Genomic DNA, 71615 nt, shown 5'->3' with positions numbered 1-71615 from the left:
CAATTGGCTGTGATGTGCTTGTATCTAGACTGGAAAAGGCCAATGGTTCCATCTCCTTCGTGGGGACAGCCTTGTCCCTTCCCCCCACACAACTGTCAGCCAGTGGTCATATGGGTCATCTTACCATCCGACCTTTGGAGATCTGCTTTTCTTCTTCTTTTCACAGTATTTTTCCAAAGTGGATACCACACAGTGCACTGGGTTCTCCCCAGATGAATCGAAGGTGCATTCCAACTCGGCCACTTTGCGGTTTGGGGATTCCCAGGCCTTTCGAGGCTCACGAACTGCTCATCTCCTGGCTTATTCCCATAATTTACCTGTCCCATCTGCCATCCTGCACTTTCGCTGGCTATCTGAGGAAAACCTTCATTCTCTTAACTTAAAATCTTGGGGACCCTCACTTCTGCCCCTACCCTCATTACAGGTGCATTCCATGATGCTTTTGGTGGTATTTTTGGATGAGTTTCTTCCTGGCACATAGGAGGGTCTTTTGTTGACTCAGCTGTTCCGGCTTTCATTCTGTTTGCCTAAGCGTAGAGTTACCCAAAATCCAGTCCCTTGATCTGGTAAGTTTCTTTTGCCCTCTCGTCCGTGGCTTCAGATACCTTCTTTACATAGCTGGCTTGCAGGTGTTTGTATTTAGTCTTGACTGGAATTTCTGTAACACAGTCCTGAAACTCATAATTTATTTAAATGTATTTTTGATAAGATAATAGGTATCGTAGTACAAAATGCAAAAGTTCCAAGAAGAGACAACTGAAAAGAGGCCTCTGTCCTTGGATAGAAATTTATCCCATTTTCTTCCTTGGAGGCAAATGTTCTCATCATTTGGGCCATTTCCTCTCGAATGTGCCATACTCTGAAATCAGTGTATGTGATGGCAGAGTTAGCACCTTCTGGGTTTTTTGTTTAAGATTTTTATTTACTTATTTATTTGAGAGAGAGACAATGCATGCACGCACAAGAGCAGGGGGAAGGCCAGAGAGAGAGACTCTCAAGCAGACTTCATGCTAAGTGCAGAGCCCGACATGGGGCTCGATCCTGGGACCCTGAGATCGCAACCCGAGCCGAAACCAAGAGTTAGACACTCAATCCACTGCAGCACCCAGGCGCCCCAGCACCTTCCGTTTGTAGCCCCGGCTTTTCCACTGGATGTTCTCACTTCCTGTAAATGCTGTCCATACTTTACCAGCCACCTCAGCTCAAAGCCTTGGTGTTTTCTTTTACTTGTTTTTACCCTTTTGTGTCATTTATAGCTTTTTATTCACTATATTCTGCTGCCTTATTCTTCATAGTGTATTTTGCCGCAGACTTTTCCTTTCTGTTACACTGTCCTGTCAATAGCAACCAACTTGGAACCTCCTTGCTCACGCAATATTTGACTGTCCAATGATTCCCCTGAGAATGTGAATGTCCACTACTGTACTGTAACTAGAGGAATGCTTGGTGGATTGTCTACACGATGCTTTTTTGTTTGCACAGCTCATCTTCAGCTGGATCATAGGCTCTCAGGACAGGAATCACTGTGCACTATTTCTGGTGTATTCCTTTTAGCACTTTACATAGTCTTATACATAGAGCCCGCTCTCAATATATATTTGGCAAGATGAGCTGAACACTATTTTTTGTTGGTTTAAGTAGATGTGGGCATTTTGTTTTTAAAAATGTGGGGGAAAATGTGGCACCTGGGTGGCTCAGTTGGTTAAGCATCTGCTTTCGGCTCGGGTCATGATCTCAGGGTCCTGGGATAGAGCCCTGCGTCAGGCTCTCTGCTAAGTGAAGAGTCTGCTTCTTCTCCCTCTGCCCCCACCCCAAGCTCATGCGCGCGCGCTCTCTCTCTCTCTCAAAAGTAAATAAATAAAACCTTTTAAAAAAACATGGATGGGTGCCTGGGTGGCTCAGTGGGTTAAGCCTCTGCCTTCGGCTCAGGTCATGATCCTGGAGACCTGGTGTCAAGCCCCACATCAGGCTCTCTGCTTGTCAGGGAGCCTGCCTCCCCCCCTACTCTCTGCCTGCCTCTATGCCTACTTGTGATCTCTGTCAAATAAATAAAAATCTTTTTAAAAAATGGAAAAAAGTAAGTGGCAGGGAATGTAGTGGCAAGAGTTTGAGAAGATGGCTAGCTATATTTTTGAACATTTGTTACCTTTTCTTTTACTTGACCTTTTATCTTTTCTTGCTCTATGATAGTGCACCACTGTTCTATCCCAGGACCTCCCACGACACTAGCTGTGCTCCTCCCCTCTTTTATTTTCCTCACTAGTTAATTTATTTACCTTGCTTTGAAAACATTCTTTCCCCTACTAGAATGTAAGTTCAGGGGCGCCTGGCCTGCTCAGTCAGTGGAGCATGAGACTCTTAATCTCGGGGTTGTAAGTTTGAGCCCCGTACTGGGTGCAGAGATTACTTAAAGAAAAATACAATCTTTACAATGTAAGCTTAAAGCATTCTTGGCCCTACTAGAATCTAAGCCCTATGAGGGCAGGACTTTTTTCATTCATGTTGATTGCTGTATTCCCAGGGCCTGGCATGTGGTAAACTCCTCAATAAATATTTGTTGAACATGTAACCTGCTGAGGTGCCAGCCTGGTGTATTGTCCTTAAGCTGATTACTATCAGCCATCCTAGATTTCTGTGTTCTGCTCAGCCTTACTCAGTGTTACTCAGCAGTGATGCCTCGAGGCCAGAATGACATTTTTTGTCTCTCTGTAAGCAAAAGCTGTAGTTTGGGACTGAGTGACTGAGCTGCTCTTGGAAGGGAAGAAACAGACAAGGTAGTTGATGGTGCTGGAAAAAGGTGCTGGGCTCGGCTTTCCGGTGGCTGGCTTATTCTCCAAACTCCCCACTTGTATTTGGCTAAGCACTTTCAAGTGCCTTCAGTAAAGGTGATTCCTGTCCCTTTGTTATTCTTACCACAGATTAGGTCTTTTTTGTGTGACTTAAATTCTCCTCTTATGGTTTGTGTCTGTTTGGATTCCTCTGCTCAGGAGCTGTCACTCGGGCATAAAGGAGGCCTGCTGACTGGGCTTGAGTTTGAGCCTTGAGTCATTTCATCTCACAGAGAAAACTTCTGTTTTGTGGCCACATCTTGCCCATCTAGTCAGCCAGCTGCTGTGACTATTGGAGCAGCGGGTCCCATCCCCTTTGGGGACAGTCAGGGAGGCCTTGGCAGGAAGGCAGAGCTGAGAAGGTGCCGGATGAATGTTGACCCTGGCTTTCCAGGAGGGGCTGCCTGGCCTCCCTGCCTCAGGAGAACCCCTGCTGTGATGGGGCTGGGGGGCAGCTGTGCCCCTCGCTAGTCAGATAATCAGCTCCAAAATGAGGTTTATGTCCTTTGTGAGAACTGAAAGCACTAAGATGGTATCAGGAAAACCTCAAGACCTTTTTGAAGGGACACAAAGAGATCAACAGATTGTGCCTTGCCAAGGAGTAGAGGCTTTTGTTGCCTAGATGGCGAGGAGCCACTGGAAGACAGTTAAGCTGGGCAGAGAGGTTTATTTTAGAGTTACTGGCCTCCCAGTGGTTTTGTGGTGGCTCACCAAGGAGCATGAGGTGGCCACGGAGAAGGCCTAGGAGGCTCTCTAAAAAAGAGAAAAACAACCCATGTGAGAAGAATGTTTGCCACTGTGCAGACCTCAGTGTCTGCCTGTGGGCGACTGACGTGGGGCTGACTCACAGGGAGACAGCTTTCCCAGGGACAGGGATGGGGAGAGGAACGGTGCTCACAGGGAGGATTGACAATTACCTCTTGCACCAGTGGAGTGAGGGGTGTTGGGGACATTTGGAGCTAAGTTTCCAGAGTGGGGATGGGAAGATCGCGCTGGACCTACAGTTGCCGGAATCCCTACTCTAAATCTTCATGTTGGGCGGATAAAGTCTTTTACCGAAAAATTGTTTATTATGGAAAATGTCAAATACATGGAAGTTGGGACAATACTATTATGGTATTGTGATTTGTAATAAATACATATTTGCTGTTCATTTCTGGCACAGAGCCCCTGAAAGCCTTGGGATTTCCTAAGTGGAAGGAGCTGTAAAGGTATTTGGACCTTTCCTAACAAATCCCTTCCAATCACACCCCAGCTTATGTTAATCAGGGGACTTTAGGAGAGCACCTGGGTTTGAGGGCTGGTTGTCAGGGAACTGACCTTGTGATTAGAGGGCTGGAACTTAGGTCCCACCCCCTGACCTCAGGGGAGGGGGAGAGGGAAAGAGGGGCAGGAGGTTGAATCAGTCACCAAAGGCCAAATTTAATCAAGTGTGCCTATGTAATGAAGCCTTCATAGAAATCTAAAAGGCTGGGGCTCAGAGAGCTTCTGGGCTGTGAACACATGGAGATGGAGGGAGAGTGGCCCACTTGGAGAGGAGATATAGGAAGAATGGCTCACTTGGAGAGAGTCTGGAAGCTCCTAGACCCTTACCCACACTGCCCTATGTATTTCTTCCGTCCGACTGTTCAGAGTCCTATCCTTTTATAATAAACTGGTGATCTAGTGAGTAAGAAGTTTCTCTGAGTTCTGTGAGCTGCTCTAGCAAATTAACTGAACCCAAGGGGAGGGTTATAGGGACCTCTGCTCTGTAGTTCTGATCTACATCTGGTTGGTTAGAAACATTAAGTGACAACCTGGGCTTGTGATTGGCATCTGAAGTGGGCTGGGTGGGGGGAAGGGAGGCGGTCTTGTGGGAATGAGTCCATAACCAGTGGGATCTGATGCCATATCCAGGTAGATCATATCAGAACTGAACTGAAATGTAGGACATGTAGCTAGTGTCAGAGAATTGCTTCGTGGTGTGAAAAAAAAAAAAACAACCCACACACAAAAGTATGATAAACCACAACCCATGTACCCATTATCCAGTTTCATTAATTAGCAGCTTCTGGTCAATCTTGTTTATTAATCCATACTCCCCACAGCTACTCCTCTCCACAGCACTGGCACAAAATCCCAACTTTTATTTGTAAATATTTCAGTATTTATTTCTATAAGATAATCTTTTTCTAAGATTTTATTTATTTGAGAATGAGAGAGAGTGGTGGGGGGCAGAGGGAGAGACTCTTCAAGCAGGCTCCCCGCTGAGCATGGAGCCCAGCGTGCAGCTCCATCTCATGATTCATGAGATCATGACCTGAGCTGAAACCAAGAGTCAGACGCTCAACTGACTGAGCCACCCAGGTGCCCCAAGATAAAGAATCTTTAAAAAATATACAGCTACATCTTCTTTATCCATTCGTCTGTTGAGGGGCATCTTGGTTCTTTCCACAGTTTGGCGACTGTGGCCATTGCTGCTATGAACATTGGGGTACAGATGGCCCTTCTTTTCACTACATCTGTATCTTTGGGGTAAATACCCAGCAGTGCAATTGTAGGGTCATAGGGAAGCTCTATTTTTAATTTCTTAAGGAATCTCCACACTGTTCTCCAAAGTGGCTGTATCAGTTTGCATTCCCACCAACAGTGTAAGATGGTTCCCTTTCTCCACATCCTCTCCAACACACGTTGTTTACTGTCTTATTAATTTTGGCCGTTCTAACTGGTGTAAGGTGGTATCTCAATGTGGTTTTGATTTGAAACTCCCTGATGGCTAGTGATGATGAACATTGTTTCATGTGTCTGATAGCCATTTGTATGTCTTCTTTGGAGAAGTGTCTGTTCATGTCTTCTGCCTTTTTGTTGATGTGATTATCTGTTCTGTGTGCGTTGAGTTTGAGAAGTTCTTTATAGATCTTGAATATCAGCCCTTTGTCTGTAGTGTCATTTGGGAATATCTTCTCCCATTCCATGGGTTGCCTCTTTGTTTTGTTGAGTGTTTCCTTTGCTGTGCAGACGCTTTTGATCTTGATGAAGTCCCAAAAGTTCATTTTTGCTTTTGTTTCCTTTGCCTTTGGAGACATGTCTTGAAAGAAGTTGCTGTAGCTGATATCGAAGAGATTACTACCTATGTTCTCCTCTAGGATTCTGATGGATTCCTGCCTCACACTGAGGTCTTTTATCCATTTCAAGTTGATCTTGAGTATGGTGTAAGAGAATGGTCGAGTTTCATTCTACATATAGCTGTCCAATTTTCCCAGCACCATTTATTGAAGAGACTGTCTTTTTTCCACTGTATATTTTTTCCTGCTTTGTTGAAGATTATTTGACTATAGAGTTGAGGGTCCATATCTGGGCTCTCTACTCTGTTTCACTGGTCTATGTGTCTGTTTTTGTGCCAACACCATGCTGTCTTGGTGATCACAGCTTTGTTGTAAAGCTTGAAATCAGGTGACGTGATGCCCCTAGTTTTATTTTTCTTTTACAGTATTTCCTTAGCAATTCGGGGTCTCTTCTGGTTCCATACAAATTTTAGGATTGTTTGTTCCAGCTCTTTGAAACGGAATAACATGGAGGACGTTGGGAGAAGGAGAGACGAAGGGAGTTGGGCGAAATTGGAGGGGGAGATGAACCACGAGAGACTGTGGACTCTGAAAAACAAACTGAGGGTTTTGGAGGGGAGGGGGGTAGGGGGGCTGGGTGAGCCTGGTGGTGGGTATTATGGAGGGCACGTATTGCATAGAGCACTGGGTGTGGTGCATAAACAATTAAGTATAGATCACTGAATTATAGATCACTGAAAAATTAAATTTAAAAAAACCACAATACTTTATTATCCCTCAAAAATGATAGTAATTTTGTATCTGTCCAGTGAGTTCACATTTCCCCAGTTTATTTGTTTTTAGTTTGATTTAAGATGCAGCTAAAGTCCCTACAACTGTATTTGGTTATTATGTCTCTATGTCTCATTTATCTGTCTTAATCTGTAGTTTTGGATGGGTAACTTCCCAGAGCATTCTCGGTCCTATTTGTGTGAACCCAAACAATAAATAACCCTTGAACAAAACAAAGAGGTGGAGGAATATGAGATAATGTAGGGCTTCTCTTAGTTGGAGGAATGATTTTTATGTTCCTCCCGCCCTCCCGAGAGGCATGACACTTTTAGGAAAGCTTGAGAACATTCTCGTATTTGTAGCCTCTCTCCTGCAGTTCATTTTCCACCCTTCTGCTGCAGGCCCCTTCTTAGCCCTGAAGTCTCTGGCCTCTGCTTCCTGTGGGATAAAGTCTGCACTCGGGAGCCTGGCTTCCAGAGAAGCTTCTCCATCTTCTTTGAGCCAATCTCACTCCTTAACACTTGGTCTCGGTCCTTCCTCTTTCTCTCAGTGTGGTCTATGCTTTGGCCATGCTGCTCTGGTTAATGTTCCCTTCCCCACATCATGCTGAGGGCTTTCTCTGAAATATACCTCTCTCTTCTTTCACCTGCGAAAGTCTGACTCATCCTGGAAGGCCCACCTGAGAAGTCACCTTTTCTATGAAGTTTTCCTCAACTACTTTTTCACCCAAAAGAATGATTCATCCTGTTCCCTACTATGTCACCCATTGATGCCTCTGTCTTATGGTGCTTATCCCAGCTGGACTGGCTTTATCATTAGTTACGTGTTCCCAGGCTGGTGGGAGTGGGTGTGGTGTCGGTAGTGGCTCACCCTCTCCTCCTGGAAGGCAGCATACACCTGTTCAGTACCAACTCTTAGAAGGGCCAACAACAGATTTTCTTTTTTAAAAAAAATTTACTTCCTTACTTAAACTCTACACCCAACCTGGGGCTTGAAGTCATGACCCTGAGGTTAAGAGTTGCATGCTCCTCTGACTGAGCCAGCCAGGCACCCCCAGATTTTCTATTACAGCTTTTCCACTGTGTGTTTTGTTTTAAAATAATTTTATCAAGTAGGCCATTAAATATGGTATAGTCTTGAGCTGGGTCGAACTTAAACCAGGGAGTAATTACATTTTATTCTGTTCTCATAAGCACCTAAAAGATTTTGCTGGGAATATGGTGTGAAGTGTTTCTTGATGTGTCATTAATGTTGACTCTGGTTATTGACTTTGGATACTTCCCAGACACCAATTTCATGACTCAAGGAATTGCAACAAAAATACAAAAGTCATCTTTGCAGATGATGCTTTGCTGCCTGCCGAAACTTAGACATAAGGTGCAGGGGGTAAAGGGCATTACATTCACAGTTTGGGGAACTGATGCTTCTGTACGTGTATAATCTATTCATTGCATTTGTCATCAGGTTATAGTTTTTTATTTTCATGATCTCATTCTTTCAGCAAACATGTCTTGAATGATGACCATGTTCTAGACATCGTGCTGGGTTCAGTGGAGCTTGCAGTCTCGTGGGGAGGACAGACATGCAGTAACACTTAGGTAGGCACCAGCAGCCCAGAGGAAAGTGGCTAACTGTGCGTCAAAGCTGGTGCAGTTCCAGATGAGTCCCACAGGTGAATGGGAACTGGCCAGGTGCACAGGTGAGGGCACGGTGGGAACTGGGAGACAGGCCTAGTAGTGTGGACAGCATGTGTCAAGAGCAGAGAGGTCGGAAATGGCCTGCCTTACTTCAGTATTAGCTATCATTTTGATTTCTTTTAAGATTTTATTTATTTGACAGACACAGCAACAGAGGGAATACAAGCAGTGGGGGGTGGGAGAAGGAGAAGCAGGCTTCCCACCAAGCAGGAAGCCCAATGTGGGGCTTGATCCCAGGACTCTGGGATCATGACCTGAGCTGAAGGCAGACGCTTAACGACTGAGCCACCCAGGAACCCCTATCATTTTGATTTTTTTAAAAGATTTTATTTTACTTATTTGACACAGAGAGAGAGATCATAAGCAGGCAGAGAGAAAGGGGGAAGCAGGCTCCCTGCTGAGCAGAGAGCCCCATGTGGGGCTTGATCCCAGGACCCTGAGACCATGACCTGAGCCAAAGGCAAAGGATTAACCCACTGAGCCACTCAGGCACCCCTCATTTTGATTTTTAATAGGAGATGTATATACTGTACATGGTAGAAAATTCAAATAGCTCCAGAGTGAAAATTAAATGCTACCTTTCCTCTGATCCCTAGCTAACTCAGTTCCCCTCCTCAGAGATATCAGTGTTAACACCTTCATGTGTCTATCCTTTTAGGGAATTTTGCTACATTTACAAATCTGAGATAGATTTTCTTTTTCATTTCCCATGTGAAAGGTAGCATGCTATACAACTCATTCTACACCTTGCTTTTTTTTTTTTTAACTTAATGCATTGGATATAGCACTGCTGCCTTCTTTTTAGGATAATGGCTACAGACTCCATTATGTGAAGGGACCACAATGTATTTAGCCAGTACCCTTTGGAAGAGGCATTAGGCCTCTTATAACAATGTGCTGTTATCCATCTCGTGAAGCTGATTGGAATAAGTGAGCAGTACTCCCAGAGTGCAGAGCTGACAGTCCTGAACATATTCACCTCTTTGTTCAGATTCTGTTAGCAAACAAAAAGTCTAGCGTATTTGTAAAAGAACCAAATAGAATTTCAAGAAGCGAAAACCAGTCATTGACATTGCAGACTCAGTGGACAGGGTAAAGAGCCAAAGAGAGAACTGGCAAACCAGACAGATGGATCTGAAGCAATTATCCTGACAGTGGTACAGCAAAGCGGAAGGAAACAACACCCACATGCTCAAACGTGACACCGCGGTGACACACGATGACCAGAGCCTCATGTGAACGTGGATGGCTCTCATAAGCGCATTCTGGGGTGATAAAAGCAAGTCACCGAATAATCCACATCACACATAATTCGAAGACATACAGAATGAAACAACATAGATCCACAATTACACTCTAAGGGAAGAATAAATGCCGCATTCAGGGTAGTAGTTTCCAAAGGGTGGGATGATGAGGACAACTTCAGATCTTGATTGGGAAGAATATAAATGGTGCTTAGCTCTTTTGGTAAGGCGCTGTTGATTAAACTCAGTGATGCCCCCTAGAGGTCTGGTAGACCACTCTTACCCTGATAAAATCTTGTGAAGTATATTAAATACACAAAATAGTGTATAAAACTGAAAAAGTGGAATAAACACTTTATTTACTGTCCAGCTTAAGAAACAAAAATTACCAGTACCTTTGAACCCCCATGTGTATTCTTTCCCAATTATATTTACTCTTTATCCCTTATAGGTACTATGCTTGTATTTTTGAGTGTCTGATATATTTCATAATAAAGTTTTTTGTAGTCTTACTCTAGTTCACTTACTAGTATAGGTCATCACTTTAAATTTAAATCTTTGTCCTTCCTTTTTTGAATTGTATCAATCATCTGAGTTAAAAAATTATGTATTGTGTGCCTCTGATTAAATTTCTAAACACAATACATTTCAGCATTTTCCCGAGTAGGTACTGTTTTAAAAGCATTAATGAAAATTAATCTTTTGTCTGGCTCCATCAGTTCTGATCAGAGAGAACAGAGGTATGGTAGTTTCTCGGCTAGTGCCCTAGGAAAATACTTTTCGTTTTTTTAAAGATTTTTTATTTATTTATTTGACAGAGAGAGAGAGATCATAAGCAGGCAGGCAGAGAGAGAGGAGGAAGCAGGCTCCCTGCTGAGCAGAGAGCCCAATGTGGGGCTCGATCCCAGGACCCCGTGACTATGACCTGAGCCGAAGGCAGAGGCTTAACCCTCTGAGCCACCCAGGCACCCCGGAAAATACTTTTTTTTAAAAAAGATTTTATTTATTCACTTGAGAGAGGAGAGAGAGAGCACAAGTAGGGGGTAGAGGCAGAGGGAGAGGGAGAAGCAGACTCCCCACTGAACCGACAGCCCGACTTGGGGCTTGATCCCAGAACCTGGAGATCATGACCTGAGCCGAAGGGAGACGCTCAACCATCTGAGCCACCCAGATGCCCCAAAAATACTTTCTACAGAAGTCTGAGTTCATGCTGGGAGGGCAATATGGTGAAAGTCTCCTTTGGAAGATTAAGAAGAGCCATCATGATGGTGGTATAGGAAAAGGGAAGACAGACAGAAACCATCTGTGGAGTGGTGGTTAAGGACCCTGTGTTAGAGCAGTGGGACCTTAACTTCTCATCTGTAAAAGAAAGGCTTCCTAGTTGTGAGGTCAGGTGTGAGTTAGCTGCAAGGCTATTATTCGTAGTCTAGAGAAGCCCCCTGTGATTTCTCAGAAAGATAGTGTATTAGTCAGCTAGGGGCCACTATTAACAAAATACCACCGACAGGGTGGCTTAAGAGAAATTTATTTCTCATAGTTCTGAAGGCTGTAAGTCTAAGATCAGGGTACCAGCATAGCTGAGTTCTGGTGAGGCCTCTCTTCCTGGCTCACAGACGGCCACCTTCTTGCCATGTCCTCATGTGGCCTTTCCTCTGTGCATGTATGCATGGGAAGATGGAGCAGGTATCTCTTCCTCTTCTTATAAGGCCACCCATCCTATCAGATGATGGCCCCCCTTATAACCTCACTTAACCTCTATTTCCTTCTCAACGGCCTTTCCTCCAAATTTCAGTCCCGTGGTTGGGGGCGGGGGTGGTTAGGGCTTCAACATAGGAAGTTTGAGAGAACACAGTTCAGCCCATAGCAGATAATTTATTTTGGTTAATAGTCTTTGAATTCAGGTGAATTCTTAAATAGGTTTTGTTTTCTTTAATTTGCAAAAATATACCTTCATCAGTTAAAACTTTGGTGAGTATGGTTCTGTTCATTTATCAAACCCCTACCTTCTCACTTGCATGTGTCTGTATATTTGCATTTATTTCAGTTTAAGACTCAGCCATCCCTCAGTTACTGCAGTCACTAGAGCAGCAAACGTAGTTGCTGTTGTGTACTCCAGTTTCATGGCTCTCAAAGATAACTGTGCTTAGTGCGTTCATTTATTTGCAATATTCCTTAACTTCAGGGCCTCTAGGAACATAGATTCTATAATATGCCTCATAAAAACCATTGGAAGTTTTTTTTTTTAACCTGTGAGAGTACTTGAATTGTATTCATTAATTTGTGCCAAATTCTAAAGGCTAATAAATGTGAGTACCCTTGGATTTTATGGCAGGTAAGAGATTGAAAATAAGTAGTTGCTTTCTTGAGGTTCAGAACTAAGTATCTTTTCCTATAATTCACATAAGGTAATTCTTTGTTAACAGGTGACTACTGTCTAATGTCCCCCTAGTCTACTGTCATTTATTGTGTGGCTGTGGTGGGTCAGTTGCAGGAATGGCTAATGAGTGCTCACTGAGCCTTGCCCTTGTGAGAATTAGCCCTGGGGATATGGGGGGGTAGTTAAAACAACTTCACAGTGCAGTGCAGTCATCGCTCTGACAACATGGTCACTATGAGAGACTATGTTCTGGAAATGCCTGGTGAGCAGGGCAGTCACATACGGTTGTGTAGGTTGTGCACTGAACAATTTCAGGGAGCATCTTTCATGTGGAATTCTATGAGGGCAGCCCTGATTGTGGAGAATCCAGTTCAGTCCTGAGGTATCAGGAAGGGCTTCCCTGCCTGGAAGAAGTGACAACTATATTGTGACTTGAAGGTTAAGTAGGGCTTAACCCTGTGAGGATGATTAGGAAAGACAGCGTGGGGAGAGAATTCCAGGCAGAAGCTCAGAGGAAAGATTGATGAGTTTATGTTAAAGAGTAGCTGGTGTTCATCTGAAAGTTGGCTCAGCCTTTAAAGAGCAGCAAACGGGTCAGGAAAACGGGTGACAGTCCACTGTAGTAACCTTTGTAGGCCTTTGGCAGTTGACTTGAATTTGATTAATGTGTTTAATTGAAGGGGAAATACACAAAACAGCAATTAAAATATGTTGAGTGATGACTTAGCCAGAGGTACTGTCCTTGATTTTGGAAAATGGCAGAGTATGAAGCAGAAACAAATAAATCATACACCTGACCTAAAACAGAAAAACAATACTGTAATTTGAAAGGTCCTTAGACCTAATCCATGAATCTGCTGGCTTCCCATTATCTTCCACTCAGACGTATCTATGGATTTCATTTTAAAAGCATTTTGAAGAAAATGTGTTTAAGAATATGGGTCGTCATCTATACTGTTGTTGTTCCAGGGGTTTAATTAGTGATACTCTATTCCCTACCAAAATTTTGAACCAATTGGGAGACAAAGGAACCAGGTCAAAATGTCTCATTGATTAGTGGCAGAGCTTGGAGAGTGTGGGTTAGGGGTGTGGCAATAATGGGATTCCTGAGACTGTAACCCTAGATCAGGCAGAAAGAATCCCTCCAGCCCTGGAAATGTTGAGCCAGTATAGGCCCCACCTAGAATGAGGCAAGTGTAATCATCCTACACTTGGGTACCATGTTGGACTCCTCTAGTTGAAAGTTCAGCCATGGAGCCTAAGTCTGTCTCCCTGGTCCTAGATTTCACTGAAAGGCTCTTCTACTCTTTCATTCTACACTAGAATGAGGATCTTCATTTTATAAAGATTGTCAGAAGGGTATATGGTATATGGTCACATGTGGAGAAGTGCTATATGGCACAGCAAGGATGGGAAGGTTTTGGGGTGGCTTACCCAGGAGCTTCATGGGACAATACAATGATTTTTCCCATATCTGGTTTTGTTAAGCAGATATCTAAGACCTAAAATCATTTTCTTTTTTTTTATTCCTAACTGTGACATTCCATATTTGGGAAACTACTTATAATTGATGGTGGTTTTGAATCACAAAAATGTGTTCCATCTTGGTCTCAGTCAAATTTCTCTGGAATGTCACCTTCTGGAGAAGAGGGGCATTGGATTGGAGGTCAAACTCTTGACTGATGGGCTTGATTTTCACTATTTTAGTGTCTCATACACTGGTCAGGACAAGACAGAACTTGTGTCTTAATGAGCTATGGACTCAGTTTTTTTCTTTCATCAAAGTCATCCTCTATCAGGGTAGCATTACTCCCAAGCTGGCTATTTGGTGAGTCACAGATTTTCTGGTGTATTAGCAAGAGTTATCAGCTGTGGAGCAAATGGAACTCTCACTCACTGCTTGAGGGGAAGGGGTTGTCACAAAATGGCATAGTAACTCTGAGAAATGGTTTGGCAGATTCTAATAAACACACACTTGCTCTGTGGCTGAACATCCCCGCTCTGGTTATTCACTCTAAAGAAATGAAAGTCCATTCACGTAAAACCTTGTTCATGGATGTTCAAAGCAGCTTAACCTGTGCTAGCCAAAAGCTGGAAACAAGCCAGCTGTCCCTCAGCAGGTGAATGGATAAAGAAACTCTTGTATATTCATACAGTGGAGTACGAGTCAGCAGTCAGAAGGAGTGTTAATTCACTACTTGGGTGAATCTCAAGGTATACAGTTTCCCAAGTGGGAAAAAAATTTGGCAGTTTTAAAAATAATAAACATAAAAAATAAAAAATAATAAACACAGATTTACCATATGACCCGGAAGTTCCACTCCTACGTATCTACCCTAGAGAAATGAAAACGTATCTCTGTGGAAACTTGTATGCAAATATCCAGAGCAGCATTATTCATAATAGCAAAAAAGTGGAAACAACCCAAATGCTTATTTGGTGAATGGATAAGCAAAATATGGTTTATTCATACAGTGGAATACTATTCAGGAGTCAAAAGTAGTGAAGTACTGCTACTTCCCACACAGATGAACCTTGTAAACATTACACTTAATGAAAGAAGCCAGACACAAAAGACTGCATATGTTATGATTCCATTTATAGGGAATGTCCAGAAAAGGCAAATCTATAGAGGCAGGAAGTAGATCAGTAGTTGCCTGGGGCTCAGAGTAGGAAGGAGGAAGTGATTACAAATGGAAATGTTTCAAAATTATATTCACTTTCTTCATACACTGTGTAACTGGGTGTGGAACAAGGTGCTTTCTTTTCTCAGAATTTCAGATGAAGCTTTCGAGCTCAGAACAACCCCCGTGTGCTCTAAACAAGCCCACAGTGGTAGCCAGACTGAACTGGTGATCATCTACTCCCAACTGCTCACACAGTGGAAGTGAGACCTCCTTAGAGAACAGTGCATCCATGTACCTGTTCCCCAACTCCTTAACAAAGGCTTATTAATAGAGACATCTAAATATTACAGCAGGTGGATGGCGGTCTAGAATTACAGCTAGCCGAGCGTCAACTTGTTCAACTGTCCTCCCAACAGCTTCAGTCACAAAAGCAGGAACTGGCACCTGACTCATGGGGCCTAGTTTCTTTAATGGCCACAGGGGGTTTTTGAACCACACTTTGTCCAAAATTAAATTCCTTCCTCATACCACCAGTTTTTGGATGGGCACGTATATCTGCTGTATGTTGGGGGTGGGGAGTTAGTCTTCCTTTTTTTAAAAGATTTTATTTATTTATTTGACAGAGAGATCACAAGTAGGCAGAGAGGCAGGCGGGGGGGGGGGGGAAGCAGGCTCCCCGCCGTGCAGAGAGCCCAATGTGGGGCTCGATCCCAGGACCCCGAGATCATGACCTGAGCTGAAGGCAGAGGCTTAACCCACTGAGCCACCCAGGCACCCCAGTCTTCTTTTATTTATTTTTTTAAAAGATTTTTATTTATTTATTTGACAGACAGAGATCACAAGTAGGCAGAGAAGCAGGCAGAGAGAGAGGAAGGGAAGCAGGCTCCCCGCTGAGCAGAGAGCCCAACATGGGGCTCGATCCCAGGACCCTGAGACCATGACCCGAGCCGAAGGTAGAGGCTTCAACCCACTGAGCCACCCAGGCGCCCCCCAGTCTTCCTTTTAAAAATTAGAAAAGTTCGGGGCACCTGGGTGGCTCAGTGCGTTGAGCCTCTGCCTTCGGCTCAGGTCATGATCCCGGGGTCCTGGGATCGAGCCCCACATCAGGCTCTCTGCTCGGCAGGGAGCCTGCTTCCCTCTCTCTGCCTGCCTCTCTGCCTACTTGTGATCTCTCTCTCTCTCTGTCAAATAAATTTTTAAAAAATCTTTTAAAAAATACAATAAAAATATTAGAAAAGTTTGTAGCTGTACACCATTAGCACAATATGCTAATATAGTTGTGAAGTGGGTAAATGGTCTTCAGGTTTTTTTTTTTCCTGAAAAAGTCTTTAGTTTTTGCGTCTTTGGAGTCTGCCATCTTGTTTTAAGCCCTGTCAGATGTCAAAGGAATTTTATCCATCTTTGTTTTCTGTAAAAATTTGAAACCACATTCTTCTCTGATATTTGTCATATACCTATGAAGTCAGTGATTGTTTTTCTTTGGGAGCTGACATCTTACATGCTACGTTTCTGGGCCACATACATAATACGTCATTTCTCTTTGTAATCCAGAATACTATGGTGTTCATCCAGTAAAATCTTTAATGCCTCTGTTGATCTACATCATTTTTTTTGTGGATACTGACTTTTTTTGAGCTTTAAAAAAAACTTAATGTTATATTTTAATTCCTTGTAACTAGGACCTTTTTTAAAAAAATTTTTAAATAAACATATAATGTGTTTTTATCCCCAGGGGTACAGGTCTGTGAATCGCTAGGTTTACACATTTCACAGCACTCATCATAGCACATACCCTCCCCAATGTCCATATTCCCACCACCCTCTCCCGTCCCCACTCCCCCCAGCAACCCTCAGTCCGTTTTTTGAGATTGAGTCTTTTATGGTTTGTCTCCCTCCCAATCCCATCCTCTTTCATTTTTTCTTTTCCTACCCCCCAAACCCCCGTGTTGCATCTCCACTTCCTCATATCAGGGAGATCATATGATAGTTGTCTTTATCTGACTGACTCACTTCGCTAAGCATAATACCCTCTAGTTCTATCCACGTCATCGCAAATGGCAAGATTTCATTTCTTTTGATGGCTGCATAGTATTCCATTGTATATATATACCCCATCTTCTATATTCATTCATCTGTTGTTGGACATCTAGGTTCTTTCCATAGTTTGGCTATTGCGGACATTGCTGCCATAAACATTCGGGTGCACGTGCCCTTTCGGAGCACCATGTTTGTATCTTTAGGATATATACCCAGCAGTGCATCGCTGGGTCCTAGGGTAGCTCTATGTTCAGTTTTTTGAGGAACATCCACACTGTTTTCCAGAGTGGCTGCACCAGCTTGCATTCCCACCAGCAGTGTAGGAGGGTTCCCCTTTCTCCACATCCTCGCCAGCATCTGTCATTTCCTGACTTGTTAATTTTAGCCATTCTGACTGGTGTGAGGTGGTATCTCATTGTGGTTTTGATTTGTATTTCCCTGATGCCGAGAGATGTGGAGCATTTTTTCATGTGTCTGTTGGCCATCTGGATGTCTTCTTTGCAGAAATGTCTGTTCATTTCCTCTGCCCATTTCTTGATTGGATTATTTGTTCTTTGGGTGTTGAGTTTGCTAAGCTCTTTATAGATTTTGGACACTAGCCCTTTATCTGATATGTTGTTTGCAAATATCTTCTCCCATTCTGTCAGTTGTCTTTTGGTTTTGTTAACTGTTTCCTTTGCTGTGCTAACTAGGACCTTTTTACAGTTCCCTATCAGAGGATGTCTTCCAGATCTAGCAGATGAAAATATGCCATTCATGTTTCTTCTACACCTTTATCCTTTTCTTACCAAAATGCGCCTCTGCAGTCCTAATATCTTATTCTTTTTTGAAGTGGAAGACAGTAAACATGAACTTAATATCATAGCGATGACTCTGTTCCTTTGTGCCGTGAACTACAGTGATAATAAATATGAGTCTAAGATGCTTGAGAAGTAACTCAAAGTCTACCTTGAGTTAGCAGTGTATCCTGTTGCTTGGTATCATTTTGGTCAAACCATCAGGATGGTGTTGTCCTTGTTGTTGTCTTCATTGTTGTCCTTGTTGTCTTTGCTGTGGTGTTTTATGTTGCCACGTTTTCCCACAAGGGAGCAGCACATCACCTTCACTGTCTCCCATCTTTAAAATGGGCGCATTGGGCCCAGATAGGGAGGGAAACGTTTTATCTGTCTATACAAACAATATTCGTCAGTTAATAGCACTCCTAGTACGATAGTGATGGTTACTGGGAGAGACTGCAAGGGCATTTCCTATAATTGAGGAATTTGTCTGCAAATACAAAACTCCTATAAGGAAAAAAAAAACTCGTTTTCCCTTTACACAGTACTCACACCCCACACTTCTGTAACCAGATGTGTGGGGATTTTCCCACACCAAGCAGTTCTCCAGCTCTCAGGTGGGTAGTCACTGAGTGGCCTATGATTCAACTCAATTCTCACACTACCTGGAGATGGCATCAGCTCCCACAGGGTAAGGGCTCAGTCCCACAAGAGCCCCCCCACCCAACTTCAGATGTCAATCACAAGTCCCAGGTGGTTACCTGTGCTTCTGGCCGACCAGCTACACATCAGAGGTTCCCATGACACCCTCCTCAGGTTCAGTCATTTGTAGTATGGTTCAAAGAACTCAGGAAAGTAGTTTACTTATTTTATTGCAGGCTTATTATAAATGGATATAACTCAGGAACAGCCAGATGGAAGAGATGCCTAGGGCAAGGCATGAAGGAGGGAGTGCAGAGCTTCCGGGCCGGTGTGGGTGCACCACCCTCCCCGCGCCTCCACACCTTCACCACGCGGGAAGCTCTCTGAGCCCGCGTACTTTGCGGATTTTTATGGAGACTCCCGTTACTTCAGCATGGTGAATTAAATCATTGGCCATTAGTGATTAACTCTACCGCCTGCCCCCTCCGCTCCCTGGAGTTTTGGCTTAGGCTTTAGTTTTTCAACTCTGTAATCATAAGGTTGTTACTTTGGCAACCGACTCCCATCCTAAGGGCAGTCCAGGAGCCCCCAGCCACCAGTCATCTTATTAGCATACAAAAAGACACTTATCTCTCCTCCAAGGGCTGTAGAAGCTGTGTATCAGGAAATTGGGACAGAGGCCAAATATACATTTCCTATTGTAAATGACAGTATCACGCCTCCTCTTTCATTAGAGTAGCAGCCATCGTGAAGGCCCTGGGCTAGCATGGCTTATCTTCTAGTTACCTGCATCAATAATGAGGCTAACCCGTGAAGAAACAGTGAGTTATGGGAAACAGCCATTGATCTGGGAGGAGGACAGTCTGCTGTAAATGATTTGCTTTGGTTTCCTGATGAAGACACTGCAGTTAAATTGTGTAACGGGTAGCCTTCAGACTCTGTGTTATGATGAGTGTTGAAGGGCCATGGAATCGTCTCTTGTCCTGTAAAACTTGCTCAGAAAATCACTGCCTGACCAGGGAGTAAAGAAACAACAACAACAACAACAAAAACCGATAGGAGCTCCCTGTGGAGTGGAAAGCAACCCAGAGAACCTTGAGCAGAGCCGCACTCTGGCGACCTCATCACCGTCATCCCCAGCGAGGAGCCGCAGCTGCCACAGCCGGCCCCGGGCACCAGCCCCAGCGTTGTGACCCTGAGCAGCCGTGCCACCACCCAACGTGGCTCTGTGGGCAGGATGGAGGGAGTGAGGGCCCACCAGCAGGGACAAAAAGGTCGTTGTGACAAAAGTGTCAAGAACGGTAAAATGTTTCAGTATCAGAAACAGGTCTGGTTTCATCCGCAGGAATGACATGAAGGGATGCATACTTGTACACAAGACTGCCATAAAGATGAAGAAGCCCCAGGAAGTATCTTCCCGGCGCAGAGGGTGAAGAAACCATGGAGTTCGATGTTCTTGATGGAGAAAAGGGTGTGGAGGCAGCAAATATAGAGAATGGGGAGAAAGGAACAGGATGCCAGGCCCAGCCGCACACACCTTACGCCATACAGAGACCCTCTGAGTGTTGACCAGAGTCTTCCAGGCCTCCTGTATAGGGAGAAGCGAGAAGGGCGTTGAGAACCAGGGTACAGGAGAACAGGGTAGACGGGGACGCACAGGATCCCTCAGGGTTAGAGACTGCGATTCTCTAGGACAGCCGTGAAGGGGAGCAGGAAACATCAAGAAGGGACCCACGGCCAGCAGCCACTTCAGTGTAGGGACCTCCCCACCTCCGGTTTGCAGCACAGACACCCAGGAAACCCTGCCCTGCAAGCTGGCCGAGAGACTGCAGCTGGGAAGTCCATTCAGAGGCTGAGCAGGGGAGACTAAGTGCTGGCTTGCCATCTCCCATGTCATCCCGGTTAGTCACCCAACAAGAAAGAAGAAATGAGTATGAAATGGCAGCAGGAAGACCTGAAACAAAGATTGCTGCTGAAGGCCTCAAGTGCTTGCCCTGTGACCTGGTGACCAGAACGATCTGCATTATGGGGTTTTTGTTATTTGTTCCCTGAAGACAACATTTTTTTTTTTTTTTGTGGTAGTGACCAACATATTTTTCTTTAAAGGCTGGCCTTTCCTCCTATACCTTTAAAGGTTTTGAAACTGTTTTATATCTGGTTGAAACTATTAAGAACCTTGTTTTTAATTTGTAATAAACTTTTATAATTTGATTTTTTCACAAAGGTCAGCAAGCTGCAAGTATTAATACAGATCTTTAATAATAATGATGATAATAGGGGCACCTGGGTGGCTCAGTGGGTTAAGCCTCTGCCTTCTGCCCAGGTCATGATCTCAGGATCTTGGGATTGAGCCCCACATCGGGCTGTATGCTCAAAGGGGGACCTCCTCCCCCCCCACCGCCTGCCTCTCTGCCTACTTGTGATCTCTCTCTCTCTGTCTCTCTGTCAAATAAATAAATAAAATCTTTTTTTAAATGATGATAATAATAATGCAGTACTGACAAAGAGTTTGGCTTAAAGAACTGTATTTTTCTAGGGGCGCCTGGGTGACTCAGTCTGTTAAGCATCTGCCTTCGGCTCAGGTCATGATCCCAGCATCCTGAGATCGAGCCCCATATCAGGCTCCCCGCTCAGCTGAGAGCCTGCTTTTCCCTCTCCCTCTGCCCACCCCTCAAGCTTGCGCTCTATCTCAAATAAATAAATAAAACCTTTTTTTAAAAAAATCTGTTTTTCCAGATTTCACATATTGTTTGTTCTTCTACAATGTCTTGTGAGTTCTCATATGTCTTGGTGATAAGAGAGATTATAGAACATTATGCACAGAATATAGTAAATATAGAACTTTCTTTTTCTCATGGAACTTCCTCCATTAGTGGCAAAACGAGATGGGGAGCATGTTTACCATTCTGTCTTTTAATACCACTAGCAAACAACAGAAGATAGAAGTCAGAAATCTTCTTCCTAAGAGAACCATAGAAAGTGTCTCATGGCAATTTGTTTTCTTCACATATCACTCACTTTTACTGCAGCATGTGGGACTCCTGTTCAGGACCAAGGGAGACATACTCCTTTGCTGTGGAATCCCATGCTTATCCACAGGTTTGCTGGGTTTTTTTTCCCCCAATGGGAAACCCCACCTATGAACGGAATGAGACCTCAAGACTTGTAGCTCATTATGTTAGCTGTATCCTAACCCACAGCTCCAAGAAGACAGCTCTACAGTCCTCAGATTGGGATCATAAAAATTTGCACTGTAGTGTGGAGCTCCCTGAGAGACAGAATTACGTCCTCCATGACACCCAGTAGTTGAAATGACCTAAACAAAAGCATTTCTTTTCTTTCTGTCTCCCCCCTGCCACTCCTTCCTCTGGTGTATGGCAAAAAGCAAGTTGCATTTTTAGGAGCGAGAAATTCCTGTGGCCTGGTCCTTGCTGGCAGATGGCCACAGGCCTGGCCTGAGGGCTGTTGGTGGTACAGATCAAAGCTTGGCAGTTCTGCTTTGTACTGTCCTTGGCAAGAAAGGCTTTGCTTCTTATCATTCCATCTTCCTCCAGCAGAAGCCCGAGAAACGAGAGAAACGAGAGACACACTCTCTTGGAGAAAATACTCAGTGCCGTAATAACCAGGAAAGGTGCTGTCCAGCCTCATCCTCCTGGTGCAGGAGGGACTCGCGCTGGACGATGTTAACCCTTTGGAGGGAGTGTGCAGCTGCTCCTAAAATACACACTTCATGCCTGGGCTCTAAGATGACCTTTGCATTTCTTACTTGTTGCAAATCGACTGTGTCATTATGTTCTCTTTCTGTCATTCCGTAGGCCTGATGGTGGTTTTTTTTTTCCCTGCATTGTTTCAGGGCTCATCGTTGGGGTGATCTTGAGGTACGGCACCCCTGCCACCAGTGGTCATGACAAGTCACTCAGCTGTACTCAGGAAGACAGGGCCTTCAGCACCTTATTAGTGAACGTCAGCGGAAAGTTCTTTGAATACACCCTGAAAGGAGAAATCAGCCCTGGCAAGATCAACAGTGTGGAGCAAAATGACATGCTGAGGAAGGTGAGCTGGGACGCACTCAGCCACTGGGGTCCTGACATGGTTTTTGACTTTCTGATTCCATGTGGGCCTCATGGAGAGAAATCCTTTCAAACTCCTGGAGCATGGGTAAACGTTCCTGGCTCCCAGTTTTGCTAGGAAGTTTTGGGGCTATGATGATGAGAAGAAAGAACCAGATGGAAACTTGAGCCTGTGAGCCTTGTTAGGATCAGGAGCTGAGGTGGCCTGCCATGTTATGTAATGGGGTTTGTACATCACCACTCAGCCTGTCTCTCCACCCCCATCTCTCCTTTACTATGTCTCTTGCTATGGTTTAAGGATGGGGTTGTTTCTTTCCTAAAATAAGATGGGTTTCACTCTGGGCACCTGAGTGGCTCAGTCAGTTAAGCATCTGCCTTTGGCTCAGGTCGTGATCCTAGGGTCCTGGGATTGAGTCCTGCATCGGGCTCCCTTCTCAGTGGGGAGTCTGCTTTTCCCTCTCCCTCTGCCTCTTCCGCCATTCCTGCTCTATTAGTCTTTCCCTCTCTCAAATAAATCAATTAAAATTTTAAAAAGATCGGTTTCACTTTAAGCTCATTTATTCAGTGTTCCCAATTGTAAGTCTTAGTTCTTCCTGCTTCTTTTGCCATATTCTACAAATATTTATTTAGTGCCCATTCTCATGGATGAGTGATGCCAAAGGCTTAATGAATCTTTGGAGGGGAATACCTTGTTGTCTTAGAATTTGAGTCCAGTAACTGTTTCTCATTTGATGTTGAGAGTAGCTAGAATACACAACAAAAGGATCATATATCTCTTCACTAAGGTGATTTCCAAGAGAAGCAAGATATCTGTATTTATCCACATATACTCTCTAACTGTATAGACCCAGGCTTATCAGCAGGGAGACTTCTGTCTAAGCACTGGGCAATCCAGGCCTTAGGGAGCCTCTTTCGTAAAGAACAAGGCTAATGTGTCTAAAGGCTTGCAGTCAAAGGCAGGATGTGGCCTGTGCTCCACAAATTAAATTCTTATTGTTTTTAGGATCTACCCTAATCCTTAAGAAAATTATTCTCAACCTGGAGCATTAAACATGTCCATCTTGTCTGTGTCCTTAAAGGCAGTCCTAGCGAACTCTTTGCCCTCAACCCCTCATAAGAATGCCTGGGATTTTCATAAACATCTGTGAAATTAAATGCCACCGAGAAAGATACTCAGTGTAATCACCATGCTCATGGCTGTTTTGAAATGGCAGTTTGAGTCTGTGGTGGATAGGATGGGGGAGAAAAGGGAAAAGAACCCAACCCATTTCCATCTTTTAGATCATAATAGAAGGTGATGTTGACTTTCGCTCCTGTTACCTTTAGGAAAACGTTGATTCACATCCATTCTGTTTAAACTTTGGCTGCACAAATCAAAGGTGGGAGAGCATACAAGGCTGAGACGATTGTTGTTAGCTGAGGGGAAAAGAGAGATGCTGAGGCGGCTTGCTGCACAGTACTGGAGTAGCTGGCAGGAAACTCTCGTGCTGGTCCCATGTGACTGTGGCCCCAGCATCCTCATACTGGGTATTGTCCAAAGCCCCTTCTCATTGTGACAGTCCCCATTTTTAACACTACCCCTGTCTTCAGCAAGAAGATGGAATAAAACGAAATTTGTGAGAACCATTTCTCCCAATGGTTTCTCAGTTAACATTTCCAGTTTCTGAAGAGAAATGCTGACTTTTTTTTTTTTTTAAGAGACTGAGAGCAGTGTGGGGAGGGGCAGAGGGAAAGGGAGAGAGAACATCTTAAGCAGGCTCCATGCCAGCGTGAAGTCCCCCACAGGGCTCCCTCTCATAACCCTGAGATAATGACCTGAGCCAAAATCAAGAGTCAGACATTTAACCGACTGAGCCACCCAGGCACCCCCTAACTTGACTTTTAATAATTAGAGTGAAGTTTTGAAATTAATTTCAGTAAAAGCCAATCAATCTACCAACATAAACAAATTATTTAGAAAGTTTGAGGGAAATATAGACTCCTTAATTCTTTTCTGGATGTGATAAGATATTGCTCTTTAATAGTTTCAGAGTGATTTCTGGGTATCAAGCCTACAAAGTAATTTTAGTCCCCTTAAGCTGCTGAATTTTCATGGTGATGTTGAGAAAGCCACTAGCATTGTTGGCAACCCTGATCCAGGCCACATCAGGTCTCCTAAAAGGCTGATCACTCAAAAGAGACTTAAATTCAATAGAATGGTGTCAAAAGCCATTGTTTGGGAGGGTCCAGAAAATTAACCAATCATAACAGTGTCTTTTATTGCATTTGAACCTTCATAAAAGCTTGATAAAAATCAAGGTGTTTTTATTTCTTATTTAAAAAGCATTGGCGGGAAGCTTTCTGTGAGTCCTCACACTTGCACTGAACTGTTCCTTCTAAATAGGAGTCGGAGTGCTGTGTGGAGAAGAACATGGCCTTCCACAGGGGCAGCTGTGGCATCGCTCTTGTGACGAGTCCGCCATCTCTCACATTTATCTTTTCTGCTTCGAACATTCAAACTTTTAGCCATTGGCTTCAAATATTAAGCAGATATTATACCACCAACTGGTATCTTTTTTTAAAGATTTTATTTATTTACTTGACAGAGAGAGATCACAAGTAGGCAGAGAGGCAGGCTGAGAGAGAGGGGGAAGCAGGCTCCCCGCTGAGCCGAGAGCCTGATGCGGGGCTTGATCCCAGGACCTTGAGATCATGACCTGAGCTGAAGGCAGACGCTTAATCCACTGAGCCACCCAGCTGCCCTGCACCAACTGGTATTAAACTAGAAATTGACTTTTCTCCCTTTCTCTTTTTTTAAAGCAGGCTCCATGCCCAACACCGGGCCTGAACTCAGGATCCTGAGATCAAGAGTCAGATGCTGTACCAACTCAGCCATCCAGACAGCCCCCTACCCTTGACTTTTTTTCTTTTTAAACTTTCAGGTAACGTTTGATCCAGAGGTCTTTTTCAACATCCTTCTGCCTCCCATAATTTTCCATGCTGGCTACAGTCTAAAGAAGGTAAGGGATTTTTGCCAGTATTTCTTAAAGCACGGGAATCTCTGTGTTAACGTACCTACATAATTTTCTAGTTTTTCCTCCTCCCACATTGCTTATTACTGTGTTCTGCACCCACTCAGAGACTATAGTTGTCTCATCATCCATGATTCATCTGTTTTAAAATCAGGAGCGCTCCTACGTCGCCGGTAGGAATGTAAACTGGCGTGGCCACTCTGGAAAGCAGTTTCATGGTTTCTTGCAAAACTGAAGTTGAAACTACCACACGACCCCATGTTTTTTTTCCTGAGGATTTCTTCCCAGAGGAATGAAAACTCACATTCACCCAGAAGCCCATACTTCATTGCTCAGAGCAATTTAATTCATAATCGCCCCAGTCCGGAAACAACCATAATGTCGTGCCGTAGGTGCACGGTGAAACACATGGCCATACCTCAAAGGCGTTAGGCTGAGGGACAAAAAAAAAATCTCACCTCAGAAGGTCACGTACTGTATGATTTCATTTATATAGTGTTCTAGGCAGGACCAAAGTACAGGGATGGAGAACAAATGGTGGGTCCATGAAGCTACGTATATAATGAAAGAACACAGAACCATTCACACACTCTGTCCCAATGTCGGTTTCCTGGTTTTGATCTTGTACTATGGCTATATGAGGTCTAACTGGTAGAGGAAACCTGGTGAAGGTACACGGGACCCCTCCGTACTATCTTTGCAATTTCTGTGAATCTGTAATTACTCCAAAATAGAAAGTTAAAAAAAAAAAAGGCTATCCCTCTGTATCCTACTCTCCCTCCAGATTTAGGTTTTCTGGACCAAAGGGTGTATCCTTTTTCTGACCGCTCTGTGGGGTTCTGGAAATGTGTAAATCTGTATGGCAGTGATTGACACGTGACAGACAGGAAGTGATTTTATGGTTTTAAGTAATGTTATCCTCTATGTAAGTGAAGAATTTGGGAACTCTGTATCAGAGTGAATGGGTGATGAATAATTTGGTATCTTAAATAACTAATCTTAATGTATCATCAAGGTCATAGTTGCTTTAAAATGAAACCAAATCACTGGTTGTGAAAGCCATTTTAAGGGATGAGAAATACTTCAGGTTCAGCAGAGCCTTCCCTGTGTCAGCCTTATTTTCCCAGAAGAAAAACAAATAACAGGCTTTGCCAGTTACCAATTTAGTTGTTTTTGAAATGCCAGTCTTTTGGGCTATCTGCTCTTAGTTCAGTCTCTTTCCTTTTTAAATAGTCCTTATAGTGGCACTGAAATAGTGGTTCTTACAGGGTTTTGCCATCTGTAATTAAGGCTGCCGTCATTTAAGTGCATAATAACCATTCCAGCACTTCGCTGTGGGTATGGAAACGGATACATTCAGACCCTTTGACCTACGCATGTGTAGTTGTCATATGGACACGACCTTTTTTTCTTTTTTTCTTTTTCCAAACTTGAAAAAATATCATTGGAATCGGCTTCGATTTTGTGCTACCGCTCCGTTTGCTTCCAGGGCCCATTGTCAGGGAAAGAATTCACCTATAGAAGCCTTCATGTCTTGTGACCTTCTCCCACCAAACTCTCTCTCGGTCTCTCTTTCTCAGTCTCTCTGTCTCTGTGTCTCATGGTAACATTCGCCAGTGAGGAATGGGAGGAGTAGAAATACAAGTCTTAGAGTGGTACACCTTCTCATCCTGATCTGTCTTGGGCTCGTATTCTTGAAGACTTTGTCAGGGCTATGCCATCTCCTTTGTCTCTTTTTGCCATCCTGAAATGGAGAAGGAAAAGTAGGGCAGTCATGACCATGGAAGCCGCACATGTTTGGCCAGTTAAAAAGAAGATGAAAGAGGGGCGCCTGGGTGGCTTAGCGGGTTAAGCCTCTGCCTTCGGCTCGGGTCATGATCTCAAGGTCCTGGGATCGAGCCCCGCATCGGGCTCTCTGCTCAGTGGAGAGCCTGCTTCCCCCTCTCTCTCTGCCTGCCTCTCTGCCTACTTGTGACCTCTCTCTCTCTGTCAAATAAATGAATGAAATCTTAAAAAAAAAAAAAAGATGAAAGACCTAGGATTCCACTAGCACTCAGGACTAGGACTGGGAAGTGCTGTTCTTTCTTCCCAAAAAGGATGTGGTAGGAGTCGAGAAGGGTGGCTGGTGCAGTGAGTGTAATTCCCAGGAAAGACCCGCTTTCCAGGTCTGGTGCTGCCATTTGGTGGATGTGTGACTCCAGGTGCCTCACACCGCACCTTCGAGCCTTAGATGCCTCTCATGCGCAGTGGTCCCCCGAGCACCTTCGTGATGGAGTAGCTGTGACAATTGGATGGGCTTCTCTGTGTGAAAGTACTTCGTACACTGTGAAGCAGAGAGTCAAGCACTAGGTGTAGTAATACACAAATAAGTGACAGGGTCTACCTTCTTGCCAAGGCGTAAAATTCCAGTTCCTATCAACAAATATGAACGGCGATGGGTAATTATGTGTGTATGTGTCTTATGTGTGTGTGTCATTTTAGAATATGTTATGGGTGTATTTGGACTGGCAGATTTATATTCCTAATTTGTGTTTGTGTGTGTAAGTGCTTTTATTTATATGGGTCAAAGGTATCTTTGTATATCAACAAATACACATTTAAGATAACAGTTTCAAAGGCTCTAGTTCATTATCACAAATCATTCAAATATCTATCGTTGCCCATTTAAAATATTTTCACTTGTTAATTTTCAAATAAATTTGTGATGGAAATCACCCTCACATGTGCCCTGGAACAATCTCTGAGATGAACAAGACCATGGGAGAGTCACTGGGCAGTGTGGAGTCAGCTTCTCAGACGTACGCACTGACGCCGAGCCCTCCTCTCAGTGCGGGCCAGCCCAGGCAAAGACACACATGTGACATGGCGGCCGCGTGGAGGGGCTGGAGGTCTGGTGTCTGTGCACAGGCTGTCTGCTTCACTCTCCAGTAGGACCCTCTGGACCTGAGCATGGGGACTCGCTGTACACAGACCATGAACGCTAAAAGCGGCATGCTCCATGTGTAACCAACACTTGCACCCACCTTGCACACTGGGTCCACTCAGCTCCCCCACACAACCATATTGCAGCCGGGAAGGCCTCCCAATGATGCTGGTCCTGCTAGAGGTGCACCCTCACCTACCCTGCACCTGCAGTCTCCTGGCCAGTCCTGCCCCCGGCAGGCCTGGGAGCTGTGTGCGCACCTGATCCTGCCCCCCACTCCCTGCATCTACACCTTTCGACCACCCACAAGATCCAGATTCTCCGCAAGCCCGCGGACTAGGGCTCAGGTTCAGCTCTACCTGCAAACAGTCTGGAGCACAGACCATCTTTCCACTAACACGTGTGCTATCCTCTCCAGGTGGGTCCTGGACCTCCCTCATGCCCAGGTCCTTCCAGCCCAGGAGCTTGCACAAGGGCACCAAAGGGTGCAATTTGCATTGCCCCTTGCTCCCACACCCACCCCAGGGACCAAATCCAGCACGTCCTAAAATGGAGATGCCCTCGAGCACGGCACCGGGGACCAGGGCCTCCTCACCGAATACACAGGGATAATAAAGGCTCCATCAGGCTCTAGTCCGAACCCCCTTCGTCCCTGGGCCCCCACAAACACTACCAGATCTTCGGCAGCCCACATTCCCTGAGAACCAACCTTCCAGGAGGAGAATCTGCAGCTCTTATATTCCTGATTTTTTGTTTTGGCAAATATGAATATGAATTCACTTAATGGACTCAAACCACCCATCGAGATGGTTCACCTAAACTAGAGCTGGGCAGCAAGGGAAAGCAATTCTGGCATTCAGATCTGTCCCTGGATACGTCATGAGTTTCCTTGGTCTCAGGTCTCTGTCTTGATGGATCCCTAGCCCTCCCCGATTTAAGCCCTTGATGGGGTTTTTAAAGGCAATTACGCTCACAGTTGTTGATTCTTTTTTTTTTTTTTTTGAAATCCAGTTTTTTCAAAACATGGGTGGATAAATACATTCACTTAAAGTAAAAGACTGGGGATAGTGACTGACTTAAAAGGCAAACATAACGTGTCCATAATATACACAGGCAGCACCCTCACTTGGTGACTGGCGGTGTGGCAAGCCCTTGAACAGTTCTCTTCTGAGCAGGCGGCTTAGGGGCACTAGGCATTCCTTGGCACCTTCTTCACGGCAGCAGGGAGAGCCAAGCACTGGGGAAGACTGAAGTCAAGGCCCCATATCATCTGCTTAGAATACAGGCCAGAGGACACCCACAGCACTCCGTGTGGTCACACTTCCTGGTGACCAGGCTAAGTTCTTCCTAGACCCTGTCTTTCCCTGAGGTCGGTCAGCAGGCACACTGGGACTCTTTTGCCTTTTAAAATTATTTATTTTTTTTAAGATTTTATTTATTTATTTGACAGAGGCACAGAGAGAGAGGGAACATAAGCAGGCAGGAGTGGGAGAGGGAGAAGCAGGCTCCATGCTGAGCAGGGAGCCCAATGCAGGGCTTGATTCCGGGACCCTGGCATCATGACCTGAGCTGAAGGCAGACACTTAACTGACTGAGCCACCCAGGCGTCTCGCCTCTTAAAATTTTTAAATAAAGTATTCCTGGCCCCCATCAAATTAGGATGTTTTGGGGGTTTTGTTTGTCTGGTTTTGTTAAATGGTTCTGATTGGCGAAATAAAACAGCCTGTGCCTTAAGGAGTAAGAACCGTGGCTTAGGGTCCCAGCAACAGGGATTTTCCCCATCACAATATCCCACAAGCCTAATGACTTTATGAGAAGTAAATCCGTGTGTGTGTGTGTGTGTGTGTGTGTGTGTGTGTGTGTGTATTAAGGTAACCAGTGGATGTACAGAAGCATTGAGAGGATTGTAATTTTGCCATCTCTTTCTGAATGATTGCTAAATCTTATATTGGTATAAGTAGCTACAATTATATACTTATATATATAAACTTATAAAATTGCCTATCTTAAACTATTTTTCATTTCTCCATTTCCATCTCTATTGGCCCTCTTTCCCAGGCTCCACAGATTAATCCAAAAGAATATCAGGAGACACTTAAGATGCCTTGAGACCAGATACTTAGAGGACACAGTTTTCTGACACTGAATTAAGCAGAAAGCCCCTTAGGCATCACTTTCATACTTTATCAGTTTCAAACTCCTATCTGTAATGATCTTCTAAGGTTCACCAGACCTGAAAGCAACTAGCTGAATCACTAGAGTAAAAGAGTAAAATAGTTTGGGTTAGATCTATGAAAATGGTCTACTTACACACACACACACACACACACACACACACTTTCTCTCTGTCTCAGTGTAACTTAATATAATCACAGTGGTTTTCTCTGAAATTTACTAAGCCCTTGCGTGCTTACTCAGTGATTAATAGGACCAGGGATATTTTAAAAGCACAATGTTTATAGCTCAATAGCATTATTCTAGAGTAACTTCAGTTATTACTTGTTACAGTGGAAGCCATAAGTAAAATTTCACTTTTAAGAGACTTTTGTTGTGTTTCTTATGCTCAGTATCAAAACTCACAATGTGATTCCTGCCTCTTGTTTTATTCAGAGACACTTTTTCAGAAATCTTGGGTCTATTCTGGCTTATGCTTTCTTGGGGACTGCCGTTTCCTGCTTCATTATCGGGTAAGTTAACTCTTCATCAGTAATAAAACTAACACACTTTCCAAAGAGATGAGATCCACATGGGTCAGGGAGCCCGGTGTTTTCCCCAGCTATACCGAGATGCAGCTGACCGATCACATTGCTGTGAGTTTCAAGTGGACAGTGTGTTGAATTGATATATTTATAAATTGCAAAATCATTACCACTATAATATTTGCTACCACCTTCATCCTGTCACATAGTTACCATTTTTTTCTTGTGATGAGACTTACTCTCTTAGCAAAATTCAAGTATATGACACAGTATTATTACTGACAGTCCTCATGATGTACCTCAGGTCCCCAAACTTGTTAGTCTTCTAACTGGAAGTTTGTATCCTTTGACCAACATCTCCCCATTTCCCCCATCCCCAACCCCTGACAACCAGCAGAGTCCAGGATTTCGATGTTTAGGATGATGGCGATTAAGATCTAGAGCCCCGTCATGCAGTGTGGTAGCCATTAGCCATGTGTAGCTATTCAAATTAAGATTAAGCTAAATAAAATTTACACCTAGTCCCCAGATCTTGTTTCCTGATAACATCCTACAGTAAAAAGAACCAGGGGCCCCTTGCAGAAATGGCTGATTCTAGGGCTGGGGCAGCAAATTTACAAGATAAGAATGGAGCATATCATCAGGCCAAGAAATAAGGAAGCGCCCAGAAAACAAATAAAAGGACATGGGGCGTGTCAAAGAGACGCAGAGCCAACCTGAAAGCTCCCCTAAGGCCAGTGGCCAAAGAACGACAAAATAAATAACATTGTACTGGACTCAGACTACAAAGTAAACATTCGAGTTTTGACCGATGTTAATAACTGATTGGATGAATAAATACATGGCAGAGAAGTGACCCATCTCCTGCGCAGAAGAATTCCAAATAATTTATGTCGACCCCCCACCCTGCAGGAGAGGGAGCTTACGTCCCCTCCTGCTTTGGTTGCAGGCTGTGCCTAGTGACTTTGTCCCACCAAGGACAGCAGGGGAAAAGGAGGAAGAGAGCGTAGCTTGCTGGTAGGGAGAGCCTGACAAACACCACGTTGGCTAGATGATCAAGGTCAGCAGCCATAGTGGCAAATCACGCTGGGATGCTGCACCCTCGGTGTTTGTGATGACAGTGGCACTTTCCCTCCCCAAAACACGTCACCTCGGTGTAATCGTGAGAAGGAAAGATCAGCCAAGTCCAAGTGGGGACACGTTCTACAAAATACCCTACCAGTATTCCTCAAAACTGCCAAGGTCATCAAAACCATACAAAGTCAGAGAGACCATCCCAGCCAAGAGGAGACTACAGAGACATGATGACTAAGTGTCATGTGGGATCCTGGGTGGGATCCTGGAATAGAAAAGGGACATTAGGTAAAAACTCAAGGAAATCGGAATAAAGTATGGACCTTAGTTACTTTTTAAAAAATGAGCTGGAAAGCTGGAGGAGATAAAAGGCCAAGGGCATTTTGTGTCGTCAAAATAGGAGGGGCTTGGACTTCGTCCTTTAAGAATGACAGGTTAGCTGACTGCTATTACTGGCAAGATGGGGAAAGATTGCCAGAGAGCAGCCCAGCACCCACGTCTGTTTGTGGTCAAAGAAAATGGACGGGCAAGTGGAGTTTCAGGGAAAGTCTGAAAGGAAGGGGAAAGAAGCCTTCGACGGGCATAAAAGGCAAATTACATCTGTCCCACAGAGTTACTGGGAATCAAAGTTGAACTGTTTAAGTGTCCGGAACAGTGCCCGGCCCCCAGTATGGAAGCATTGAGTTATAGCTATGTACTGTCCAAAGGATTCCATTCTGGAAATAGTTCCTGAGCTCCCAGCTTAGTCAGTCTGTTGCTCTTGGTGCCCAGGATACAAAGGTGAGCCACGGAGTGGTCCTGACTGGCAAGAATATTATTATTAGAGTGTTAGCTGTAGGGTACAGTGAATCCATTCTGGGGTTATTTTTATTCCCCTAACCCCTGCAGCTGCCCCCCACACACACACCCTTAGTGACATGCACCAGGCCTTTTAACACTCGTCATTCCTCCCATTTTGTAAGCTCTCCTGTAGGAAATATGCTGCGGCCAAGTGGAAATATTTAACTCAGGAGTCTATCTTGGACCATGTCACATCCTGCATGGCACAAGAAGGGCCACTGCTGGCCTGCCCCCAACCCCTGCAGAGAAGGCAAGGCCGGATACACCGACGGGTGCACTGAGCTTTTACTAGGACGTTTACAGCATTTTGTTCCTTTTTCCTTTCTTTTCTTTCTTTTTTTTTTTTTTTCAATAATTCTTGGCAGAGAAGTTTGGTCGCTTGGACCTTCACGGCCTGCCCGTGTTTGTTTTTCTCCCTAACTTGTCCAGCTCTCACTCCTTTCCACAGCTTTAAACACACCGCCTTACAATCCCGTCAGTTTTGTTCAAGCCTTCGAGTACACACTGTGAAGCGTGCTTTCCCTTCCCTTCCCCTGGATTACCCGGTGGCTTCAGAGGCCTTAAGGTTGTTGCTAATTGAGGGCTCTACTTGATAGTTGGAAGTGAGCACAGCTTTAAGAAATGGAGTGGTGTTCACATGTTTCAGCAAGAGGTCGTTAACGACACACCACTACTTGGTGTCAAAGTCTTATTTGCACGCGTGCCTGGTAAGTGTCCAAGGACAGCAGCTGCCCGAGATTTTCACTGATCACCCTTGAAGTGCAGTACTCGAGGCTGCTCTGCTCGCATGTGGGCCATTGTGCTCCGAGAAGAGGGTTTTTGTTTTCTCTTGTCACACACTCTCCCTCCCCTCCTTACAGAAATCTCATGTATGGTGTGGTGAAGCTCATGAAGCTTGTGGGGCAGCTCTCGGACAAATTCTACTACACAGATTGTCTCTTCTTCGGAGCCATTATCTCTGCCACTGACCCAGGTATTCGGCATTTTTGGCTTTGTCATCGTGACGTTCCGTTATTTCAATCTTAAATCATTCAGAGCAACCGGTAACTTTGGTCACAGTAGGGAGACTGTGCAGTCAGCATGGAATGGCGGGGGAAGAGATCAGGAAGTGGTCTAACAGAGTTAGATGGCTTTTTGAAGGGTATGTGTTTCCCTTTTGTTTTTATTATTATTATTATTATTAAGATTTTACTTATTTGAGAGGAGAGACCACATGTGTGTGTGCGCATGTGCATGGGCACGGTGGGGGGAGAGTCAGAGAGGGAGAAGCAGACTCCCTACTGAGCGGCAAGCTGGATGTGAGGCTTGATCCCAGGCCCCTGAGATCATGACCTGAGCTGAAGGCAGAGGATTAACCCACTGAGCCACCCAGGCGCCCCTTTATTATTTTTGTGTTGTGCTAAAAAATACATAACAAATTTTACCATCTTCATCATTCTTAAGTGTGTACAGTTCAGCAGTGTCAAGTCTGTTCACACTGTCGTGCATTCAACCTCTGGAACCTTTTCATTTTGCAAAACTGGAACTCGGTACGCATTAAACAGTAACTCCCCCATTTCCACCTCCCTCCAGTCCCCAGCAAGCACCATTCTTCTTCCTGTCTCTGTGAGTGTGACTACGGTAGCTACTTTCTAGAAGGTGGAACCATACTATGCTTGTCTGTGTGTGTCTGGAATGTTTGACTCCGCATAATGTCTTCACGGTTCATCTGTGCAGTAGCACGTGTCGGGGCTTCCTTCCTTTTCCAGACCCAATAATATTCTGCTGCACGTCTGCACCACATTCTGTTTACACATCTGTCCACAGTGGACACTTGGGTTGCTTCTGCTTATATCTCCCTTTTGTCTTTCATTTTTGAATGTCTAATATGGCCATAATTTTTACACTTTGACTGTCTTCTTCCTCAATATTGTGTTTTCGTCTTCATTGAGGAAATCATATCATTTCATATCATTTTCATTTAAATAAGACCTTTTCTTAATGGGCATGCACACCGATACCTGCAGTGACTGTACTGTCCTTTGTAAACTCTTTTTGCTCAGTGTTCCTGCATAACAGCACACCGTGGCCTGGTTCCGATTCATAACTCTCTGACCTTGTACTTTCCGAGTGTCAGTCAAACTATTTCTTCAAAGCGGAATCATTATATGCCTGCCCTGCTCTGCAGCTCCAGAATAAACAAACAAAAAACCTCCCTTTTCCAATTTGGAACCTACAATTAAATCAGTTCACATAAAGCAGTTCTAGCTAGTCCTTCCTCTGATGTCAACCACTGAGAGGACATTGTAGGCAAAGAACGTACAGAGAAAAAGATGGCGCTGTCCCGGTAATGGAGGTACAAAGGCCTTCTCACCATTGGGGTGCCCTCTAACATTCTGGACAGTAATGGTTTTAAAGATACTAAGAATCTCCCCACCACGCAACTGTACCATGCCTCGTGGGGAGTCCTCCAGATCAGTGCGATGATAGACATGGTCTGTGTTCTGTGCCCGGTCTGGTATGGCAGCCAGTAGCCACATACGGCCACTGAACCCTTGAAATGAGGGGTGATGTAACTGAAGAACTGATTTTAAAATTTTATTTTGTGTTAAGTAATTTGAATTTAGATAGCTACACGTGCTAGGGCTGACAGTTGTGTGGTTCTGAAAACTGCCACTGTTCCAAAAACCATTGACCTCTCTTACTGCCATACTTTATTCCAAACACTAAGTAAACTGGTACAAAGACTTGGCTGGTTGAAGCACCTTGGGTTTCGAAAAAGAGTGCCGGGAGGTGGAGTCGCAGGTGGAAGTTTGAGTCCGAGATCCTCCAGTCACTGACCAGGTGGGCCTGTGCACATTTTCTCTCCTCCGTGTCAGTTTCCTCATTCAAGAAGTGGGAATAATGATACCTATTTCCCAGGGCTATCATGAACATTAAATGAACGAATACATGTAAACCATTGACCGTAGTATCTGCTAATCACGTCAGTCTCTATCCACATCTGGCTCAGGCAGAGATTTCTAAGACAGGTGTTTAGTCTCTCTGAAAATATACTACTAACTATACTCATCTGTAACTTAAAAAAAATGTTTTTTTTAATTTATTTGAGAGAACAGGGGTAGAGGGGCAAAGGAAGAAGAAGAGAATCTCAAGCAGACTCCCCGCAGAGCAAGGAGCCCAATGTGGGGCTCGATCTCACCACCCTGAGATCACAACCTGAGCCGAAACCAAGAGTCAGATGCTTAACCAACTGAGCCACCCAGGCACCCCCTTGTCTGTAACTTTATCGCTAACTTCTTACACTAGTACCACCAATAAGCAAAGGGAAGTTACTGTCATATAAATTTCACTGATATTGTTTTCTGACCTATTAGTATTGCTTCATTTAATTGGATAGAAAGGATTATTTTTTTCAGATTATCTTCCTAATTGTTTCCTTCCCTTTAATGCGTCCATGCTGTGGTAGAAATTAATGGAAGGCATCACCATGACACAGCGTTGTTATTTGGCCTGTGAAGATTGGCACAGTAAGGGTTTTATATAAATGAAAGTTCTAGAAGGTTGAAAGTTTAAGCTTATTAAACACCAGGACATTAACTTTAACTGCTTTTTTAATGGAAATCTTTCTGAAATGTGGACTGTTTTTGTAAATTAAAAGCCTTTTACCAACTTCCTAAAAATCTATCGTTTGAAAACTTGGGCCATAAAAGAAAGAAAAACTTGAGTGCAGAGTTAGAAGGGGCCAAAAGACCAGATTGACTCCTTGTGCCTGCTACATCAAACCAAAATTCCGGTATCGATACACGTAGTGGTCTTGACTGATAACAAAGAAATCCGAGTCCTTGTCTCTGAGTACATCACACTGGGCTCGAGACACCAGTCTTCCGGTCTTCCTGTGGAAGGGGACACCATATGTGTGTGGTTGTGTAGGCAGCTCTGTGACCTGCAGCCATCTCTCTTGTGTGGTTATGTGTCGGGGGGCCACATGGACTGTTACTTTAGACAGACCCACAGCTTGGCAGAGGACAATGTACGTTTCCCACCCAGAGCTCATCTCCAACAGCCACCAGAGAAAATGACTCGCTCCTCCTTGCCGTGCATCATGAGGAAGCGATTCCTCTCATTTTGATTCTGTCACTTTTACGCCCCTTGACTTGACCAGGCCTGCTCACAGGCTTGTCAGAGAGTAATTCTCTAGTTGCATCACCGGGGCTGCTCAGTCTCTTGCTTATCCTTTGTGACTCTGTTCCAATATGCCACCTGCCTACACACTCTGCCCTTACTCCAGCTGCTCGCTCCCACAGCTCTTGAGTCAAGCCTGGTTTGTACGTAATAATACTCGCCACTCGTTACTGAGTGTTGGCAGGTGCTAAGTGCTCTTCAGTACACAGATGAAGTGCTCGGGGACAACTTCATGCGTTGAATGAGCAGATTCAGGTTCTTGAATTTTCCTTCATCCTATATCTGCCCTCTTATTTTTTTCTCACTACTTTTCAGAAAATGCCTTTATCAGAGATCTTCAGGCAATTACCTGGCATTTCTTAGTCCCTGTCCAGCTAGAGACAGCCCTGGTGACAGCTCTCTCTGATTTCAAGGGTCGCTCTGTGGGGGGAGCAGCCCCCTTACTCTTCACCTTGAGAAGCCACTCACCCAGTCTGTCACCCCCTCCATCATCTTCCGGTTGTCCCCAAGTATTCACACTCAAAAGGAAGGGTCCCCACTCAGAGTAAAGAACTTGGTAGGTATATCAGATAGCAACAGTAAAAGCTGGGATGCACTACACAGGCTCCAATCTGTGGGTGACAGCGAGGACACTGGAGGAGGTGTGAGGCTGCCGAGGTGACCCGAGCTCTCAGGGCTCTCGAAAAATACCCAGTGAAAATCTCTCTGGAAGGACAGAGCCACTCCCTGAGAAGGAACTGCTAAGGACCACAGACCCTACGTGACAGGGCATCAAAGGAGAAAGAAAGCTCAGACACCCATGGAGAAAGAGACCAGAGGAAGTATTTCATGAGTATTAAGGGGGTGGCTAGGCTTGGAGGCCGCATTTTCAGTATTTCTTTTTTTTAAAATTTATTTATTTTAATAAACATATAATATATTTTTATCCCCAGAGGTACAGGTCTGTGAATCGCCAGGTTTACACATTTCACAGCACTCATCATAGCACATACCCTCCCCAATGTCCATATCCCCACCACCCTCTCCCGTCCCCCCGCCCCCCAGCAACCCTCAGTCTGTTTTTTTGAGATTGAGTCTTTTATGGTTTGTCTCCCTCCCAATCAGTATTTCAATATAAAACCAGCAGAGGGAGCCCTAGAGCCATGAAACGAGGAAAGCTAGTATGGGTCTTCCCCTCCCCACCTCCCTTAAAATGAGCTGCTCTAAGTGGATTGAGATCCTGCTTCATGCAACCATACTGTAAGAAAAAATGAGGATAGCCCCTCTGAACAATAAAGCTGCAGATAATTAAGTAATATCAGCAAAATAGGGTATCAAAGCAGAATATTACTAATATTCCAATAGAAGCTAAAGGAAATTCAGGGGGTACCAGGGTGGCTCAGTTGGTTGAACATCGGACTCTTGCTTTCTGCTTCCGTCGTGATTTCAGAATCATGCGATCAAGCCCCGCATCGGCTCCGCATTCAGCACTGGGTCTGCTTGTCCCTCTCCCTCTGCTCTCCCCTGCCCTGGTAACTTGCTTGTGCTCTCTCACCCTCTCTCTCTCTCTCTCTCAAATAAATAAAATCTTTAAAAAAAAAAAAGGAAATTTGGAAAATGATAGGAGTTATGAAAGCACTGTGAACATTGGGATTGGAAAATTCAGAACTGAGAGGAGTAAACGATAGGCATCGTGGAAAGAGTTGACAGAAAGGAGCAGATGAGGAGCCCAGGCAGTACTAGATGTAAAAAAAAAAAATTCAAAAACTCAATTTAAAAACGGACAAAACCTAAGCAGTAGTGTCAGGGAGTAACCTTGGGTGATCAAACTGTAAGGAAATGCAGGAAAACGATTACTATAAAACGAGGTTGGAGGTTACGTTTAAGGGAAGGAAGGGGCTTAAAATTAGGATGCAACATAGAGGTGGGCTTCCGGTGGGGGCTGGCAAAATTCCATTGCCTGCACTGGGTGATGGCTACAAAGAGGGGTTAGTTTGTAATAACTCAAAAGGTACATATTCGTTTGGTTTTGTTTTCTAATTGTGTCTGTTAGTAATGCCTTTGGTTGCAAATAGCGGAAAAGCTGGCTAATAGGAGTTTAAACAGAGAGCTGTCTCTCTTAGCTTACGTCCCTCAGCTGGTGCCTCGGCTCCCGTGACAGTCAGGTGTCCAGGCACCCCGTCTCTCCAGGGCACTGCCCTTGTGTTTCAGATGCACATTTGTTGCCCACTGGAGGCGAGATGACTGTATTACATCCATCTGTCCGCTCTCCTCCAGGCAAAACGAGGTGACACTCACTGCAGGAGAAGCTGGGGAGGCGAGTTTTTAGTTTTTAAAGTCCTTATGGTAGAAACGAATGAAGCAGAAGGTGGTTGCATGCGAGTGTGGAGAGGGGCCTGCCTGCCTGCCTGCATTTATCTGGAACAGTGGTTCTTCACCGGGGGGTGATTTGTGCCCCTCAGGAGACATTTGGCAACGTCTGGAGACACATCTGGCTGTCCCAGTTGGCTGGGAGCGTGCGACGCTACTGGCATCTAGTGGGTAGAGGCCAAGAGTGCTTCTGCACATCCTACAGAGCACAGGGCGGCCGCCCACAGCCAAGAATCCACTGGCCCCAAACGGCCGTCGTGCTGCGGTTGAGGGACTCCAGATTGCCTTCACGGGAACAGGGTGTCCAGACTGATGTAAATCATTACATTAATAATACTAACACATTGTTTGTCTTTTTAAAAAATATTTATTTATTTATTTTTAAGAGTGTGAGAGAGATAGTGAGGGAGAGAGCGAGTGGGGGAAGAGGCAAAGGGGGAGAATATCCAAGCCGACTCCTGCTGAGTGCAGAGCTCTGGGGCTCAGTCTCACCATTCTGTGAGATCAGGACCTGAGCCAGAATCAAGTGTCAGACGCTCAGCTGACTGAGGCACCCAGGCGCCCTCATTATTTGTCTTTTTACTTTCATTTTTTCACGTGTGTCCAGTGGAGTAGGGTTTTCCAGAGGCTGCATAACGTGCTGTTGACTATCTGGTGGTCAAATGCGGAAAGAGATAAGAGAACCATCTGTCTTCCACTAGTCTAGATACTGAAGAGATCTGAAAAACTATAAAACAAATGGCTCTCTTCTCACTGATTTTTTTTGTTTTGGAAAATATAATTATTTTTCATCAAAAATATGTATGTTAAGGGGTGCCTGGGTGGCTGAGTTGGTTAAGCATCTGCCTTCAGCTCGGGTCATGATCCCGGGGTCCTGGGATCGAGCCCCAAGTCAGGGTCCCTGCTCAGCGGGGAGCCTGCTTCTCCCTCTGTCCCTCCCCCCACTTATGCTCACTGGCGCTCTCTCTCTTTCTCTCAGATAAATACATAAAATCTTAAAAAAAATAAATATATTAACATACGATGGGGTCTATTCCTAGTTTTAAATGCATAAATATTTAAATAAATATTTAAGTTTTGGGTTCTGGGAATGCAGTGGTCAGTGGGAAAAGGGTTTCTGCCTTTAGAGAGATTTCCCTCTACCAGTGGAGCCAAACACATTCACTGTGATTATTTCTTAAAGTTCTGTAACAGAGGTCATTTCCGAGTGTGATGGGATTGCACTGGAGAGCGCAGGGTGATGAGGTGGTGTTCTTAGAATGGAGCCTCCTATCAGACCTCACTCAGATGAGGACGACTGTCATTTTCATTTCGTTTTGTTTGCCTCCCAAACTGCCCTGTTCCACCAAAGGTAGGAATTGGCTCTATACTTTTGTCACCGGTGGCTTAAGCTGCAACTCACTGATATGCTTCCTGCCCATTTTTAGTGACTGTACTGGCAATATTTAATGAATTGCACGCAGACGTGGACCTTTACGCGCTTCTGTTCGGGGAAAGCGTCCTAAATGATGCTGTTGCCATTGTCCTGTCCTCGTAAGTAACAATATTACTCTGCCCTCGGGAAGAGAGCGTCCGGCTTCCAGAAGGCTCTGGGCTCAATTCAGACGCTTATCTTAAAAGTGTTAAAGATTGAACCGGGTGTTTTTCTCCACTGATAAAGTTATGCTGCTTTGTCCACTTGGCAGTGATCCAAATGCTGATGGCAGCATGACACGAGGGCTGCGGGTTAAAGGCATACAGCAGGGGGAGTGCTGGGCAGAGTGTGGATACCATTGTGTAAAGTGGGTGTGCTCTGTTTTAACTCTCTCTTCTTTTTAAACCCCAGGTCTATTGTTGCCTACCAGCCGGCGGGGCTGAACACGCACGCCTTTGATGCTGCTGCCTTTTTTAAATCAGTGGGCATTTTTCTAGGCATATTTAGTGGCTCTTTCACCATGGGAGCCGTGACAGGCGTTGTGACCGCTCTAATATCCTTTCTGTGCTTTCCGCCCCTGCCTGGGTAGGATCGCGTGCTAGTATGCTCGCAAGAGCAATGTCTCGGTTCTTCCTCTCAGAAATGGTTTCTTTTTTTTCTTCCAGAAATGAATCTTTAATCGATGCTTCCACTGGGGTCAGGGGGTGGGGGTGGGGGCTCCTGAAATGTGTCCCTTTGGTGAAATGTGACAGTCGAGTATGTAGCTAGCTAGGCCTCTGAGAAAATGTCTGGGAGTGTGACTCTAGCCTTAGCTCCATCCCCACCTCTGCATTCTCTCCCTTCCGCAGAGCAGCTGGAGATGGGAGTTTGGGGAGGACATTGGTTTTGGAGTCGGGGAGAGAGCCAGGAGGCCGGGAGGGAACAGGCTGGAAAGTACTGGAGCCTGGAGCCTGCCCTCAGCTGTTGTGGGTCACATGGGCTACGGTGGTGGTAACTGCCTGGGGCCGTCAGTGGCTGTTACTGCAAGGTGGCCTCCCGTAAGTGAAGGATTGTATCCTATTCACTTCAAAAACCAGCCAAGCAACAGTAAAGCAAAGCATGGGCTGAGCAGACCACCCCTTGACAGGTGTGCGGAGTACTTCATCAAATGTTCTTTCGGTGGCATTTAGATCCCCACTGTCCAGTACGATGCCACAGGAGCCACAGCTGCCAGCTTTGTCATCTCAGCCTGCAGTCAAAATCCAGATTATCACTGAGATTTCATACGTGCAATTTCTATAATAAACCTCTGCAACGTGGCACGCATTTTGCTCTTGCAGCATCTCCCAACTTAGACTAGCCCCACTTCCAGTGTTCAGGAGCCCCTCGTGGCTAGTGGCTACCCTACTGGCTCGCCCGGATCCATCGCTTCCTTCCCAGAGACCCCCGTGATGCCCTGGGGACTCAGGCAGCTTGGTGAGAGCACTCAGGAAAGGCTTCCATGCTAGCCCACTGGAAGGGCAGTGTTACGAGGGGACTCTCTGTCCCCGAAAGTGACACCAGTACCTGGAGTTGTGCGTTTTATTTCTTCATTTCTCATGCATTCGTGAGGCACCTGCTGTTGGCCTCAGGTCATAGAGGCCCACAGAGGTCAGAGTCTCACTGTCCTCATCTCCCTCCCCAGGTCCTGCCTGAGGTACCCCCAGTGCTGTTAGAACTCCCTGCCAGTCACCCCTCAGGCCAAGACTGAGCCCGTCAGAGCCCTGGGCATTGTAAGGAGCACAGAAAACCTATTTCCCGTTGCTTTAGAAAGCTCCATTTTTTAAAGACCGTTTTATTGAGGTAAAATTTGCATACCATACAATTCACCCTTTTGAAGTGTACAGTTAAATGGCTTTGGGTATGTTACATTACTGTCTTTTTAAATTGTGGTAAAATACATATAACGCAATTGGCCATTTGAAGCATTTTAGATGTATAATTCAGTGGCATTAAGTACATCCACATTGTTCGTGCCACCATCCCCACTGTTTCCAGATCTTTCTCATCATCGCAGACAGAAACAATACCCCCCTCTCTCCTCTCTCCCAGCCCTTGATAACCTCTTTTCTACCAGAAAACTTACTTTTTCTTGCTTCAAAAACCGAGCAGCAGCTTTGGGGGCCCCCAAAAGAAGAGTTGTAGGGAAAGGATAGCCCTTAGGGAAGGGGGTCCTGGGCTTACCGAGTGTGGTTCTTGGTGGCCCCCATAACTTGTTCCCGGAGCCAAATTCCTTGACAGAGGCCCACGTGACCAAGTTTACCAAGCTGCACTGCTTCCCCCTCCTGGAGACGGCACTCTTCTTCTTGATGTCCTGGAGCACCTTCCTTTTGGCGGAAGCCTGTGGCTTCACAGGTGGGTTTTCACTACCTGTGGGCTACCCTTCCCCTCCCGGCAGCCAGGGCTGTGCAAACTTGGGGGGAACTCGCGGAGCCGCCTGGTGGAGTTCATTCACCGCTCCCATAGCGTCTGCATGGAGGGTTGCTGAGCGAGCCTGGTGTTCTGCCTGAGGAATAGTTTTGTTTCCCAGAGCTACACATTTTTAAAGGATGAAATTTATTGCTTCAAGCTCAGCTATCTCTGAGTACTGGTTCCAGTTGCAAGCAGATGTTTAGCTGCAGAGGTTAACGAACACATTAACCTCTTAGCTGTTATCATCCTTAGATTGCTGCTTCTTTCATGAACAGTAACAAGCAACAGACAAAATCTGTATCCTTGTAAGGGTAACTTTGTATCTACTCCAATGAATGTGAACACAGTTCGTCCTTGTTTTGGCTCTGGTTTATTTAATCATTATTTTTCAATACTATGTGTTTATGATGCCAGTTTCATGTATTAGTATAAGTAACCTTGTGGTTGTAGTTCTTCCCATTCTCTCATTAAAAAAAAAGAATCACTGAATTTTTCCACTAGAAAACTCAAGTACAATTGCTATACACAATCCAGGTAGTTGGGAAGCCCTTTTAATTCTCTTTTCAAAATAATGCAACATATCTTTATAGGCAGCCTTATAATATACCCCACTTCTTTAAACTTTGGCAATTATCTGTAAAGGTCAAGGCACGGTCCAGGTGCATCAGTTGTCTTGCACAACAAAATGGTTACCATTAATCCTAAATCAAGGTAACCAAGGCTTAGAAAAAAATGGCACAGTACTCCGGATCCATTTTGTCTGAAACCCTACACCATGCACAAACAGAAAGCATTTGCTTGCAATTAAATTCATTCCTTCTAAGAACAGAGCAGAACGTGACCAAAGGATATGATGGGTCCCATGGATATGAGGCACCCCACAGCCTCTTGGAAAGAGTGAATGCTAAATGCCAAATTCAGTGGGAGTTTAGAGGAGAGAGAATGCCCTTAAAACTGGAACAAGGAGGGAATTCAGGCACCTTGGCTTTGAAGGAAGACAGAAGAAGGGAAGGTTGGTATGAGTGGTGGGGGCAGGCCATAGGAAAACTTCCCAAACTATTCCAAACTTTCACTAATAGGAAACTTTCCAAACTGTTCAGGAAGCTGGATATATTGGGCTTGCCCACCTGAAGTTTTTGTTTCAGTGGGGATTTTTTTCCTGCTTCATTTTTTTCCCCATTGATTTTTTTTCTTTCTTTTTTTAAAAAAAATCTCCCACCAGGCGTTGTGGCTGTCCTTTTCTGCGGAATCACACAGGCTCATTACACCTACAACAACCTGTCGGTGGAGTCACGAAGTCGAACGAAGCAGGTGAGAGCAAGCCCTGGGTCTTCACGAGTTAGTTGTGCATACAAGGGAGGTGCCCCACAGGGTTTACGGCTTCCTTTTCCCATCCCGTGCAGCTCTTTGAGGTGTTACACTTCCTGGCAGAGAATTTCATCTTCTCCTACATGGGCCTGGCGCTGTTTACCTTCCAGAAGCATGTTTTCAGCCCTGTGTTCATCATTGGAGCTTTTGTATCCTTTTTTTGGTTCTACTGTTTTGACTGTGGACAAGTGACCATTGCTGGGGAAGCTATAATAAAAAGAATTTCTGTTTGGGGTGGGTGACTGAGCCAGCACTGGTTCGTGATGGTGTTTTCCTGATGAGAAAAAGAAGGCTTACGAGGTTCATAAAACTCAGTGGATTCAGTGGAAAGATCGGCATTCATCTGAGGCTGTCCTCTCTGAGTGTTCTGTGTAAGACAGTTTTCCTGTTAGCCTGGTGCATGGCAGGTGGTAGCTTGTTTTATAGAACACCCTTCTTCTTATTTACTTTATTTATTTATTTTCTTATTTATCTTATGTATTTATTTATTTATAAAGATTTTATTTAGTCATTTATTTTAGAGAGAGAGACGAGCACGCATGTGCCTCTGCATGCAGGGGCAGGGGCAGAGGGGGAGGAAGAGTGGGAAGCAGACTCTGCACTGGGTCCTGACATGGCACGTGGGACGTGGGAGTCCGAGACCATGACCTGAGCTGAAACGAAGAGTCAGATGCTCAACCGACTGAGCCATCCAGGTGCCCCATAAAGCACCCTTCTTAGCAGATCTGCAAGTTGGCCACTGTGTCAGTCCCAGAATCATTATTTCATTGCTACATGAATTCCAATCCAGAGAGTTCCCAGTTTGGAAGACCTGAAGGTTCTATTAATCTTGTTCCCAACTGCACAGGCAGCCCTTCCTCACGCTGCCGAGAAAGGCCTGCCGGCAATAAATCCGCTTTCCCTGGAGCATACCCGATGTGATAGATCACAGTGGGGAAGACTCCCTTTATTCCCCCCCCCAAAAAAAAAGAAGAAAGAAAAAGGAGAGGAAGAAAAGACAAAACGGAAAAATACTTGGTTCCTTGACTTAGTTCCATGGGGAGTGCAGTTTTTGGAAGAGAGACACTGTTTTAGGGATTGGCTTCTCTGAAGAAAGGAGGGATGTGAATGCCCAGCTGTGGGTGGACAGCTCAGAGTTTTGCTCGCTTGGCCTCCGATCCTATTGTTTTCATTGACGTGAGCTCCTCTGGGCCTTGGAACAGCAGCAGTTCAGCTCAGCCTAGATTTGTAAACACTGAGCCAACGTCCCCTATTGCTGGGCATTTATGCTTGCTTTTTCTGAGGCCTCATGGGTAACCTTTTAAAAAAAAAAAAAAAGGAGTGTTTTTCTCTTCTGGGCTTGAGGACCAGGGGATACTCACCAAGCAGCTGGATAGTGACTGTGGTTGGCCTATCGCTGTGCGGGGTCCTTCTGATTAGAGTGTTATCTCCTTCACCTGGGGCTCTTTTGGATGGATTTACATACTCGCCAAGACTGAAGCTAAAAATCTGGGGGATCAGCGTTCTCATTCTTGCTCCAGAAAGACCTCACATGCCCTCTAGATCTGTATTCAGAGCACAGCATCTGGGGAGAGAGAGAGTGAGAGCAGCAGCCCTTGTTTACAGAGGAGGGCCTTGCTGGGAGGGCAAGCCAGGGGTGGGGGGAGCCCCCTGGGAGCCCCGAAGGCCCCTTACCACTTGAGGACCTTTGCGTGGCTTCTGGGATAAAATGTGCTTTCTAAGCACTACCTGTTTCCTTCTGTTCGAAACAAAACAACACAACACAGAACCAGAGGGGTTGGGAGGGGCACAGATTAAAAAAAAAAAACACACAGCTAAAAGCAGAAAAACAGTCAGTCCTTTACCCTGAAGGAGGCAGAAGACAGTTCCGCCCTGGGTTGTGTCTGAAACAGCTGCAGCTTAGGCAGCTGGTGCTTGGCTGGCCCAGAAGCTCCCTGTCCCCGCGGCTCCCACGGCGGTTTCCTTCTGCGACCAGGGCAGCATGCAGCTCTCTGCCAGACTCTAGTCTAACTCAGCAAGTGAAGGATGACCTGTTTCCCTGAATTCTTAGCTGTCCACAGCAGAGCTCCCCTTCCACACTCCCTCATTTCCATGGCTCTCCCCTCCGGAAGACTTTTGAGCCACTTAGGTAGAAAAATCTCCCCCTCCCATTGAGTCTTAGGAGAGCTAGGAGTGCTCCTTCAGTGGCCTGAGTCCTTTGTGTGTCCGCACAAAGTGTCTCACTTGTAGCATCTTCCTGGTCCTTTCGGGCCCCTGCTCTCTACTTCTGACTGAAGCGTATGCGCTCTTACCCAGGACATTTGCTCTTTACCGTTTGACCTGGAGGTTAGGCGTTTGCTCTTCTTGTGACTTTCCTTCTCATGGAGCCCAAGCCACTATTTGCTCCTCTCAACGCACCCCCCAACCCCTGCCGTGGTGCTTGAGCTTATTTCTGGACTCATTTTTAGAGAGATGGGAAACTTGGTCCACATCAGTGTGATTAAATTAAGAAGTTATAACAGAGATGCCTGGGTGGTTCAGTCAGTTATGTGTCTGCCTTCGGCTCAGGGCACGATCCTGGGGTCCTGGGCTCAAGCCCCGCAGCATCAGGGTCTCTGCTCAGCGGGGAGCCTGCCTCTCCCTCTGCCTCCTCCCCACTGCTTGTGCTCTTGCTCTCATAGTCTCTCTCTCAAATAAATAAATAAAATCTTTAAAAAGAAGAAGTTACAACAGCCCATTTAAAAGGTTTGAAATGAACTCCGGTGGGAGCCAGAAGGCTGGGAAAGCCGTCTAACTGAATCCCCACTTGCTGCGGAGACTTGTTTCAGGGGAGGCTGGACAGCCTGGCTGCCTCGTGCGACCATCCTGGTCTTTGTGCAGTTATCTCCTGGTCATGAGGGGTCACAGCATCGCTAACACACTCTGCTCTGCCAGAGGCTCTGGGGAGGATGCCTTTCTAGAAAGCTGTTCAGTCCTTAACCTCCACCTGGTGGTCAGGTCGCCATCTTCCTGGGCAGAGCTGCACACATCTACCCACTCTCCTTCTTCCTCAACTTGGGCAGAAGGCACAAGATTGGCTGGAACTTTCAACACATGATGATGTTTTCAGGTAAAAAACCGTACATGTCAAGAAAAATGAATTTTATTTGGCAGGAATGCTAGCATGATTAAAATATTATCAATAAGGTCCAGGAAGAGCCAGAAGTTCAGACGCCTGGTTCTTTTGTATCCCTGCAGTGCTGAGTAGGCTGACATACATGCTAGAGTTAACTCTGGTTTTGCAAGCTGTACTACCAAATGTGAACGTTCTCCCCCAAAATAGCCGCATCTTCATTTTTATCTCTACCACCCATGGGACCTAGAGGTATACAAGTATTTAAAGTGCTTGATTATTTTCTGGTCGGTGTTCATAACCCTTAATCTTCCAGAAGGGTTCCAGACTTAAAATTTCTAGGTCTTTAATGAGAAAGAATACAGGCCAGGTCACTCTGTACCTCCCAGCTGCAGTATCCAGTCTTGTAAAATAATGAAATTGAGCTACTTAGTTGAGGTTCCTCCCAGCCCCAACTTTCTCTGAAGCATAAAACAACACAAAACCAACCAAACCGAAAAACCACTTGCATAAGCAAGATGAGCCCCACACTGGAAATTAACAGCTGTGATAGTGCTGCTTGATCTACACTGTCTCCCACATCCACCACCCTCCCCCGCCACCCCGTAAAGCTCAGAAGTGTGCAGAAGCCACCAAGGGAACAAAGGACAGTAAAATATGCAGAGGTAAAGGAAGGAGAGAGCAGCTGGCCTGAGCTGATGGTGCAGTAAGCACACAGTAAGCATCAGGCATCATAGATGAGACCCAAGTTAGAGGGTCTTTGTAGAGCAGAGGGAGGAGATGGTGGGGCCTCCGGAGGCCACAGGGATCCTTAAAGGTACCTCTGTCCTCTGTGGGGGATAGGGAGGGACTGCACAAGAGGCAAAGTGAGTGGCAGCCCTTGACTGAAACGTGGTGGTTCTCGTGGGGGAGGGGGGTGTCAGAGTCTTCTGGATGTCTCGGCAACAGGCACTGCACCGCGAAGCAGTTGCTCTGTGTGGTACTTGCTTACCTCTGTACTGAAACAGGCCACCTGCTGCAGTGAGTACCTTTCACTCTGACAGCTGTCCACACAGCATCCTCTTTATAATGCAGCACTCTGGGTTCTGGAGGGGACAAAGACTGCCTCCTTGCCAGACTCCCAGTCTGCTGTGGGGGAGGCAGGTGAGCAAAGAGCTAACTTCCTCTGGAGGGAGCGTGACACACTGCAATCAAGTGTGGGGAAGAGGAGGGCCTGGGGCCATCTTTACCGAGGGGGCAGCCTTCGTCCTGAGTTTGCCAGAAATGAGTCTCGTGAGGCAGCAGGTTGGACAATCAGGAGAGCGTTGCCAGGCTTTTTCCAGGAAGGGCAGCAGTGTGCTTTCACTGTAAGACACAGGGGATAATGCAGAAAGAGGGTCAGGTTGGATGGCGAAAATTGCATCTAGGCTGCTGGGAGCTCAGGCGGCGTCGGAACCACCTGTTGGGCTGGTTAGAGGCCCTCGCGGGGTCCCACCGCCAGAGTGCTTCTGCAGGTACAGGGTTCCCAGGAATGGGCACTTCTCACATATTCTTGGCTGCTTCTGCTGCTGCTGCTAGTGGTTTGAGGACCACACTTTGAGAACCACTGTTGGAGTCTGGACCCCAAGGAAGCCCCAGTGCTGTGCCCAAGAGGTTGGGCTTGACTCGAGAGCAGCCGGGCAACTTTAGAGGTTTCTGAGAAGGGCATGCCAAGGTCCTCTTTCCATATCAAGAAAGGGCTGCTGGGAAAGAGTGAAGCCAGCTGGAGATAACTCAGCACCTGGATAAATTTAAAGTATGTTCATTATTTTCTGTACTAAAAGACTGCGACATACACAGAGCTGTTTAAAGATATCATCTCCTGTAAAAGTTACTTCCTGCCGGGAGCAATCTCACCATCGAAAGGAACTCAGTTCTTTAAAGTGGTGAAAAATCCAAGGCTTCTCTATCGTACAGCATACAGTGTTTACCTAATAAAATCAAGACGACTGTAGCACACGTTGTCTCTCTCTGACCCCCACACTTTGTTCTTGGAGACAGCATCCTTTTAGAGGCTTAAATATTGATTGTTGACAATGGTGGCTGTTGGTGTTCTAGATGTGCGCAAGTGTCTCCCTAGCACAGATTAACAGAAAACGTTAACTTTGTTTTTTCATGTCATTTTTGGGGAGTCATTCTGCAGTGAATTGTGAAGTTCTCAGATTAGCGAATTTGCAAGATTATCAGGAAAGGTAGGAAACTACACAAACAGATACAGTGCATATAACTTTTCTTGCTCTTATACAACATACACAGTTGTCGTGTGCCCCCCCCCCACTGCTGGTGAACAGGAGCTTGTGCCAGGTATCTATTGAAGACCATGGAGTCACTCTTTACTTTAAAACAAATGAGGAGTGTGCTTTGAAGAAGGAACAAAAGAGCTTAGAATGGCAAACATTAAAATGTGGGTGTTTAATCTTTTTTTTAAAAAAACAAACAATATTTTATTAAATATAACATACGTAAAATCTAATGCAAAATAAAAATATGAGAACTCACATAAAAGAAGAACAAATATTTGTGAATATATATTAAGAATATTCACAATTGTTTCAATTCCTTTGTGAGTGTTGCACTATGTAGATCAAGACATATGTTTTTAAAATTAAAGGTAATTAAAATTATTAATTAATTTTATGTATTAATTTAAATGTATGTAATTAATTAAATGTATGTAATTAGTTAAATGTAACTTAGTTAAATGTAACTTAACTACATAAAGTTAATTTCTATTTGGCAGGGTTTTTTGTTTGTTTTGTTTTGTTTTTAGTCAAGTTGACACACAATGTTTATGTTAGTTTCAGATATAAACATAGTGATTCAACTTCCCTACGGGTTGTGCTGTACTCACTCTAAGTATTTGGTGCCTAATCTTAATGCCCGTTAATGTGGGTGAAGGGTCAGTGAACTGTAGTCCTGGGGTCCAATCTCTCTGCTGTCTGTTGTCATACACGCCACGGCTCAGAATGGCTTTTACCGATGGACATCTACAGTCCATGTCATGAGAGGAGACACTGACTTTGAAATCCAATCAGGTGAAATCTCGTCCTCCAAGAGAATCCCACTGTTTGCATTAACGCACCTATATTACAACAAACTGTACTCAGTTATTATGAGTCCATTCTTGGTTTTTGTCGATAAGATTTTGTGGGAATCTGTTTTTTCTCTTATACATCAGTACCTGCACAGTATTCTTAATTTTTCCCCCCTTGCCCCATAAAGCCTAAGATCTCTAATATCTGACCATTTACAGAAAAAGTTGCCAGCCCCTGATGTAGATCAAGTTACATTGTTGCTTCTCTGTGTGGCTTTGCTAAGGAAATGCTGACCTGCTCTGTGGTTCGTGGCACAGAAGCCACAAATATGCATTTGCCATATTCATACCTAGCCTGCTACTTCCATTTATAATGACCGTATAGTGCTGGGATCACAGACCTAGAGAGCTTATGTTTTTATTTTTTATTTACATTTCTTTTTACTTCATGTTCCTAGCAGAACTATTTCAGCAATAAGAGTGTGTTGTTGTCCTAGAATGGGCCATACAAAATAGTGCGGTGTTCTTCTCCTTACATTACGGGCATTTTGGAAAAAAAAAAAAAAGTCCAACAGGAGAAAACCATATGCCCTTAAGTTTCTTCTTTCCAAATGAGACAGCACGCAGGGTCCAGCCATTAGCCCCAAGTGGCAACAGTGCACTCGAGGATACACTGTCATTTGGCCTTGTAACCAAATCTTCTTCTCCGGTCCCTGCAGGCCTCAGGGGGGCCATGGCATTTGCACTGGCCATCCGAGACACAGCATCCTATGCCCGCCAGATGATGTTCACGACCACGCTCCTCATTGTCTTCTTCACTGTTTGGGTCATTGGTGGAGGCACGACGCCCATGTTGTCGTGGCTTAACATAAGGTCAGTTTGAAACCACGGTCAGTTTTGTGTCTAACTGGGTCACTTGTGCCCACCCTGATGCAGGTGTGTGTGTGTGGCGGGGGAGACAGCTTAGTGTGTGGAAGGTTCTTAACAGGGTTGTGTTGGCTTGGGTTTGGGGGAGGGATTGAAAATAAAAAGCAATGACTAAAAATTCAGAATATTGACTTTTCCACAAGAAAAAAAGAAGGTGGGCATGAAAATTTCTGTCAATACGACAACACAAGGCCTTAGAAACACCTGGACCTTCCTAGAACAGTGACACTAGGGCAAGAATTCCAAAGTCTTAAAGCTGCAGTCAGGAGAACGGATGTCACTGCCAGCAAAGTCAGGCAGTGCACATTCCTGTGAAATCACACCTCTGGCCTTCAGAGCCACCTCATCCACCAGAAACAAAAAGAGACAATTTGAGTTTTGTTTCTAGGAGGAAATTGTTTGCTCTGTCTCTTGCTGAAGCGTACCAAAGAGGTTACATTTCCTGTGTCACCATCCTCTGTTGCAGCCTCATGCATGTCCCCTGCCTGTGGTTTTGCAGCTCGGTCAGGACTGAGAGCCCTGACCAAACTTTGATTTTTTGTTTTTTAAGGGCGTTTGAAGCCCAGAGGGGCTGGCAAGCTCCAGCATGTTAGGGTAAGGAGTGCACTGGAACAGAGGTCAGGTGTCCCAGAGCCTAGCTCTGGCTCTGGTTCAAGGCAAGTCCTTCGCATGTCTTTGGGCCTTAGTTTCCCCAAATGCTAAGTGAAAGCATGCCGGCAGACCTTCTGCAGCCCCTTCAGCTCTCAGTGGGTGTGCTCTGCTCATGGGAGGCACCCCCACCACCTCCATCCATTTGGAGTCTGCAGAGGGTGAATGTGATCAGGAGACAAGGCTCTCGGCGTGCATGGGTGTGAAGAGGAATTCTCTGGAAAGCCACAAGGTGGCGATGTTTTTCTGTTTTTCTTCCTCTGCCCGCTTTTAGTTTGCATTCCCTTCTCTGGAATATAGAATGCCCAGACAACAGCTGCAGAGCCTACCTTGGGGGGCGGGGGGACTGGAATTTGGGAGAAAACTGGAATTGGAGAGACCTCCGTAGCCCCATCAAGGACTTCTGTCTTGATGGCAGGCAGGGATTCCTGGGCTTGGCCTCTGCCAGCTGCACCGTTTCTGGCCTAGCAAGTTTCAGCCTCACATCCTTGTGGGTCTGCAGAAGCTACTTGGGGCTGATCAGTGGCAGTCCCATAATAGCTAACACTTGTGTGATGCAGGCGTTGTACAAGATGCTGCGCCTGTATTAAGACAATCTTCACAACATTCTGTAGAGAAGCTACGACTATGCTCATCATTTCAGAGTTGACAGAACTGAGGCCCAGAGAAATAACTTGCCCAGGTCACAGAGCTTTAGGGGGATGGGCTGGGATTTGGGCCCCGGCAGTCTTGGCACCCAGTCCACAGGCTGAACTGCTGTGTTCAACCACCTGTGAGAAGGTGGACGGTGTTGGGCACCTCTGTGTCATGAAATTTGGGATGACCAGAACTTTGAGTTCCTGGTATGAATCTCAAGAGTTGTATTAAGGAAAATAATTCATCATGGGAATATGAACCTAAAGAAGAAAATGGATAGCTTTTTGGCTCTAAACCTGACACATATAATGGTACCATCTTTGTTCTGTGTTAGAATAAAGGTAAGAAAGGAGGTTTACCCTGCACACAGTTGAGAATCTCTAAGAATCTCAAGATTAAGGGCGCCTGGGTGGCTCAGTTGGTTGGGTGTCTGCCTTCGGCTTGGGTCATGATGCTAGGGTCCTGGGACAGAGGCCCACATCGGGCTCTCTGCTCAGTGGGAAGCCTACTTCTCCCTCTACCACTCCCCTGCTCTCTCACTCTATCATTCCCTCAAATAAATCAAATCTCTTTAAAAAAAGGTTTTATTTATTTGACAGAGATCACAAGTAGGCAGAGAGGCAGGCAGAGAGCGAGGGGGAAGCAGGCTTCCCGCTGAGCAGAGAGCCCGATGTGGGGCTCGATCCCGGGACCCTGAGATCATGACCTGAACCGAAGGGAGAGGCTTAACCCACTGAGCCACCCAGGTGCCCCTCAAATAAATTAAATCTTAAAAAAAAAAAAAAGAATCTCAAGATTGACCTCTGAGATTACTTTCTGCTCCTATTTGTCTGGTCACTCAGTAGGTACCTGGATGCTCAGAGCCTGATTAAATCATGTTGGTTTTTCATCCTGGTTTATAGGCCCTCCCACACACTACACACATGTATAGGCAAATAATTTTCCACCAATAGGAGAGTTGACTTGTGACATTTTGCACTTCCGGTAACCCTTTTCCAAATTGGGCCACTCAGATTGTCCTTTCTAGAACTAAGAGTGTGTGTAGCTTTCCCTGAGGCACATAAGCTGTATATACAAATATAATAACTTTATCATCGTGGAAATATCCATGTAACGTACAGATAGCACCTAGAACATAGCAGCTAGTGCCCAGAGAGGAATCAGGAAATGATGATGTGTATGACTGGGCATAGGAGAGATCTCATTTCTCCACATCCTTGCCAGCATTTGGTGTTACCACTCTTCTTCTTCTTTTTTTTTTAAGATTTTATTTATTTATTTGACAGACAGAGATCACAAGTAGGCAGAGAGGCAGGCAGAGAGAGAGGGGGAAAGCAGGCTCCCCACTCAGCAGAGAGCCCAATGTGGGGCTCGATCTCAGGACCCTGGGATCATGACCTGAGCCGAAGGCAGAGGCTTTAACCCACTGAGCCACCCAGGTGCCCCTTTGTTTCTGCATTTATTTAGATTGTATGGTTTTCAGCATACAGCGCCTGTCCATGGTTTGTTAGATTGTTTTTTTAAAGATTTTATTTATTTATTTGACACACAGAGAAATCACAAGTAGGCAGAAAGGCAGGCAGAGAGAGAGGGGGAAGCAGGCTCTCTGCTAAGGAGCCCGATGAGGGACTCGATCCCAGGACCCTGAGATCATGACCTGAGCCAAAGACAGAGGCTTAACCCACTGAGCCATCCAGGTGCCCTGGTTTGTTAGATTTATATCGAAGTATTTCTTCTTTCTTGAGCAATTATAAATATTATTCTATCTTTATTCTTTTTAAAGATTTTATTTATTTGACACAGAGAGAGATCATAAGTAGGCAGAGAGGCAGGCAGAGAGAGAGGAGGAAGCAGGCTCCCTGCTGAGCAGAGAGCCCGATGTGGGGCTCAATCCCAGGACCCTGAGATCATGACCTGAACCAAAGCCAGAGGCTTAACCCACTGAGCCACTTGGCGCCCCAAAGGTTTTATTTATTTATTTGACAGAGCGCAAGTAGGCAGAGCAGTAGGCAGAGAGAGAAGAGAGAGAGAAGTAGGCTCCCCTCTGAGCAGAGAGCCTGATGCGGGACTCAATCCCAGAACCCTGGGATCATGACCCGAGCTAAAGGCAGATGCTTTACAGACTGAGCCACCCAGGCGCCCCACTATTCTATCTTTAATTCCAGTCTCCATTTGTTCACTGCTAGGATATAGAAATACAATTGGTTTTTGTTTTTTGTTTGTTTTTTAGAGAAGGAGAGGGGGAGAAGAGCAGAGGGAGGGAGAGAGATAATCTCCAACAGGAGATTCTCCAGGAGAATCTCCACGCCCAGTGTGGAGCCAGATGCGGGGCTGGATCCCACGACCCCGAGATCATGACCTGAGCCGAACCTAAGAGTTAGACGCTTAACCGACTGTGCGACGCAGGCAGCCTGGTTTTTCTATGTTGATCTTGTATCCTGTGACCACACTGAACTCATTTATTAGTTCTAGGAGGGTTTGGTTTGGTTTTGTAACTTATTTGAGATTTTCTACATAGGCCATCACATCATTTGCAAACAGAGCCACTTTTATTCCTTTCTTTCCAACCAGTGTACCTTCCATTTCCTTTTCTTGACTCACTGCTCTGGCTAGGACTTCCAGTATGACATTGAGTAACAGTGCCATGAGCTGACATCCTTGCCTTGTTTCTAGTCTTAAGGAGAAAGCATTCAGTCTTTCACCAATAAGTGTAACATTAGATGTCGGGTTTTTATAGATGTTTATCATCGTTAAGTTGAGGGAATTTCTATCTGTTGCTAGGTTTTTGAGAGTTTTTGTTCTTATCATGAACAGGTGTTGAATTTTATCAAATGCTTTTTCTGTATCTATTGATGTGATCATATTTTTCTTGTTTAGCTTGTTAATATGGTAGGTTACATTGATTAATTTTCTTTTTTTTAAGAGAGAGAGTACATACATGAGTGAGGGAGGGGCAGAGAAAGAGAGAGAGAATCTTAAGCAGGCTCTACACCCAGTGTGGAGTCCAATAGAAGACTTGATCTCAAGACCCTGAGATCATGACCTGAGCTGAAATCAGGAGTCAGGTGCATAACTGACTGAGCCACCAAGGCACCCCCCCCTTTTTCTAAAGTAATTTTCAAATATTTAACCAGCCTTACTTCCCTAAAACAGACCCCAGTTGGTTATGGTGTATAAATTTTTTATATATTGCTGAATTCTGTTAGCTATTATTTTCTTAAAGATTTCTATGCTCTATGTTCATGAGGGATATTGGTTTACCATTTTCTCTATTTTCCTTTTTCTATTCTATTTTGTACTGCCTTTTTCTATTTTACCAATCTGATATTGGTATCAGAGTAATCTGGCCTCACAAAATGAGCTGGGATGTGTTCCTTACTTACTCTTCTGTTTTCTGGAAGACATCGTGTAGAATTTGTGTTAACTCATCTTGAAAGCTTAATGGAATTCTCCGGTAAAACCATCTGGTCCTGGAGACTTCTTTTTCAAGAGTTTTCAAATTGTGAAGGCAATTTCTTTAATAGTTATAGGGCTGTTAAGATGATCTCTTTCATGGGGCACCTGGGCTCAGTCGATTAAGCATCCAGCTCATGATTTTAGCTCACGTCATGGTCTCAGGGTCATGGGTTTGAGCCCCACATTGGGCTCCATACTCAGCGGGGCGTCTGCTCAAGATTCTCTCCCCCCCCCCCACTTGCATGCTTGCTCTCTCTCTCTCAAATAAATCAATCTTTTAAAAAAAAGATGAGCTGTTTCATATTGGGTGAACTGTGGTAGTTTGTGAAATTGGTCCTGTTTCATCTGAGTTGTCAAATTTATGTTGTTTGTAGCATTACCTTATTATTCTTTTGACATCTGTGACATATATAGTAACACTCCTTGTTTCATTCCTGATATTGGAAATTTATATCTCCTCTCTTTTTTTCTTTCAGTCTTGCTAGAGGTTTGTCAATGTTATTGATCTTTTCAAAGAACCAGCTTTTTGTTTCATTGATTTCCTATATTGTTTTTCTTCTCTCCATTTCTTTGATTTCTGCTCCTATCTTTATTCTTTCCTTCTTTCTGTCCAGCTCTGCCCAGACAGCATAATGAAGCAAATAGGTAAACAGTATGTTTGGTGTCAGTACTTTGCATTTTCCAGATGTGTTTAAATAGTGATTGTCTGAGTATAGAAACTGACATTTATAGAGATTACATGAAAAATTCCCTCAGAAATAAAGTAATGAGATTCATTGGTTTCTCTGGCCTGTGGTTTCTGATGTTACTTCATGAACATGAATCATTTATGTGAACCAGGTTCTTATTCTAAAATTCTTCAGAAACCCCCTGAAGTTCATTGTGGTGTATTGACCTCTATGACCTAAGTAAAATCAACACCTACCTGTTCCTTATTTCTCCAGGCTATGGACAGAGGCCCTTATGAGGTGTTAAGTGGCTGCTCAGAAGTCAGAAGCCCAGGGTAGGACTCTGAGTTCCACCATAAATAATGAGGAGTTAGTTGTGATTTTTAACCATGGCTAAGTTCTAGTCTGTGTGTAAAATAAAAATGAACGTGACCCAAATCCAGAGCCAGGTTACTGCTTTCCAGAAATCCAGCGTATCTTTTAAAAATCAGTATGTGGTGATTGATACTTTAAAACATGATGGTGAGATGCTCAAATTGTTTTCTGGTAATGCACAAACTACATATTTTTCTTAGTCCCTTGAGCAGATGTTGTTATTCACACAGGACGTAATGTTGGCAATTTAACAAGGTGACCACAGGACTGTTTCAGCAAAGGAGCCTGCTATGTGTGCAGAGCACATTTGGGCAGCATGGTAGCTCTTTGGAGCCGCCAGCTTCAGGTGACACACACATGAGGTGGTGGTGAAGGTGGGGTCGGAATGGCACATGCACAGGCATCGGGTAGCCCTCACACCCCACAGCGCAGCCGTGCAGACAGTCCAGGACAAGGAAGGACACTCTGCTGAGTATAATCCTGTTAGACTGAGAATTTACAATTTGCCAGATACTGTGAAGAGTAAAGGCAGGGAGAAGCCCTGAGCTCTTTATGTAATAGCATTTGTAACTGGATATTTGAAAAGAGTTTTTAAGGACGCCAGTGTGTAATCGTAGGATGGATCCCGGGGCGCCTGGGTGGCTCAGTTGGTTGGGTGTCTGACTCTTGGTTTTGGCTTAGGTCATGATTTCAAGGTCGTGGATGGAGCCCCATGTTGGGCTCAGCGTGAAGTCTGCTTGGGTTTCTCTCTTCCTTTCCCTCTGCCCCTCCCCCCTACCCCCCTCTCAAATAAATAAATCTTTTTTTTTTAAAGGGCGGATACTGTGAGGTGAAGAACTGGGGCTCTGGGGTCTAAGAGCCTCAGCCACAGTCTTGGTTCCACCATTTTCTACCTTTGTGACCTTGGGCAACTTATTTACCTCTTTGACTCAGTTTCCTTACCCGTTTAGATGAGGACAGTAGTGCAAGGATAAAATAAATGTGATAAAGAATTCTCTCATGAAACATACCATCTGAAAAATAAATAAAGGTACCATCTGGCACATGGTAAGCATTTACTATCTTTTAGCTATTAATTATTATATATTATATATGTTATATATAACTTTATTATGTTATCATTACAAATCATAACATCAGTACTACTCCCATTGCTCTTATTATTATCAGTGAATCTTACCTTAATGGAGTCCAGTTTGCTTTTCTGGAATTGGTTACTATTTTTCAGTAGTATAGTAAAATAGAGAATCTGCTATAAGTCACATTCTGAGCAGGTGACTTGTTAAGGTACCCCTTAGAAGCATAGCTCGTTCTCACTTGCAGATTCCCAGGGATTTTGGTAGTGTAAGAAGTTGGGCATTGTCTAGCACAGTGTTTTTCCACCTTGTTTTCATTGTTGTTCCCCTACAAGGAGCCCTTCAAAAATGTTTTTCCCCCAATTACCTCTTCCAATTACCTCTTAGTACCACACATCTGGAAAAAAAAATAGCACAGATCTGCTATAGACTTGTTTATGCAGGATCATGCTTTAGAAGGTATAAAGCATTGTAATGTCTAAAACTTTTTGTCTCACAAGAACCAATCTTCACACCCATGGGGACAATGCCACCCCCAACTGATAATACATGATTTAGTGCCGTGGTTCTCAATTGAGGGCAATTTGCCACCCAGGGGCCATTTGGCAATGTCTGGAGATAAAATTTTGAGTTGCCTCAACTGGGTAGGAGGCTGCTACTGGTATTTTGGGAGGTAAAGGCCAGGGCCTGAAGTGTCAATAGTGCCAAGATCGTGAAACGCTGCTGTTAGTCTGATGGCAAGGTTCAAATGTACCCTGAATACAACCCAGAAATTGTTAAAGTAGGTACAAAGGGACCATGTCAACTCTAAGGCACAAGAGAAAGAGAAGAGCAGAAGTTGAGTTCCTGACCTTCAGGAACCCTTGGACAACACAGTTTACTTGTGTCCAAAAAAAAAAAAAAAGCCATCTTTGTCTTCTTAAGTATTGTTGCTGTTTTCAACAATATGGTGCTTTTTGCTTTTTCTGTCGAATATGTGTCAAAATATGTGTAAACACGTCAAATACGTGTTTCGTAACAAGTTTGTTTTCTGTTTTTCCTATGGATGTACCTTGCTCTATGGAACAGGTGAATTCCTGAAAACTTATATAAATTGATTTTCCACAAGCTGCACGTATTCCTCCGCTTTCCTTACATGATCTTTTGAGAGGCTTACCTTCCTTCCCAATTGATCCTCATTGGGCCTAGCTCCTCACGTTGTTGCTTTAAATTTAAATTTAGCAGCCTCTCTGGGTTTGGGAGAATGGGTACAGTTTCAGAGAGGGTACGGATCTCTCTTCAGAGTGAGTCCGCCTGTTCCTTGATGGGCGTGGTCCGGGTCCTGTGCCCAGAGCTCCTGGCTCCCTTGTGCTCCCCGTCACACTCACGTTCCCTTCTGCTGCTGCCCAGAGTTGGCGTCGAGGAGCTGTCCGAAGAGGACCAGAACGAACTGCGCCGTCAGTACATCAGGTGACATGAAGAAATCCTCAGAAACAAATTAACTGGGCCTGGCTTTTCTCCTCCTTCTAACCTGACGTGTTTCTTTTGATGCCGTTTTGTCTCTTTCTTCCTTCCTGTGTGTGCCCACCCTGTGCCCCTTTCAGCCAAGGGGCAAGAGGTTGGGTCAAGTCTAACCCCTTTTCCACCCTGTCTCTGGGTTGCTTGCTGGCTCGGTGTTCCTGAGGTTCCGTTCTCTGTCCCTGCATACTGGGCAGTGTGTGTCCCCACCAAAGCCGGAGTTGGCAACGGTCTCCCCTCTTACACAACTGAGCTTAGTGGCCAGAGCGGTCCATTCTCGGAGCCGCAGACACATCTTCCACGAAGTCTTGGTTATGATCTACTAAACAAGGCTGTTCACTCATGAAGAGAATTAGGATTTGATATGTCTGCCATGACTGGGGTAGGGCTTACACCATCTGAATGAAGTACCAGTGCTTTTGAGTTGTTTTTGAAGTATGTAAGTGAGTACTCATACCTTATGGGGAATCTGAAGATACAAAAGCAGTTTTGTTTTGTTTAAAAAAAAAACAACCCAGAAGATAAAGACTCTGGTAATGCAGTTAGGTTCTCAGTGTCCACCCAAGTTCATGATCCGATTAGGCTTCGGGGAGGGAGTGATGTAGGGCAAGCAGAACAAAGACTTTAATGTTTCCTTTGCCCTTTCTGCGTCTTTATCAGCATGTGTTCTTCCCAACCTGATTCTCAGTGCCAGTAGATAAATCAGGGCACAGTAGGCTTGAGCTCTGTTCCTCCCACTGTGAAAGGACAACACCGTCTGAGGGTGGTGGAGAGAATAGCCCTGCTCATCACCAGCCATGGAGGCTGTGAAATCAACGGGGTCCGAATGGGCCGTAACGATGTGTATATAAGTAATGGAAGCTGTTAAGATCCCTGGGTTCACACTTTCTTTCTACTGTTTAAAACACACACACACACACACACACACACACACACACATTCACTTTTTGAAGGTCTGACTTTAGGTAGCACTTAAGATGCAGAGGAAACCCTTTCTTTTGAAATATCCCACCTTCAGTATATGTGCTGCCGAAGCGAGCACTGAAATATCCCACCTTCAGGAAGGAAGGTCCTTTGGGCAAAGCACAAGTTATTACACTTGCGACATGAGAGCATTCAGACTGTGATCTGGAGTTCAAGGTTTTACAGGAAGGCATGTGTCTCCTAGTCCTGCAATAATTTAGGGCCTCAGCCGTTCACATTTTTGAAAAATCACCGGTTAAAGTAGAACACCTCTAAAATTCCTGGGATTTCCTGGCATTTTAGATGGCAGCCCGTCAGAATGTACTTATACTCATACCAGAAAGGAAATTATTCATGTTCTTTCTATATGTTTTCATTCCAGAATGAGCACATTAGTTTGATTGCTCTGTTTTCTCACTTGGCGTGACACTGAACGAAATGTAAAGTGTAGCAGTAGTCCTGTAAGCCACCTTTCAACTGCTTAGGGGCTGGCCGCATGTGGCTGGTGGCTAGCACATCAGACAGTGCAGGTCTAGAAAGCTGCCGTGAGCTCTGCTGGATAGTGTGGATCTAGAATCATTCCCGAGTTCCCCCGAACAAAACACTGAACATCACAAGTTTGCGATGAGTTTAGGGTGGCCCTACTTTTGTGATGTTATCAAGTTATTTCACTGTTTTGTGCTTTGTTATGTTGAATTCTGACCTGGCCGGATGGGCCCAGGATAAATAGACGAGTCCCACCAACACTGCCAGAACTTGAATGAAAATAGTCACAACCTAGTCTTCATAAGCAGTTCTTGGTGAACAGAATTTAATTCTTGTTAACCAAGTTTTTTTTTTCCTTTTAATAGATATTAGTTAAAAGCATAGAGGGGGCTAAATTTCGTTTGGCAGCTTTTATTATATTTGGTTTTATTTTCGTTATTGTAATACAGGGCATCCTTAACCTTTTCTCCTACTCCCAGTCTTCGTATTTTATCTAGGACAGTAATGTCAACTTGTTTTATCTTCCTGACATGGAAGCCATTTACGAAGGCTAATTACACCTATTTCAAAATTCACAGTATAGAAAGGAGAGATTATTAGTGGCAGACCTGGACTGCCACATTCTTGGCCAAACTGTGCCTCACACACTTCAGATCAGATAATCTCATTGCTCCTGCCCCACAGTCTGGTCAGAGCTTGTGGTTAGGCCGAGGGCTACTGTGTCATCTGGCATTCCGGGAGGCTGTCAGAGAAACAGCAGGGTAACCAGCACTCTGCCCCTCTGAGTCTGTACTGGGGAGCTCATCTGAGTAAACGAGTCTGCCGTGAAGTGGCTTTGTGCTGCTGTAGGACCCACAGAGCAGGGCCTAACGCTGGATTCCTAGCTGTTGATACCACAAGTGTGGACCGAGCTACCAGATAGAGGACTCTTCTCTGGGGGATTGTGAGTTAAGAGTGTCTGAAACAAGTGAGGGCTCAAAATCAGGAGCTAGGAATTCCATATGTGACCTCTCGGCTAACACTTTGATACACTAGACACATCAGGTACATTGAGGCTCTGGTGGGACTTTTGGGGGACAGCCCTGAATTGCATGGGTCTCATGTCAGAAAATCTCTGTGAGACTTGTTGCTCAAAAGTCCTCAAATAACATCCAGTTAGGAGGACAGGCCTCCAACCCTCAGACTCTCCAGCCTCGAAGCAGCCCCTAGACACATAGCAAAGTCCATCGAACTCACTGCAAAAATTCTACCAAAGCCCAGGCCTGTAGGTAGGAAATCTGGTGTCAGGTACACTAGAGTTTAAATAGAGCAGAACCTGGTGTCATGGGCACTCAATAAAGATTTGCCAAATACATGAATTCATCTTGTGGTTTTAAACTACGCCTTCAGCAACATACGGGTTCTCTGTTCCCTTTCCCTCCATAGTTCCCCCTTTCCGGGGACACACACCTCGGGTTAGTGCTTAACAAAGCTGTGCTAAGACAGGGTAGACGTTGGCTTTCAGAGGTGGGCACATCTCTGTTGTCTTCTGTTTTCATTTTCAAGAAATAACCTGGGCATCATAGGTAGGAAAGAGGGAGGGAGAGGAAGATAAGTAAGGTGCACACATGTGGGTTTTTGTAGTCTGCTGTCCACTCACTGGAGCCAGCACCCCAGTACTGGACTGCCAAGACCCTTGGGTGAAGCCATTCGGCACCTCCCTTTGAGCTTGAGTCAGACCTGTCAGAACCCGTGTTCTTGGTTTATAGTTCTTTGCAACACTGGAGGGAGCATGGGAAGGCAGAGAATTTTCCTGTCCTCTTTGTTTTCTCTGCCCTCCCCCTGTGATCGAGGTCGCAGTCCTCCGCCTCAGGGCGAGGAAGGCACAGGGATGAAGAATTAACAGGTGCACAAGACAACAGTTGGTGTGTTACTAAGCCAAGACAACTATCCTAGTCAAAGCATGGGATCTGTTGTAAGTGGACTTTGCCTCTTTGCTTTTTCTTTCTGTCTTCAGTCGTTGATCTTAAAAGAGTCACTTCTCAGGTCATCTCAGGTGTGGGAGGACGTGGGGGCACCAGGATAAGACGTTAATGAAATGTATGCCCAAGTATTTAGGGGACATGTACTGATGTCTGCAACTTTATTTGAATGCGTCTAAAAAGTAAGATGGATGATAGAGAAGTGGAGAGATATGCGATAAAGAAACTCCAGCAGTATGTTAACGGTAGAGTCTCCATGGTGGGTATACAGGTGTTCACTATAAATTCTTCCGGCACCACCCTGGATATATGAAAAATGGCAGAACAGAAATTTAGGGAATGGAAAGCAGGTCAGGGCAGACGTGAGGAAGCAGCAGAAGGGAAAAGGCATGGGGCAACGAGCCCCATATTTGGATAACTGGGACCCTCTGGTGCAGGAAGACAGAGGGACAGTTGGGTGCCCTTCCCCAGTGGCCTCATGTAGGCTGTAAGCACATAGTACCACTTGCCTCTCCTGCCCCCTGGGATCTGACATGGAACATGACCTCTTTCTCCCGACTTTTGCATGACAGCCTTCCTCTTCTAGCTAACTACTCCTTCCGCTTCCGGAAGATGGCCGGCCTCTTGGCTACTTCCAGCCAGCATGGCTGCCGTGGTCCAAGCTAACGCTCTCCCTTTTTCTCCTTGTCTCTCTCCCTGGTGACTTACAGAGTTGGTGTTGACCCAGATCAAGACCCACCACCCAACAATGACAGCTTTCAAGTCTTACAAGGGGTAAGTCACAAGAGGTGCTTCTTCAAGGGAAGACACTGTTCTAAAGGGCTACAGTGTAGCGAGTACTTACTATGGGCCGGTTCTCTCTACATGGATTTCCTCACCATGACCTTGATGGCAGCCTTATGAGGGAGGTCCTGTTGTCCCCATTTTGCAGATTAGAAGCTGAAGTTTGAGAGTCTCAGTGGGTCATCAACAGTCAGAGGATTAGAAAGTGATGAAGCCGGGGTTAGACGCTAGGGTCGGCATTTTTAAAACACCATACGGAGGGGGTATGCCAGCCAGGAAGAGCATTCCAGCTAAGTCCCTGACTGCCTGCCTTCTGAGAATGGATAGACTGGGTACACTGGTGACTGGCTCACTGTCCCTGGGTCAGAGTCTGTCTGTAGTGCCCAGGTAGGGGAAGGCAGGGCATGGGGTCTGACTCTCCAGTCCGGGAATCTGAGGAGGAGAGGAAGGATGTGGGTGATTTCAGGCCCGCCCGCTCCTCCAGGCTCGGGATCCTCTCCCGCTGAGTTCCCCAAAGCCCAGGAACGGCTGAGCAGGGGCCCTCACCCTGACCACCAAGGGCAGAAGGTCACCGCCAGGTGGACCATTAGGGCTTAGGCAGGGTGGTGGCAGCAGTGACAGCCTGGGACAGCATGCCGGGGAGGGAAGCTGTCGAGGCTGGGATCAGAGGAGCCCCTTGGCAACATTGAGTGTGACGAGCAGGGACGTGTCCCCACTGCCACGGAGAATCCTGACAGAGTCCGCGTGGCCGAGAGGAACATCCTGGCCTGCATTTTGGCCATCTGTTCCGGTTACTGTTGCTACATAACCAACTGCACCACGCAGAGGAAAGGGAGCGACAGTTTCTTTCACTCATGGATCCTCTAGTCGGCGCTTTGGAAAGGGCATAATAGGGGCAGCTTGTCCTTGCTCGAGCAGGAAGCTGGGGGCCGGAATCAGCCAGAGACTCGTTCGCTCATCTGTCTGGCGCCTGGGCTGGGAGGACCCGAAGAGGAGGACAGCCGACTGCAGTGCCCACACGTGGTGCCTGCATGTGGCCCCTTCCCCAATGACTCAGGGTTCCCGCAGCTGGGCACCGCCTTTTCTGACCTGATCCTAAAGGTCTCAGGACCTTCCAGTCACCTCTGGAACTCACTGGTGGTCGCACTTGAGTTGCTCAAGCCAGCTCAGATGCAACAGGAGGGGAGAGAGATCATAACCTCTTCATGGGAAGAGCATCAATCAAGTGGCAGACGTGAGTGCGGGCTGCCACAGGACCCTTGCTGTGTCCCCAGGATTTGCTTCCTCCCAGGGCCAGCATTTCCTGGGCTGGCAGGGCTGGGTAGAGAGAGGCTATGCTGAGAGCCAAAAACGTGTTACCAATGCCCCCCTCCCCACCGAGTCCAGAACTCTTTTGTGCAGCGTGGCAGAAAGCCTCACCCAACCGCACGCACGCTCCGTCTGTGACCGTGTCGGGTGTCGCTTTCTCTCTAGTCAGTGGAATCGCACTCCATCCTAAATCTATTCTCTATATTTCAGATGCCAGAGGACCTTCTAAATGACTTTAGCCCTTGAAGCCCATGAAACAAGTGTTGCCCACGGTGGTGCCCTGTGGGGCCTGGGAGTGCCACTGTGGCTTTTCCTGATTTCTTTCTCTTTGAGGGTGGTCACATCTTGGTGGCAGGGTCTATTCAGGGTCTCAAAGCCACAACCTCTGAAAGGGCGGGACATTTTAGGAAGAGTTTTCAGTGAGCTTCATGGGAGATGATAGGATGCCCACTTGAATGGTGCTCCAGAGAAATTCTTCTTGAAAAGTTGCCATTGGACCCTAGCTTGGATTAAGGAGTTTAGAAACCGAGGGTTTGGGAATTGTGTACCTGGAAGCTAATTTAGAGCCTAACAGGGAGATCTTGAAACTCACCCTGAGGAAACCTGGGTGAAGTGTCTTTCTTTCACTGGAAGGAGAAGAACGGCTCTGGAAAGATACAAATGGCCTCCTCCAAAGCTTCCTCCCCAGGACCACAGCTGGTCCAGATGAATTTTGTAAGAAAACAGGTTAATTCCAGCTGGATAGCCAGGGTTTGGACAGATTTCATCTTGTCGGTTCCAGACTCGTCAGACACCCCCAGCCCTTTTGCTGTTTGTTTGTTTTTCATTGCTCCTGCCTGTGGATTTAAGCATCTGTGAAAGGAAAAGCATGAAATGGTTTGGTTGCTTTCCTGTAGCCAAACTCACCATCCATCTCATAAGAACTTCACATGGAGACACTGGGCTTATAACTAAGTCACAAGCTTGCTGTCACTGTTCCATGGAAGTGTTGGGGAAAGCAGTGGGTCCTGAGTGCTAAGGGTTGGGGCAGTGCATTTAGTGTGGGCAGTGACTGCTCCCTGCCCCAGGCAGAGTGTGTTTCAGAAACCTCCCTAGGTGGGCCTGGGTCTTCAGTGTCCTCGATGGCTCCCTGGGGGGACCTTTGGGCCAGTTGTGAATGTGCCCTTGGTGGTGACTTCTGCTGGACTCCCAGTGGCACCCGGTGGCCCGCCCTAGCCAGGAGCTGGTGTCATGGCTTTCCCTTAACCTCCCTCCTTCCAAGTCTCATACACAGTCATGCCGAGGGCCCTCAGAATCCATTCCACTGGCGTTGTGAAAGTCTTTCAAGATTGCTATCAGACTGGGGGAAAAAAAGGCAACTTCCAACTTGGTTTCCCAGGGCACCTTCTTAAATAGGACTCATGTCCTTGTACTTAACAGGCCTTATATCTCTCAGACCTCCTGACCTGACCTCAGTCCAGTGAGCCACTAACAACCGGGCTGGGAGCACTCAGTGATCATGAGCAACATTAAAACAGAGAAATAAATGGGCTTCTCATTTTTGGGTAAAATCCTGGGTTCTTGCAGTTTCCCCTGAAATGGATCCAGGTCACACGCTTAGTGATGTCATGAAACTGCAGTCATAAATGGGGAAAGTCCAGATGTTTGTTCCCCATCAGAAAAGAAAGGGCAGTTCTCATTACCTCATTATCTAAATGATCTCCCTAAAAACAAACAGGAAAGTGACATTTTGATGGAAATGAATTTCTTAGGACAATGTGATTTTCCTCACTGGTTCTAGAAGCCCAAGAGTTCTGGCTACAGAACTACAGAATATTCGCTCATGTGGGAGAAGGAAAGGAGCTTTTGGCTAGAACTTCTGGCTTTGTGTGAGGGAAGCATAAGAATATTGTGGGCAGACTTCTGCTTCATGTCCCTGGCAAGTTTGACTCATTAGAACAAAACAAAACAAAAAACTCAGTTGCTTTGTTTCTCCAGAGGTCTTGGTGACTCTGCAACCAAAACAAAAACAAGCCCAGCTGGAGGCAAGCTGCCTGGGCTTGGGGGTGGCCTCCCACCCCATTCAAGGGGGACCTTTTCATGCCAGACAGAGACCTCATTCACTTCCTTCCCCAAGTTAACAGAAGAGCACGCATTGATGGGGCTGCTTTGGAGTAGCTAGGAGCATGAATTCGAATTTATCTTGGCTTTATCATCTCAGCAGGACCAGGCCACAAGCAGGATACGAGTGGCGTGTGGAGGAAAGGAAACTACTGGCTTGTGGTGCACGTATGCGTGCGCTCACAAGAGCACACGAGCACACAGAAAATCAGCTGTTTATAGTCACATTGACATGTAACTTTCTGGGTCCTTCCCCAGTTTTCCTCTAGGCTGAAATCTGATACCCAGTCACTTAAATCTTTGACTTCAAACAGTTGCGGAAGGGCCTTTTCTCAAGTTCCTCCTCTGTGTCCCCTACCAACACCACGCTTTTCTTTTTTGTTCTTCTGATCCCTCACCCCATCCCCCCACCCCCACCCCTTGGTCCCAGACTTCCCTTTTGGCTGTTCTTTTTTTTTTCTTAGAAGTGCAGAATTCACATTAATTTAGTCATGCATTTGACAAATACTTACTGAGCACCTGTTATATTCCATACAATCTTTCAGGCCCTTGGGATACATCTGCAGACCATACACATGAACCTCCATTCTTAAGGGTGTGGTGACAGTGTGATGAAGGGGACGGTAAGGGTGGAGAGTGCCAGAGGTGAGGTCCGTAGATCTGTCCTTGCTGCTCCGAGTGTCCCCGTGGACCAGCAGCCTGGGTATCCCCAGAGAGCTTATAAAAATGCAGACCATCAGGCCCCACCTAGACCCACTGACTCTGAACCCGCATTTTAACAGGGTTCCCAGGAGGGTCGTTTGCCCATTCCTACTTTGAAAAACCCTGAAGTGGGCATTGTGGAGCTCTTGATTCCCTGTTTTTAAAACCTGTTATTACTCCCTTGTGAGAGTCGTTGGCTCCACCGTCCCAGGGACAAGAAAAAGAAAGGCCCAAATTGGGTCACATCACTTCCTTGCTTTTTTGCTCTGCGTTGGATTTCTAAGGCCATCGCGATAAATTCCCACAGACTCAGAGGCTTAAGACACTGGTCTTATATTCTGTAGGTTAAAAGTTTGGTGGGCTCTGCTGGTTTCTCTGTTTCAAGGCCAAAATCAAGGTGTCGGTGGGGTTGGGCTCTGGGGGAGAACCCACTGCCAGGGTCATTCCGGTTGCTGGTAGAATTCAGTTATGTGGTTGTAGGACTAAAGTCCCATTTCCTTGCTAGGACCATTGGCCCTGGGTCAAGATCCCATCCTAGCAGCACCTGCATGTGCTGGTTCGTGGCCCCCTCTGTCTTCAAAGTCAGCAACAGCAGGGCAAGTCCTTATCACACTTTGTATCTTTCCTGCCTTTTCTTCCACTGCAACTCTCTGATTCTTTTGCCCTCCTTGTCTACTTTTAAGGGCCTATGTGATTGCATCGGCCCCCTGGAAAATCTTAAGCCCATTTCCAAAGCCCCTTTGGCTATGTAGCATAACATACGGGCTCCTGGGGTTAGGACATAGACATCTTTGTGGTGGGGGATGGGGGGAGGAGGGAAGTATTCTGTTCCATCTCTGAAAAAAACCATAAGCTGTTCTCATTACTGTAATGACCTTAACTTGGAAAATTTGTATCTTTTAACAATAAGAATGGAAAGAAATAGAACTCTGTCCAGAAATCATTATTTATCAGTTCTAGAAAAAAAAATTTGAAAAATAGGACCTTTGTCACTCCTCAGTTTTTTAATCTGCCTTCTTTTTCTTCATCGCATTTGTCACCATATACATATCTGTCTGTGTGTCTTCCCCTCTGGAAAAGGGCTCTTGGAGAAGCAACTACTAATCTCATTCCTCTTTGTGTTTCTGGCACCCAGCATGGTGCCTGGCACACCTTTAGGTGCTTAATGAATGCAAAAAATATATATACACTCATTGTTACATCCTCGAAAAATGGGGATAAGGAGAGTCAGTGATATTTGCTTAAAGGGGTTTCTCTATTAATAATGTCGACAAAAAGTTTAACAATCCCTGTGTTACTCATAAGAACAGAGAGTAGAATGGGGGTGACCAGGAGCTGGGGGTTGGGAGAGTTGGGGAAATGTTTAAGGGTACAGTCCTACAGCTAATAGATAAGTTCTGGAGATCCAATGCACACCATAGCGAATATAGTCCGCAGTACTCTTAAAAACTGCAAAGTTGCTGAGAGAGTAGGTCTTAGTTGTTCTCACGGACAAACGGAAATGAGAATTATGTGAAAGGGCACAGATGGCAGCTCATGCTAACGTGGTAATCCTACTGCAACAGATGAATGTATCAAACCAACACATCTGTACACTGTAAATTGACCCAATGTTGTATGTCAGTTACACGTCAATTTAAACTTGCCCAGAGTCATACAGCAAGACAGTAGCACAGCCAGGAGTCGAGCTAGGATCTGGACCCATGTCGTTTGTTGAGAAAGCCTGTGATATTCATATCTATACATGTTGGTGTGTTCTGTTGCCTTTGAAACATTCTCAGAGAAGCCAGCCTTGGACCCAGCCTTGAAAAATGAATAGGGATCAGCCAGGTAGCTGTTGTAGGTGGAAGAAGGTGACCATCTGAAAGGATGCTTCAGGTTCTAAAAGCAGCCTGGGCTGGGGCATAAGCCCTCCTATAGGAATGCAGGTTTGGGGGAGCAGGGTCCCCACCTTTTCTGCAGGCAGCACTTGAATGGAAATGCAAGACAAGTTCTATACACGCAGCCTGGGGAGGGGGTTGCCTATTACAGGATCTGCCTGCACCCACACTGATCCCTACTCAGCCCTAGACTCCTCGGAGCAAGAAGGGGGCCCCCAGATCCCATCTGCCAACAGCTATTGGTTGTTTTCTGGGCCAGCTTAAAAAATTAGTCCCATTCCACAGACACTCCCTGATTTCTCCAAAGCCATCATATGCGGGTTTACCTATGTTCTTCCTGTACCTAGTCCTGCTTCTGGCACCATCTCTTAGAATAAGAAGTTGTTTAGCACCCCTGCTAGGAAACTACACTTTTTATTTGCTCAGAATTTACCCCTGGTAACCTTTGGGCGGAGTCTTTTTGTTTCCTACTTTTCTAAGGCCCCTTAATCTTATTTGTGGAGCACAGGCATAGCTCTCTGTCACCCGTGAAGACCTGTTAGTTTGCCTTCGAAAAGAGACCTTTCCTTTGCTTTCCTCACGGTAATGGTCCTTCTGGGGGCTTATCGAAGTCTCTTGTAGCTTCATAGGGGTGAGGTGGCGGGAATGGAGGCGTTCCAGGTGATGACACCCCATTGTGGTTTGACGAAGGTTAGGAGGACAGAGCCAGGGTTTGTCGTTTTTATTGCTGTTTTAGGGGAGGGGCGGATGCACCTGACTCGGGGGGACTTATCTTGTGCCTCATGGCTTATGGTACCCTTCCTGATCGTGTATGTCTCTGTGTTAGTCTCTTCTTTAGTTTGATTCTGCAGGCATTTAGAACCACGAGCTTAGAGCCTATCACTTTATTAAAAAAACCATTTAATTTTTTCCCAGTCAGTCGAGCGGCATTCTGAAACCTCCCTTGAGTTGTCATTAGGCCAGCACCTAATTACCTGAAGGAATGACCATGATCTGCAAATGGAGACATTTCTCTGCCCTCTTTCTTCCACATGATTTCTAAAAATGGGAAATACAGTTGGTCTCTGGGAACGCGCTCACGCGCGCTCTCTCTCTCTTTTTTAAAATTTCCTTATCCCCAGAAGGGCTCATTTAACCAAGCCGTTTCCACATGTGTCCCTAAACATTCTTCAGGTCCCCTAGGGACTCTTTTTGTAAAAAATAACCTTTGTTATGGGAAACATTAGGAAATTAAATAGTGCTTGCTGATTTCCCTCCCTTGGCTTGTCCTCATGCTCTCCCTTCTCAGAGATCTCTGACCCATACTATCTCAGTCATGGGGGAGCTCACATGCGCTGCAACGTAGAGCTTCTGGGAATTGTGGCTCATAGTGTGTTTGGCTGTTGTCAGCCGACTTAGAGTTGCCCCTCCCTGTAACGTTCCAGGGGTGATGACAAAGATGGCTGTACCTCCCGAGCGGTCCCTACTTCTAGAGCTTGTCATCTAACGACACAGAATGCCAGCAGTGGCCTCTCACGGTCATAGTTAGTCTGCCCTTGAATAGTAATATTTGCACACAGCAGATGGCCCAAGCCTCAAATGAATGTTCGATATTGCAAGTCATTTTGCAAATTAAATGATG

General features: G+C 45.4%; 2 protein-coding genes across 2 annotated transcripts; both read left to right on the top strand.

Moving 5' to 3' along the window:
- Positions 1-27881: 27881 nt before the first annotated feature.
- Positions 27882-41176, top strand: LOC308337347 (sodium/hydrogen exchanger 7-like; the record flags this gene model as incomplete). Its single annotated transcript, XM_080795495.1, has 5 exons — positions 27882-28012; positions 30615-30734; positions 33521-33633; positions 40601-40706; positions 40999-41176. 5 exons carry the CDS (start codon positions 27882-27884, stop codon positions 41174-41176), a joined length of 648 nt encoding a protein of 215 aa, XP_080651621.1.
- A 385-nt stretch (positions 41177-41561) lies between these two features.
- Positions 41562-53001, top strand: LOC308337346 (sodium/hydrogen exchanger 7-like; the record flags this gene model as incomplete). The annotated part of the gene is made up of 7 exons (XM_080795494.1): positions 41562-41624; positions 41922-42042; positions 42847-42960; positions 44240-44328; positions 44421-44534; positions 47362-47473; positions 51248-53001. The coding sequence occupies 7 exons, from the start codon at positions 41562-41564 to the stop codon at positions 51409-51411; spliced, it is 777 nt and encodes a 258-aa protein (XP_080651620.1). The 3' UTR covers positions 51412-53001.
- Between the last annotated feature and the right edge of the window lie 18614 nt (positions 53002-71615).

The sequence above is a fragment of the Martes martes genome, assembly GCF_963455335.1.
Source record: "Martes martes genome assembly, chromosome: X".
Taxonomy (NCBI): domain Eukaryota; kingdom Metazoa; phylum Chordata; class Mammalia; order Carnivora; family Mustelidae; genus Martes; species Martes martes.
The sequence above is the reverse complement of the archived record's forward strand: the minus strand, read 5'-3'. Positions and strand labels throughout refer to the sequence as shown.